This window comes from Lactuca serriola, chromosome 6 (assembly GCF_051521515.1).
Source record: "Lactuca serriola cultivar US96UC23 chromosome 6, Lser_US96UC23_V15, whole genome shotgun sequence".
Lineage (NCBI taxonomy): Eukaryota > Viridiplantae > Streptophyta > Magnoliopsida > Asterales > Asteraceae > Lactuca > Lactuca serriola.
Genome location: NC_136413.1, coordinates 23,491,164 through 23,563,252, shown reverse-complemented (window position 1 = coordinate 23,563,252; position 72,089 = coordinate 23,491,164). Strand labels below are relative to the sequence as shown.

Genomic DNA, 72,089 nt, shown 5'->3' with positions numbered 1-72,089 from the left:
ACCCACATCTTTTTCCCTAGTCTATCTGTAAAGTAAATTTCGGGACGAAATTCTCTCTAACGGGGGGATAATGTAACAAACCGTTATTTCAAACTTATGTAATAGTGTAGGTCAATTTGTTCTTCTTTTTAATTAAATAAAGAGAAATTTTGGCATACTATGTATATTTACATAATTGACCCTCAAAAATAAATTATTAAATAATCTCAATTGGGTTGAACCAAGTGATAAAGATTGTAACAAGGTTTCCAAAAATATAAGGAACACTAAAATCCGAGTTATAACGAAGAAGTTATGACCAATCGAAAATCCGCGACAAAACCGGCAAAACATTGTTCGGTGTAAAAACTGAATTTTTGATAAAAGGCTTTCTAGCCTTAACAATCTAAATGAAAGTTATAGTTTATGTTAAACCGAGAACTTTCATAAAAAGAACGCCAAAATCCAACTTCGTATGAGGAAGTTATGATTTTTCGAAGTTTCAATATAGCAGTGTACAGCTAAAAACTCGAAATAAAGATCGAGTGGTTTTTAGCCGACATGACCTAAACGAGAATTGAAGGTCTCGTCATTAGTAGAACAACGGTAAAAAGACAGACAAAAACAGACGTCGTATGAAGAAGTTATGAATTTATAACGGATTCACGTCCCGATCTGTTTAAAATAATAATATTAAAAATAAATTCAAAATTAGCCGACGAAGTCAAAACGAAAGTCGTAGAGTATAATTTTAGCTACGCGTGCATATAAAGAACGTCAAAAACGGAGTTCGTATGCAAAAGTTATGAATTTTACAAGTTTTGGCAAAAAAATAAAGAAAAATAGAAATACCCGGGAAAATTCGCATGAACAGTAGCGCCACCTCACCCCTCGCATGCGAGCCTCCACGTGTCGGCTGCTGAGTGGACCGAAGTCTCGCGTGTCACCTCCTGATAATGAAATTAACTTCGAAAATAAAATGTCCAAAAAGTTTCTATTTAATTACCTACTATGATAGATGTCATTAAACCGTGAACGTACGTAAAAAGAACGCCCAAATCCGACTTCGTATATTGAAGTTATGATTTTTCCAAGTTCGGCATAGCGACAGACAGCTAAAAACTCGAATCGGAGATCGAGCGACTTTTGGCCGGAATGACCTAAACGAGAATCGAAGGTCTCGACAATGGTAATTCAGCAGTAAAAAGTCTGGCAAAAACAGACGTCAGATAAAGAAGTTATGAATTTCTAAAGAAATTCCTTAAACACGACCTTTTAAAAATAAATAATAAAAATAATTTCAAAATTTGCCGACGGAATCTAAACGAAAGTTGTAGAGCGTAGTCTCACCTACGCGTGAATATAAAGAACATCGAAAATGGAGTTCGTATGAAGAAGATATGAATTTTAGAAGTTTATTAAATAAATAAAATATAAATTTTATTATTAATCCTTGGTATTATCCGAAGGAAGAGTCAGCAAGCCTATCCGAGTTACGCCTAGTGTACTCAAGGGCTAGGCTTCAGATCGTCCACGTCTCGCCCTATGCGAGGCTATGCCCCGTCCCATCTGAGTCCGAGGCAGTCGAGGATCCGGTCATGCGTGACGCACGCATACGCCCAGCGTACTGAGGCGGTTCCCAGCCCCTATAAAAGGGATGCGAGGGTTTCGAAGAAAGGGCTCCATTTCTCTCATTTCTTTTGCGTTCTTGCCTCGTTTTCCGTGACCGTGCTAACCCGAAGCCCTGGTCATTTTGCTCAAGTCCCGAAGATCGTTTGTACTCCCGAGATTCCCGAGAATCCCGAGAAAATCCATTTTCCCGAGACGAAATTCTGCCCGGTTTTCATCTCGCCTTTCTCGATCTTTCAAGTGAGTTCATACCCCTTAATTAACCTTTTAAATGTTCTATAAATGCTTTTATATGCTTTCAAGGGGGGGAATACAAGGAAAACACACAAGTATCATCATGTGTTATATAAAGAATTATTATATACTTTTATTTAACCAAATCATATGTGATTTATAAACTTTATAGGGAACTCTCGTATATAAAATATATTACAATAGCATTCTATCTTTTGAAATATAAATTGTTGTAATGCATGTATAAACTAAACATTTTTGCTTAGATTATATGTATACGTGTCTATCTTAGACACTACAAAAATCTATACCTTCATAACAAGTGATTCCTTTTCTAGGTATTTCTAAACAAACGAGACACACTTTTAGAAAGATATAATAGGTATAGTTTTACGAGAATATTGCTAACTTTTACATACTAGAAACACGATTTTCAAGAAGTCACTTTCATACACAAGAACAAACGAACATTTTAACACGTAAATCTATTTTTATACCACAATTTGTGAGACATTAACTTCACGTACGTTCGAGTACACATTTCAAGTCCTGTATTATATACCAGAATCCCTTGGAGGGGGAGCATGGTGTTTGTGTATAGATCTATACGGGCTTGACAACCCGCGCCTTGATTGTTAGCTACAGTCCACCATTTGGGGTGACAAACGTCATAACATTCAAACGCCTGAAGAACGTTGTGTATAGGCATTCCGAGTCAATAGTATGGTTATAAAACTCACATGGGGTATTAAAAATACATTGATTTACGAGGTTTTCAAACATATTGGTTATTTTACACGTACATACATTTTCTAGAAACAAACATTTGTCTTGTTAGAAGGCTACATTTATGTTAGTAGAAAATATGGGATTTTCTAGAAACAAACAAACAAAAACAAAACATTTCATTTTCATACAAACATTGTCATTGAATACTTATGAAACTCACCAGCTTAAATGCTGATCTACTCTTTCAAAACTACTTGTATGTCCCAGGGATTCAATAATTACAGGTATCAAAACAGCTTTCGAAGAAGGGACGCTGCGTCGTCAGCTTAAATTCATATTTTGGCATCATATTGTAATTGGTTTTGAACATGTACTTTTTAACAATGTAAACTTTCAATTATATATATATGATGGTTCTATTGCTTTCTTTACTATGTATTCATTTTTTATGCTACCACATGAAGTCATCCGCCCCCGAACGTTTCCTCCGTTCCGGTTTGGGGGTGTGACAGCATAGAAACACGCTGACAACCTAGGCTGCCAACCGTGGCGGTAAGTGGTGCTTGGGGGGGGGGGGACAGAAAAGAAGGATAAGAAAATAATAGGAATCAATACCTTAGGCTGGAGAAAATTTTTGTCTCAAAGTCCTCTTCCCTCGACGGTGACTCAAAAATCCGACAGCCCCACACAAAAACCTTGAACAATTCCCTCTCTAGTCGCCAAGACGAACGAACAGAAGATTAGGGTTGTTTTGCGATGCTAATGATTTGGTTAGAGGGGATGTATGAACTAAATATGAGCAATCGTCCCTAACAGAAGATCCCAAGGGGACCCTGATGTCAAAAGAAGGCTTTCATCCCAAGGGTACCTGATGTCAAAATGTGGCCGCCAATTAGGTTTTTTTTTCATGTGGAGGATGTAGTTGGAGGCTTTCATGCAGATAAACTCGAGTTGTGTTGGATGAAGGACTAGGGTTGGAGGCACTGGAGGTGGGTGATGATGAAGTCGATCCTTAGGGCTTCTTTCTTGCTAATTCAAAGATTAGCGTCGATGGCTGAGAAAGGATCGAATAGGCGGGGGTTTGATTTTTATGGATTCCATTTCCCCCCGTTGCTATTAAAAAGCGTGTTTCATTAAAATTATAAAGCGACAGGCACAGATGACGTGCGTTGAAGATAAACCACCCTCCGTGTTTTTAATTTTTTTTCTTCAGACACTAATTTAAGGGCACGCAATAATGCATGACGTAAATCCTTAAATTTGTTGAAGAGATGACACTATTTTAAGAAGACTCTCTTTTACGTAACATAAATCAGTGCGTATCGTAAATTGCGTGGCATTAAGGCATATATTCTAGTAGTGAAATTAGAGTACATTGCAGCGAGCGAAGCGTCAAAGGAGGCAATATGGTTGAAGACCTTCATTGGAGACATTGGAGTTGTGCCAGCTATAAAGGAGCCCATGGAAATTTTCTGTGATAATGAAGGAGCGGTTTCCTTGACCAAGGAACCGAGGGATCATGGAAACTCTCGTCATATCGACAGAAAATATCATTTTGATTCGACATCGGGTGTAAGAAGGACTCCTCATGGTGAACAGGGTGTCATCAAAAGATAACCCAATAGATCCGCTTACAAAGGGACTGAGCAGGGTTAAACGTTTGTAGCATGCTAAGAGCATCGGGCTGAAGGACGATATTAGTTTAGATTAGATACTTTAGAAACATTTAATAGATAAACTGTAATTAACATTTGATGATTAATTAAAAGAGTATTATTTATGAGTAATGTTATTGTATTATGTTAATTGTTTGCCTATTGTTTCATTTTGCATGTTTTGACTTCCTGAATAATAAGAATTATTCGAACCGTCCACAGTCGTTCATATGTTGGAAGTAGGTATGAATGAAGACTGTCATGAATTGGTGTGTAGATTGTCTGAAAGGTATTAGACATAGCAAAAGTTTGCTACAACGTTCATGAGTGCTTATGAGTTTGATTTGAGCATTGGAATAAACCCATGCTTGCTGGAATCACTTCATGGAATTTATCTCGAGTGATCGCAAGACGATAACATCATATGGTCTTAAAACCTAGATATATGGTTTATTGTTTGGTAATTGGTTATACATTGATGATGTGAAAACGCATCAGTAACTTGATGTTATAAAACACATTCCTGTGTATGATTTGGTTAGTGAATAATAAAATGCATATAAGTCGAAGTTTATTTGTTCCTTTTATCCTAAGAGGGTAAAATCAATATCAGAGCCCCTCGATGATTTGGTTTGACTTATGTGTTGGGCCCGATCAGGACTAAATTGATGTGTTCAATTAATTTCTATGTCAAACGAATCAGAGATCGAGAAACAAACTGTTGGACAATAAGTATGACTATGTTCCATGTAATTATCCACACAATATCCAGAACAGAGGACTATATGATCCCTTATCTAAAGGACAGTAACTGATAAGATCAAAGTTTGACAATGTCTTTGAGAGCTGCAATTGCTAATCCGATTGTGCTAACATTTGTAGTTACTAGACTTATCCAAGTGGGAGACTGTTGGATTAGTGTCTAAGCCCGTAACTATAATTGGTAAGTACTTGACCCGGTTGTGCATGGTCTTTTTGGGTTGCCTTCACCATAGCAACTTGACAGGGTAATTTATGGAGAGGGAGAAGATATTATGATTTATTAATATATTATAAGAATAATATATTAAAGGAGAAATCATATTATTTAACTAATATTAGTTAAAAATTAATTAGGAATTAATTTGGTGACTAAAAGAGATTAATTGAATAAAGGGGATGAAACTGTCAAATGTTTGATAGTTGTATTTTTGGGCTGGGAAACCTGATGGACTAAGGGGTGAATGAAATTATGATGGGAGCCCATCATATTTTCGTCCACGACCTTATTCCAGAAGGTTCCATGGGTTGCTTAATGTTTAAGCTATCCATTAGGGTTTTGACTGAAACCCTAGCTGCTTACAGTATAAATAGGACCCCTGGGTTACATAAATCGGCCACTGCTTCTCCTAGAACCCTAGAGCCAATTTTAAGTGCCTCCTCCCTCTCTCATATTCTAACCTCTTGCTAGTTGGTGTTTGTAAGCCATCAGAGGAGTTACACTTGTGACTCTAAGCTCAAGGAAGAAGAAGATCAAGAGATATTCAAATGGTAATCATCTAGATCTCATTAGTTACATTGATTTTGTAATATGTATGCTAGATTCACGGTTCCAAATCTTTGATGAATTGCATGTTCAGTAGTGAAACATAGATCCAAGTGTTTAGGGTTTGCATGTACACATAGGAATGTTCTTATGGCTCAAACCCATCAGTATAACTGCGGGGAGCCATATCCTTACTAGTCAGGGTGTGACGCAGAGGGGCTCTTAAGCCTGGGTTGCCTTGCCAAATAAGTCTGTAGGAACTTGGTGGCCGAATCAGGGGCGAGACTGGGGTCTCAGCAATGGATGGAAATTGTTGTGTTTTGATTTGGAGGAGGGTTGTTGCAAATCGGAAGGATCGAGCTGTAATGCACGTGTTTAATCGCGGATCATGGGTCATGAGTTGAGTATTAGGTTGGGACGAGTGGTTCCAACTCTGTGTCGGACTAGACTCTGGTGAATGAGTTTGGCTCTATCTGTGTGGAGGATGAGCAGGTTGGGATTTTGGGTGGATTTCGTTATGAGAGGGATGTGTTTCCCATTTGATGTTTTAGACTTGGGTGAACCTGTTTATTGGTTTGAGGAGGACCACGATGCGCATGAGGTAACATGTGGTAGACGCTAAGGTTGTGTGTGGAGTGCGATTTCAAATCGGGTGTAGAAATTGCATGGGGTAAAGAAAACTTCGTGATTGTGGAGTTCAGTGTGATTGGATGAGTTAGTTCAGTTGGATAGGACTACTATGAAGTCCTATTGCCGAATGGGCTAGGGTAACCTCGGAGATTCAACTGCTGGGTCGGGACTCGATCTTGCATTTAGATTTGGCATCTAGCAATGAGAGGCAGCCGAAGTTATGTTTCTGGCTATCATTGGATAGTTTGGTCAGTCATGGACGTTGATATTGGGGCCGGAGCTGAATCATCCTAGGGTCGGCAGTGAAATGATTCTGTCTAACGGGAGGTCGGACCAAGTGTAGAGTTTTGATTCCGATGTGGATTGGCAGGTCTTCATATAGTGGTGAGGATCGAGTATTAAGGTTCACTCTTTAGATGGGTTCTGATAGCAGTACCGGAGGTTGGTCATTGGTGCGAGATGACCCCGTTTCTTTGGGCTTCGGTCGGAGTCGACCGGTGTCGGGCATGAGTGTTCAACAGCTAATTATAGTTAACGACTTGTTCCATCAGTCGTGACAAAGTAATTAGATTTGGAAATGTTTTATTGAGTCTGTTATTCGATGAGCGAATGACATGGAGATATACTGCATAGGCGGTCAGTCGGGGAGACATACCACTTCAGATTCCAAGTTTTGGAGAGGTAGAGTTGGTTCTGCAACGACGATGGGTTCGTGCTTTTTCGAGTTGGAGAGTTTGGTTTGGTTTCGGTTGTCTTGGGGAGATCGGTTGTGTTCCGAATAATCGGTTGCACTTCTCAGGCTAATTGATGGGATTTGAGTAAGGATAAGGAGCGATTTCGAGGGTGAAATCTAATTCAAGTGGGGGAGAATTGTAACATCGTATTTCGGATCGTCTGTGATTTAGGGTCCGTGGGCTTCAACCAGGGTATGAGGAAGCCTTGAGGCTGCGAGGAGTTACTCGAAGCGTAGGGCTTCTCACCACATTTCTGTGGATATGAGGTTCATTAGAAATGGACTTATAACGAAGAAGCTATGATAGTTTGAAGTTTTGGCAAGTTAATCCCTTTTTTGAGAAAAGTTGGTTGCTGAGTATGCGGGGCGTACGTGTGTGTACGTTTAGCGTACTCATGTGCGTGATTTGGAAGCGGAGCCACCTAGTATGTTGGGTGTACCAGTGGGTACACTGGGCATACTAGGTATAGGGTGAAAACCCTAAATGAGGGGTGTGTTCCTATTTAAAGAGCACGGTGACCTCATTTCTAGCCACCCTTTGTAGCCTTCAACCCTCTCAAAACCCTAATTTCCGTTCCTCTATCTTGAGTGTCCATTTGTGAGCTTCTAAGTGTTCTTGTGATATCCTTGAAGTGAAGAAGGAGCATTGAAGAGAATGGAGTTGGAGTCCAAGCCTTGGATCTAAACTTTTCTGTGGTTGAGCATCATTTGAAGGTATAAAGCTCAAATCTTTCTCATCCTTTTTGATTTGAGCATATTATGGTCCATTTTAGGGTTTTTGGTCCCAAAGCTTGAAGCTTTATGAGTTGTTGACCTCCAGAGCCTAATATTTGTCCTTTTAAGTGTTTCTAGTGGAGAGGATCCATAAAAATGAGGTCTTGGACATTAACACCACACCATGCATGAGATATGTGCATTTTTTGGGAGTAAAGAGTGAGTGTATTTAGGTTTGGGATTTTATCATTCATGCAAAAGCTTAAAGTCATGAACTTTATGCAGTATGAGCCTTTAGGGAGTCCAGATCTGAGAGTATAGCTATGGTCTTAACGGGTTAAGACCAAGAGAGTGGGAAAAAGCAAGTTTGGACGTACGTCGAGCGTAAATCCAGTACGCCCCGCGTATTGATCAAGTGTCCCCGATCAGGGTTTGTGTGTACGCTGAGCGTACCAAGGGAAGTACGCCCCGCATAATCTTGTTGTGGGCTTTTGGGCTAAATCTCATATTGGGCCTTAAGTGTTGGGCCTAGATTTTGGGCTTGTTGTACTGGAGATTTTGATCAGAGAAATATTGTATATATCTTGGGCCTTTGTGTTGGGCTTTCCATTTGGACTTACGTTTAAGAGTTGGGCCTTAGGAGAGCCCATTTAGTATTGGGCCTTGTGGGCCCAATAGGCTTGAGTTATTTGAGGGTCGGGTAGTGGACTATCTTTAGACCTAATGAGTGAGGTTTGGTCTTAGATCTTACTTAGGTTAATTGTGGGTTCGGTTCAGTATTAGAGGTCGGTGTGTAACAACAGCATCTATAGGAGTTGTTCATCATCCAAGGTGAGTCTTCTCACTATACTTTCCATGAGTGGTAACTTGTGTGACCGGAGGGTCTTGTATGTTTATATCGAGTATTGTGATATCCTACATTATGTCTTTGTGATTTATGTTGTGTATTAATCTGAGCTTATTGAGTTATGACTGGAGGGTCCACCTGAGTTGTGGGATCGGAGGGTTCCACTGAGACACATTGACCAGAGGGTCTTATTCGAGATATAGCCATGAGAGGCTAATGAGATATGTGTGGTATTTTGTGGATCTCACTAAGCTTTGTGCTTACTGTGTTATGTGATATGTGTTTCAGGTACTTCTCCGGATCGTGGGAAGGTGTCAGTTTGATTGTACACACGAGATGGAGTTATGTTTTGAGGATCCTGAATTTTCATTCAATAATTTATGGATATGTGTTTTGGATAGTTTGATACTTTGGGGTTGTGTGAAATGTGTTAATGAGAATTATGAGATTTTAAAATGAAAAAATTGTTTGAAAATTTACGGTGTTACAAAACCGCATGTCAATCCAACTTTAAACGAATGAGATATGCATGTGTTAACATTTTCACAGAATACAAAGTACACCAACCAATACCCGAAAAGTTGAAATTTTTTAGTTTTGATACCCTGACTTCATGGGACTTTAAAGCATTGAATATTAAACCAAAATTGACAAAATTATAGTCTAAACTCATGCACAAACTCTAAACTACAAGTTAGAAAAAACCACATGTCAATCCAACTTCAAACGAATTAGATATGCATGTTTTAATGCTTTCACAAAATATAAAAAAAACTGAAAAACTAAAACTTTCAGCTTTGATATCTCAACTTTGGGGCACTGTAAGTCAATGCATATAAGACTAAAAATGGCAAATTTATAGTCTAATATCATGTACAAACTCTAAAATACACAGTGGAAAAAACCGCATGTCAATCGGAGTTGAAACGAATGAGATATGCATCTTTTAAACGTTTCACAAAAATCAGTTCCGACCCGAAAAATGGTTCCTATTCCTAACACCGGTTCTAGTTTTCAGACCCAGTTTACCCGGACCCGATGGACCCACACCCGGATTACCCAGAACCCAGATAAAGCCAATTTTTATACCCGGAACTGGCACCGGTTCTATATATTCCGGTTCTAACGGTTCTGGTTCTGGTCCGGCTTCCCGGTTCTAAATCTCATCCCTATCTTAGATTCATCTCTTGATACAACTTCTTCAATGTTTGTACAAACGAAAGCCAAATATGGAATTATCACATTATCCACCGGTAACTCCTCTATCCTCATTCACGTGTTTATATATATGTAATTGGTATTATTTCATGTATGAAGTGCAAATTAATAATTATTAAAAGTTCAGTATAATTTTAATGATGCATTTACAATAATATAAATTAGTTAAAATCTTCTCTAGAATATACATAGGATTGCATAAAAAAATTAATCTACATTTGCTTCTTGCTTTAGGTTCTCTGTTTCATTGATATATCCACACTAGGAGCCTGAGATGTTTAATTTGTAATAAAGATACAACGAGGTTTTGGCAATTCACCAAGAAATAGATAATGAAGTGGATAAAGCCTTCTTTAATTAGTCTTTTTTGTATTATTTTGATCATTATTATGACACTACCTTTTCAAAGATCTACCTGGTGTTATATCGTCTTGGGGTAGACTTTTTGTTGGTTTTTATTGTTGCATCTTGATATTCCTTCATGCATGTTTTTTTCTTCATGGGTGTCATTTGTGGTGTTGGTGGGGGGGGGGGGGGTCTGGAGAGTAGCATGTTGTAGTTTATCGATTTTGCCCCTCTTTGTTTCTCGGATTGGTTATGCTTCATTATAACTTTTAGTGGGCGTCATTTTATCCCCCTACTTGTCCTGATCGATATCTCCCAATGGGCTTTCTAGGTGGTGTTTTTCTTGCATTCAGGTGTTTTTGTTTCGTGTTGGACTTTCTGCCCCTGGGGCGTTTTGGTCTGTCTGTTGTGATGTGGTGTGTTGGTGATGTCGTGACTTTCTCTCTCTTTATGGTGGCGGTGTTTTTCTATTCATGTTTCTTTTATTCTTTGGCGTTCCACCGATGTTTGGTTGTTTGTCTTTTCTGGATTGTTAGTTGTTGCGACTATTGCTTCTATTTGGTTTGGCTCCTTTTTGGTGTTTTGTTTCTCTTACCCCTGATATATCAATAACAATACGGGGATTGGATAGAGATTTTGCTCTTTTCGGTATTAGTCACTATTGTAAGAATCCCGACTAGGTCCCGATTAATCTCCGATTAATCTATAGGCGCTACTCGACCGATTAGAGGGTGCCTAGTGATTAATCTTTGCATACATAATGAGTGAAACATTATAAAACAATGGAATTTTCACATTTTGAAGAAGTTTTATTTCAATGGAAACTATTTGAGACATGATTAGTGTTGTATTAATCATATTAACCTATTTTGTTATCATATTAGTAGTATTTACGAACTTTGATATGATATTAGTCATATTTAATTTTTTTAAATTCAACAAATTAGCAATTAATGGTCCCCGATTAATCCCCCAGTAAATCTCTGCCTAGCCGATTAATCCCTTGACCCCAGTCCACCGACTAGCTAACATCAAGCGTTTTTTACAACCTTGGTATTAGTTAGACAAAAACGCCCCTGATGGAATCGCTCCTGGCAGATACACATAGGAGATAATTGATTTTTTTTGTTGTTAATAATTGATTTGGGTTTTTTTTTTGGTTTTACAAATCTGGACATTACCGTCCTCTTCATCAATCTGTTATACAGGTAACTATATATTTAGTTTTTTGTTAATAGTTGATTTGTATGTTAAGTATGAAAACAATTGTCCCATTATTCATTAATATACTTTCAATATAAGTGGAATGGACTCTTAGTATCTTTATCAATGGTAAATTTGAGGGGTTTTGTTTTTGTCACACCCCAAAACCAAGAACGGCGGAAACGTTCTGGGGCGGAGGACGTCATGTAATGTATCACAACAATGCAAAGTAGTAAACAAGCAACAACATCATCCATTGCATTAATAGTATAATTTTAATTACATTTGAGTTCTTTCATAGTATAATTCTACAAAAATGAATATTCAAAAATAAAAGACGAGTCTTGATCGCTCCGTCTTCACAGAACCTGGTAGTCGTACCTGTCTATCCGTGTCTTGGGAATACAAGTTATTTTGAAAGCGAGTATCAGCAATAATGCTGGTGAATTCATAAGTATTTATGTGACTTTGATTTGTAAAGCTGTAAAGAAAGACCTGTAAATGTTTGAAGGAAAGTTCGTACCAACGAACATGATTGTAAGTAATTGTAAACATTTGAAAACCCTTGAAAATCCCATATTTTCTACTAGTATAAAATGTAGCCTTCTACCAAGACCCGACTATTTTGAATGTTTGCTTCAGAAATCCAATATTTGTTTATAAGTGGGTAGTATTTTAAAAGTCCAAAAAATGAACTACGATGATGTTTTTCATGTCTAAAATAGTAGATTTGTGTACATATATAATCGCTAAGGTATCTGATAACCCCGTAAATCAACGTGTTTTTAATACTCCATGTGAGTTTTATAACCATGCTAATGACCCAGACTGCCTGTAACAACGTTCTTCAGGCGTTGGAATGTTATGATATTTGTCACCCCAGACCTGCCGGTCTAACTGTAGCTAACAGTTTAGGTGCGGGATTGTCAATCCCGTATAGATCTATACACAAGTATCACGCTCCCCCTACAAGGGATTATGGTATATAATACAAGACTTAATAATGCATACTCGAAAGTACGTGAAATGTCTCACAAAACCTAGTATAAAACAGATTTACGTATGAAAATGTCCATTTGTTCTTGTATATGAAAATATCTCTTTGATATGGTACTTGTAGTATGTAAAATTTCATGAATATCTAGTACACTATCTTATGTAATCGTATCTCTTGTAATTGTATGTCTTGAAATTTGTCTGCCTTGTAATTGTATGTAATTGTATCTCTTCATATAGTATGTAATGTATTAGTATAGGCTCATAAATAAACTGACTCTTCTGTGATTCCTTGTACTTGGAATGGTAAGTAGTATATCCTAACTATACCTATTATAGTTACTAGTATTGTGTGTGTATAACTGAAATATGCCTTTTCTACCCAAAGGTACTGAACCAACTGATGGAAACTTTTATGTCTATATATGTATACATGATATATATATATATATATATATATATATATATATATAAAACTACACATGTATAGGCGTGCATTTGACAATAAAAATATAAAGGAAGTTTTGTATAACCTTTGAAAAGTTTAATAAATAAGAGATGATGACTTGATGTCGGTTTATAAAACGATTTGAAAGTAGTTTGTTTGATAAGAACAATTTTAAGTATAAGAAGACTTTTTTTTGAAACACGATTCTAACAACATTTGAAAGGAAACATAAAGTATGTAAGACAATTTGATAAAGAGTTTTTAACATGTAAAAATGTTTGTCGTAAACTATTATAGTTTTTCCAAAAGTTTGTTTCGTTATATAATAAACCCTAGTGAAATGCTCACTTGTTATCTAAAGTGTAACTTTTGTAGTGACATTAATGAACACACATACTCAAAGTATAAATAAAGTGTTTGATTCGTATAGGTAAAGCAACATATTTAATTTCAAGAGACAAGATGATATCATGATATGTTTCACGTACGAAATGTTCCATGTAGTGTTTATGAATCACATATGATTTACTTGATAAAAATGAGTATTTAGTGAAACTTTGGGTTACACACGATAATAATCGTGTGTTTACTTGTATTCCCCCCTTAAAAGTGTATATAAAAAGTATTGATAACACATTTTAAAAATGTAGTTTATAGGGGTATGAACTCACTCGTTTGGTTTGAAGAGAGAGAGGCTAGAGTTGAGCAAAACTTCGACCGCGGAAAGCTGCGTCTTCGGGCTCTTCGGGGATCTCGGTAGCGTAGATCTTTCGTCTGGGCTCGGGTACGGAAACTGAGGGTGTCGGGATAGTCTCTGGAGCTCTAGGGTGTGTGAAAGTGAGAGAGGATATGAGAGATATGTGTCAAAACCCGTAGCTCTAACCCTTTATTTATAGTGTTGGAGGATCGCGTACGCGGGGCGTACCACCGGAGTACGCTGGGCGTACGCGTTACGCGGGGCGTAAAAATGCGTCACGGCTTACGAATCCGGTCTAGCTAGCGTAGAGCACTTGAGCCGATGGGAATTGACACTGGGTCTAGTACGCTGGGCGTAATCTTGGATTACGCTGGGCGTAATCTAGTCTCCCATCTTCTAAATTCCGTAACTTTCGCGTACAGGCTCCGTTTTTCGCGTTCTTTATATCCATGCGTAGGTGAGATTATGCTCTACAACTTTCATTTAGACTCCGTCGGCTAGTTTTGACTTTATTTTTAATGATATATTTTTAATAGGCCAGGACTGCTAAAGTTCGTTAAAAATTCATAGTTTCTTTATTCGACGTCGGTTTTCGTTTGTCTTTTTATCATTTTACTCCTATTGTGGAGATCTTCAACTTTCGTTTAGGTGGCGATAGCTAACTAACACTCGATCTTCAATTCGAGTTTTTAGCCCTCTACTACTGTTACAAAAGTTAGGAAAATCGTAACTTCTTCATACGAGGTCCAATTTGGGCGATCTTTTTATGCACACTCACTATTTAACGAAATCTACGACTTTTGTTTAGATACTTAAGGATAAAAATTATTGTATTGAAACTTTGCATTTTTCGCTTAATCGGTGTTGCCGGGTTTCGTCGTGAATCTTAGATTGGTCATAACTGCTTCGTTATAACCCGGATTTTTGTGTTCTTTATATGTACGAAAACCTTGATACAATTCCTACCACTTTATTTAACCCAAATAATATTTTAGGAAAGTTATATTTTGGTCTAAATTTGAGCGGTGTTACATTATATTGTCTCAAAATGTCGGGTTGTCACAGTTTTCATTTTGAATATTTTGGAGTTGAAAAAGTACTAAATGGAGTAGCAAATGGTGAAGAGAAGACATCACATGCAAAAAGATGCTAATCAAACAAAACATGGTGTGATAGGTTTTTGTGTTTCCATAATGTGATTGGGTTTCCTTTATGAATTGGCCAACTTTTTAAAGTACATACTCAATTCGCGGGAAATATTACCCACCAAAAATGAAAGTATCGATGAGATTAATGATTTAATCTACCAAATCATTGGAGAAAAGATAATTTAATATAGTTTTGATGAAACATATATGATTGAAATAAATTCTATCAAATGGAATTCTTAAACTCACTCGATGTTAGTGGTTTACCCCTCAATACCTTCGGTTAAAAGTTGGATGTCCGGTAATATTGTTATGAAATATTGACCATAAAATAGATTGTGTAATGACACCAGACTGATATGCAAAAGCTTTCAGTGTAGTCATTTATACATAAATAGTCGTTGCTCAGCATGTTGGATAGAGAGTATTTTTGTCAAGGATTCATCAATGTTCGTCTTAAAATGATTTCATATTTGCTAGCATGACTCTTGTTGATAATTGTTTAGATGTAGTAAACTATTTGCGGAAAAAACTAATAATTTCTTTAAATTGATTTCTAAAAAGAACTATTTGCACCCGTCGCTTGGCGTGGATAAACGACTAGTATATATATATATATATATATATATATATATATATATATATATATATATATATGTTCAAATGTTTTTAGCAACAATTGTGTGCATAAATGCACCAATAGGAATTTAGGAATAATAAAGTTATTAAAAAATAATATAAGGGTAATTTTGTAACTTTACATCACCTTCATTTATTAAACCAAAAATAATTCTCTTATATAGATAGAAAACTCCTTAATTAATGGAACAGTTACCCTAAAAGGCCCTAAACTAACCCTAGTCGTCTAAGTCCATTGTGTGAGGACATGTTGCGTTGGTTCCCTTTTTGCTATTGGCCGAAAAAGAGAAATCTGGAGGGGAGGGGCAGTGCAATCGGAAGAGAAGAGGATGAAGGGAAGTGAGGCTGAAATCGAGTAGGAATAAGAAAGAGGTGTTTGGTGGTGTCGATTTTGAGGTAAGTAGGCTTCGTATGCTCATTAGCTTTTGCTTCATTTGATTTTAACCCAGTAATTAGCCTATATGGTAGACGAATCTTAGTGAATAAGGGAGTCATGAACCCTATAATTGTGTTCAGCCATGGTCTAAAGCCTTAAAGAAACGTGCTAACGATTTAGCATGTGATGAGGGAAAGGTGTTCGATCAAATGCTTAAGAGAACAACTTCAAATGTCTTGGAACTTTATCTTGATTTTGTTTGTTTGTTATTCTTTTTTAATTTCTTGTAGGAACGCGTTATGATGGAGGAATATACTTTCTTCACATAACATTTCCTACTAATTATCCTTTTAAGCCTCCAAAGGTATGTCCATATCTATGCTGAATATACCTAGAATTTTGTTTTCATGGCAGAATTCTCACATATTGTAAATGCCTAGAATTTGATTTCATGACATTCTCATAGAATATAATTTTTTTTTATCAAAGATAGATTTTAATGGTTGTAGATAGGAAATCATTTTACTAAAATTCACATGGTTCTAAATTTCACATGGATATTGGCAAAGTGGATTTTGATTGCAAAAAAAAAGTTATTTAAATGCATTCTGTAATGCATTATGTCAGAATTTATTTATATAAATGCATTATGTTAGAAGGTTTTTTGAGAATATTTGAATGGTATTTAAGTGCATTCTGTAATGTATTCTTTTAGAATTTATTTATATAAATGCATTATGCTAGAATGTCTTTTGAGAATGTTTGTTAACAACAAGTATATTTGTTTAACGGGCAATACTAAGTAATACTAACTACTAATATATCTTATTCTTTCAGAATTGCGTAGAGAAGAATTCAATATTGATCATACAAGAGAAATATTTGTAATCGAGTTCAACAAGTATATATGCGAAGATCAAGTGGATATTTTGTTAAAATATGTATAACTATATTTAAAATGTATAAGGATTTTAGGTTGTAAGAATATGTATGAATTTGTATTTAAGTTCGGATATATAAGAATATATTAGAATGTTTGTTATTTTTCAACATCTGATTCAAGAATTTTGTTTTTCTTCAATAATATTCTATTAGAATAAAATTCTGAAAGAGCATCAATATAACAAAAAATATTCTGACAGAATAAAATCGATAAAAATTGAAATTTAATTAATTAAAAAATTCAGATTTTTTTAAGTTAGGAGAATTAGTCATCCCTAAAAATTCGAAAATTTCCTTTTATAAATGTAGTTAATTGTCTAAAATACCCTTTACTAAAAATTATGTGATTATATATATATATATATATATATATATATATATATATATATATATATATATATATATATATATATATATATATATATATATGTTCTCAATGTGTATAGTGTTTATAATTTTAAGAGCGATATGAACGATCAGCATTTATTAACATGTTAAATTAAAGAAATAAAAAATTATTTATTAGATTTCTTTAGTAAACTAAAATATTTCTTTTTATTAGAAGACAAAATTGTATAAAGCTGTTGCCTGCATTATTACAATTGAAAATTGAAAAGAATTTAGTTTATGTCATTAACAACTTTTATAAATTTATAAATTTTTTGGGAGTCAAACAAATTGATACAAACTACATTTTGTAAGATATTAATAGTAATTATTTTTTGTATCAACTATAATTGACACCCTGTATGGTTTAAGTAAAAATAAATTGATATTATACAATAATCATTACCAATTTTTATCAATTGAATTTTTTAATAGCCAAACAAATTGACACCAATTACACTTTGTAAGATACTAATAGTAATTATTTTTTATATTAACTATAATCGACCCGTGTATGGTTTAAATAAAAATAAATTGGTATTATACCATATTCATTTATATAATTAAATACATTATTTTTTAATATAATTGATTTTAGGTAGGGGGATAGTAGTTCCAACTGCTAATTTATGAAAGGGGTCCGTTTCGAATATATAACGTCTAGTGGAAACTAGTCAATTATGTATGATATCGTTTTTGATATCACAATTATTCTGTATACGATTTTTTTTTTATCACTGCAAGGGACACTTGCCATACACGTAACGTGCATATGATTCATATATATACACCATATGTATGACTATCAAATCATAAAATCAATAAGTTTATTAAATAAATGAATTTATTATACGTAATTTTTGTTTGAAGTGAAGATTGAAGGATAAATAAAAGGATGTTCATCCTAATGACCTCATTTTGGTATATTAGAAACTAGGTGTAAAACTTATGTATTACACGGGTTGAATAAAGAAATTAAATATTAAAATTAAACATTAAGTATTTTTTTTAAAAAAAAAATTGAAATAAAAAAAGAAAAAAAGAATTAATTACAATTATTATTATATTTATTACATTTAATACTTTGCATATATAAAAATTATATGATTTTTTAATTCTAAAAATTAGAAAAACTTAGAAATTGACATGTGGATATTATTTAATTTCAAAAATATAATAAAATGACAAGTGTCAAAACTTATAAGGTAGGCATCCGTATATGTTCATTACCTCGGATGCTAACAGGTGGGTGCCGGAATGGTTAGTCCCGTCTAGTTATCCATTAGCACTAGGATAGGCAGAACAAATTTACACGTATGGTATGTACTAGTAACTCATCATGTAGAATCTAGGTACAAGTATCCATGGAAGTGTATACAAGTAAATGTATTTATGTAAATGTACTCATGTAAGCGTATCTATGTAGACGTATTCATGTAACATGTAATGTACAGTATAGATTCATGAATGAACTGACTCTGGTGTAATTCCTTGTAATAGGAATAATGTTTTGTATCTCCTAACTATCCCTATAATAGTTAACTGGAAGGTAATTGATTGACCAAGAAGGTTTATACACCCTTGCTACACAAGAGTGTGGGAACTGAATGAAGGATGAAAGCTATCATATCAATACATATATAAGAACATAAGTGTATAGATATAGTTTTGATCAAGAAGATGAAAATGGTTTTGTAAGACATTTAAGAGTTTTGAACAATAATTAACAATGACTTGATGTCATTTTAATAAACATTTCAAAAGTAATACATTTGATAACAAAGTATTTTTAAGATAGAAAACCATTTCATGCATCACATTTTGAAGTATGTGAAATCTGCTGGATGAAAACACAATTATAAATCACATATGATTGATTCATTAACATGCTGTTTTCTACTTGTATTCCCCCCCCCCCCCCCCCCGTTAAAGCATTTAAAATCATTTAAAATATTGATTAAGGGGTATGAACTCACCTGTAGAGGGTGGTTTGGACGAACTGAATGATGTAGGATTGCTAAGTGTCAAGTGAAGATTTGTACACACCCAAAGATCCTAGTTAACATATAATCACACATATATGTACCCAATTAGTCTTAAACTACTAATTGAAAATGTTAAGACATCCTAGAACATGCTAAACACCTTATATAAGTGTTAAAAGCCCTAAGGATTGCATCTAAGTTGTTGTAGGACAAAGCTAGTGGGTTTGGAGTTCCAAGGGACCCCATTCTTGAGTTTACTCCCCAAGAACCATAACACAAGGAGTTTACGGTCATAAACCCTTAAGTTTACGGCCGTCATCTCTTAATCCCTTATTCATTTGATGTTTTGAAGCCTTACATGTTCCTTAGAAGTATTTCTACTTGATGGTTTAGTCCTTGGAAGAGATTAGGGCACCCTTTAACTCCTTTGAGGAGTTCACGTCCCTAAGGCCAAATCCCTTAGGGTTTGCGGCCATAATCTCTCATGAACATGGTGTTTTTGTGCTTTCAAGTCCTACACACATTAGGGTACGAGTCTAGGCTAGTTTCACAAGGTATAGAAGGGACTAGGGCACTCTTTTGGCCCTTAAAGAAGGGTTTACGGTCCAAGGTGTTCTTGGGCCGTAAACTCTTTGATCTTGTTGTTTTCTTATGATTTCTTGGTTATTAGACACATAAAAAACCCTATTATACTCTTAGATAGCAGCACTCACGATTTGGGATGAAAGGTCGAAGATCCATGAGAGAGAATTTGGCTTTTCTCTAGTTGGAAATGGAACAAATGAGAATACAAACAGAAATATCAAACAGGTTACTCACAATAATACAAACAGAAATATCAAACACGAGAATGAATCAAAATATGCTGAATGATTCAATAGATTCACGGCTCAGCAGAGCTCGATAAAGAACTTCCGCTGTAGAGGTTGTTTAGGGTTACAATCGATAAAAGTATTCGCTGTGAATGATCGACTCCAAAATCTTACGTATAAAGATGCATGCAAGCATCTATAAATACTAAACCCTAATAAATAAATCATGGATGGACAGGCCCAATCCAGATACAAAATTGGACTACGAACCGAGCCCAAGACGCAACACCTAATGGACCCTACAAATATATTATTCTCATAATATATTAATAAATCATAATTACTCCTTTCTCTCCAAAATTCATCTTATCAAGTTGCTTTGGTGAAGGCAACCCAAAAGAACCATGCACAATCGGGTCAAGTACATACCAAAATAGTTATGGATTTAGACACTAATCCAACATATGGCCGTGTGGTTTATGGAACCTACTCCTCGAGTTGGAGAACCCCCAACTCGACGAATAGGGGTTGTGCAAGAAAAAACCCTACATTTTAGGGTTTGCACCCTATTTAAAGGACCATAAGTCCTTTCCCCCAGCCACCCCTACCAGTTTTTGTGTCCAGAGAGCAAACACTAAGAGAACTAAACCCTATTTGAGTGTGTGTGAGGCTAAAAGAGTATGTTTGGTGCATTTCTTGAAGGAGGCTTGAGAGGATTGGAACGGGAAGAAGCTTGTAGATCCAGCATCTACATCGTGTTGTCACTCATTTGGATGTAAAAAGTCATTAACTTGGCTTTCCATCCCTTATATCTCTTCTTATACAAGTATGTGGGCCTTTTAGTGCAAAATGGGGGTCATTCTCGGATTGGAACTTATCACAAGGATATGGATTAAGATCCAGACTCCTCTAGGTCCGCTTTGATAGAAAGCCTCAAGCTTTATGAGGCTTTGGTCCTTCTCCATGCCCTAAAACTCTTCCTCAACTTATTATGGACGGTTTTAGCCTCATGAGTCCTTTCATGCACGTAAAGTTAGCAACTTTATGTGGTAGCTTCACGCTAGGAAGCCAAATCTGTAGTTTGAAGCCATGAACTCGACTGGAATGAGCTGAATGTGAAATGGATGAAGGAACTCGAAGAGTTGCATAGTCAATTCGACAAGTTGGATAAGGGTTTCCCGCTTTCTGGATTCTGCATGAACTCAACAAGTTGGTAACGGTTTCCCTAATATTCTGGATGCTGCATGGACTCGACGAGTTACCTGGTACCTCGGTGAGTTGACTTGGATTTTCGCGACTTTCTGAGTTTTGAAGGAACTCAACGAGTCTGTAAGCTACACTCAATGAGTTGGGTCAACATGGACTGTTGACCTTGAATGTTGACTTTGACTTTGACCAAGGGTTGACCAGTTTGACTTCTAGGGGTATTTTGGTAAATTGGGTATTTATGGAAGTGGATCATTGGTGGTTGTAGGTGTTCGTGTTTGGAGCCGTGTTGCGGGAGTCTGATATTTTAGTTCGGATCGACATTATGAGGTGAGTTGTCCTCACTATACTAACATGGTCGAAGGCACCAATGGCGATTCTTTTCGGATTTGTATTCGGGTTTATTGCATGTTGATATGCTTAGTGACCTATTAGGTCGGTATCCTGGAATATAAGATGATGCTATGTTAGTGACCTGTTAGGTCGGTATCCTGGTATATATGATGATGTTATGATTAGTGATCTGTTAGATCGGTCTGACTGTTTGTATATGCTAGAATTTGATATTTATGTGTTTATTGTGTGATTGGGGATGGGTTGAGGTGGTTTCTGCTTTATGCTCTAGGCCAACATACCCAGGGCGGCCCGGATAGACTACAGACCCGGTAAGGGCATACTAGTTAGACCGATGGCCCGGCGAGCGGTCCGGATAGGCTGATGGCTCCTGAGGCGATCCAGATGTGTCGATGGCTCGAAGAGTGGTCTAGATAGGTTGATGGCCCTGCAAGGCGGTCCAGTCAGGCTAATGACTCAATATGCATGTTGTTTGTTTGTTATGATATGATTATGGTTTGCATGGCGTTGGTATTTTAGGGGAACTCACTAGGCTCAGGGCTTACAATTTTGGATTTTGTTTCAAGTACTTCGGATGATCACGGGAAGGCGAAGGCGTGATCATGCACCTCCTCATATTTTATGATTTTGATTTCTGGGATACTCTAACATGAAACTATTTTGAAAACACTTTGTAATAATTAATGATTTTTTTAATGGTTGAAAAGTTTTAAATTGGCTTGAATATTATGGATGTTACATCGTTATTTTGCTTGTCTTCGGGTTCACTAACTTCTAATTCGAATTCAGGTTCGGTCTCGTAATCAGATTCTTATGGATTAGGATTTTTTTAAAGCTTTCAATCTTGTTCTTTTTCTTCTTTTGATTGTTCGACTCACCCATGTTCTTTCCTTTCTTCTCCCTAAAAACTGATTTGAGGTCTTTGAAAGGTGACTTCTTTGGCGAGTGGTTTTCTCCTACGTTCTTATCCGTCTTTTTGTGAAGGGCTGACTCCGAATCTTCAAGAGATGGTATCAAAGGTGTGTTGGATCGTCGAGTCGTGAACTACTGCAAGATAAACAAAAATAAAAATGTAAAAACGAACAAAAACTACTTAAAAATGCCTACTGATTGCTCACCACGATGTGGTAAAGGGTGCCACGTCGTGTTGTCGCAACTAAGCAAAACAGAAACGAAAAATGAAAGGAAAAAAAGAAAATGACTGATCTGACGTCGTGAGTTAAGTACTGCTATAAAAAAACTAATGTAAAAATTAACTTTTTGTAGGTTTTACCCCAACAAAAGGATCGATTAACCTAAAGCAAATAAATTTAACAATCAAATAAGTCGTTCCCCGACAACGGCGCCAAAAACTTGATTCGTGCAAATAGCTACACCTAATTTTACCTGCTATCCTACTAGCTATTCGACCTAGGGCAGTGTACCCTTTCACAAATAGTATAGCACAAAAGTCGGGTATCAATCTTAGGGAACGAAATTAATTATTTAACCTACATACTATTAAATCAACCTAAAATTCTAAGCTTAAGTAAAATGCTTTTTATCTAATTTTGCAAGTTTAGACAAACTTAATTACTCAATAACTATACAATCAAATATTCAAAACACTTCTGTTATCTCGAATCCACTTTTCCTCGATGGTTAGCTATTAATTATGGATAGTTCCCGTTGGTTACCAGTTAATATATTAGTAGCAATTCAAGTCCAAATTCACTAATGTTGAATTAATTCATGTAGAGCTATGCATGGTCATACATAATTTAACACATAATCAATTATTAGATAGGATTGGAGCTTTGTAAGACTGAGTTAAGAAACACAATTATGGTCACAATATGTGTTCTCCAGCACAGCCAAATTCAATACTTTAATTACATATCTAAGATTGGTTCGATCTTAGCTATAATAATCTAATTGTCACTAAATTACTAGGTAATCAAATTCATGCAAATTAATGGTCACTAAACTACACAGAATAAAGCAATCTTGTATCAAATTAAGCATGTTAGGTATAAACAATCAAACAAAAGCCATTAACCAACTAGAAAAATCCATACTAACATAACTAAACCATGAGTTTCGGCTTCATCTAGCTAACATAAGCAACTATATTTAGCTACTCAAAGAGATAGTCATACAAGTAAACTTCATAATTAGAAACATAGTAATGTACCAAACTAAGATTAAAGTAAATCTTATTCTTCCTCCTTAGTTTATGCCTTCTTTTCCACTAAAAAACGACTTCTGGAATCTCAATTCTCTCTATCTAACCTCTAAAATCCGTAAGCATCAAGAGTAATTGTAATTTTCGAAATCACCCTCCTCACGTCGTGAGAAAAGGCTTCTCACGTTGTGAGTTTAGTACTAATCCGTATCGACCACGGATTCTTGCTTCCAGATGCTTATCTTCTAGAACCTCATGTTCACACCGTGAGACGTTAGCCCTCATGTTGTGAGAATGATTTTTTTTTGCTGAATTCCTTATCTTTTAAGCTTTTAACCTCCAAAGTTCCGATCATTGTCGCTTTTAGACCTTATTCTTCAAGATGACTTCTTTTGGTATCAAAATGTAGTTTAATCTTATAAGTACCATTTATCTATGCAAATAACCAAAATATGTATAAAAGTTTATTCAAATATTGCTTAAAAACATGTATAAATATGGCATTATCATCGACCCAACTCAATGAGTGCACCTACCAACTCGTCGAGTTCCTATAGTATTCAGAGAATCTGGAAATCCCTAGACAACTCGCTGAGTTGGCTGGAAAACTCATTGAGTTTTTCTAGCTTAACACATTCAGCCCTTTTCCATCAAGTCTAACGCTTTAAAATGTAGATCAGGTACCCAAGAGCTGGAAAACCACGTAAAGTTGCTAACTTTACGTCCATCCATGACACAAAGAGGCTCCAAAACTCAAGGACGACTTAATAAGGGACCTAAAGCATGAAGGAGGCCTACAACTTGATAAAGCTTGAAGCTTTAAGTCCAATGAGGCCCCAAAATGTCCAGATCTAAAGTGATAACTTCATGAAATGCTCAACCCCATGAACGACCCAAAAATGAACCAAGTATGACAATAAACTTCCAAGGAAGAGATCTAAGCAATAGAAAAGCAAGTTGACGATTGTTTACCTCAAAAGAACTGCAATACTCAAAGAGTTTCTAGATCTGAAACCTTCCCTTCAATCTAGACACTTCCAACCTCAAGTTCCTTCAAAAGAACACCAAAAGGACCAACTCTTCAAGCTCATACATTTAACTTGGGGGAGGATGCACGGAAATTAGGGTTTCTAGATAGAGGAGGCAAATAGGGAGGCCATTGATGGGACTTAAGGCCTTTAAATAGGGTGCAACCCCCTAAAATTTAGGGTTTCATAATCAGCCACCAACTCATCGAGTTTGCCTCTCCAACTCGTCGAGTTGGTCCAAAAAGATACGCGGCCCAAGGCCTTTCAATGCATCGATTTGAGGCCATTAACTCGACGAGTTCCAAGGGAATCTTTCCTTTTAAATAAAATTCTCATACCTAGAAATCAGGATGTTACATGTGGTGATCGTTGACTTTTGTTGACCATTGACCGTTGACTTTTGACATGTTTGACTTCGGTTTAAATATGGAGGTTTTAGACTATGAATTAAGAATTTATCTTTGTTTAGTGTAAGTCTGTTTGTGGGATTGATCAGTGTAAGGAGTGGGAGTGTGTTTTTGCTTCTCCGGTTCTACGATTCTGGTGAGTCTTGTCACTATGCCACGTATGACATTGTATATCCTTTGTATATTAAAATAGAGGTATTGTTAGAGTGCATGCATGCTAGTTGTCTGGGATATCTCGTTGTATTCTTGTGCAGTGTAGGGCATGTAGTGTCATGATATGCTATACTTGTAAGGTCTTGCTTGAGGCTTGTATGATATTGGTTGGGTAAAGTTAGTAATGGTTGCAAGTGGTGAAGTTAGATAGCATGGGAACTCTTGTTCTAAAGCCTTATTGCATGGTTCTTTTTGGATTTATTGCTTTCGGGTTAGACCATATGTTCGATTGTCTATCTAATCCATGACTACATATGATTTATGGATTGTATGAAAGACCATGATTTTGCTCCTGGCAGTTACGTGAAAGACCATGGGAGTATCATGGGACTTGAATGAAAGACCATGGGAGGACTATGGCAGAAAGACCATGAGACGACCATGGAAACCGTACGTAAGACTATGGTGGAACCATAACAATTAAGACTGCAGGAGGCCTGCAACAATGAGTGATAGTAAGATTGTGGGAGGACCATAGCATTCATACCTTTTGTACTGATATGTATGTTGTATGTATGTTGATAGGTTGGTGCTAGAGTTGACGACCTTATGTGGATTCATTGTATGTATGGTGGAATATGTGATATACTGAGAAACTCCCTAAGCTTTATGTGTATAGTTGTGGATAAAATGTTTTGCAAGTTGTTTGTGAGAAGAGCTCGGCAGGACTACACACACGCATCGAAGATTTGGTTTCCTTTGATTTTTTTTTGTAATTCAACGTTGTCAACATAATGGTTTTCAGCAATTGAATGTCACTATTTTTTTTAACTAAAAGGTTTTAATTAGTTAATCTATTGTTAAAATAAAAATATCTTTTAAATTTTTGGTATGTTACATGCAGGTTGATCAAATACTTAAATCTTTATTAACTACTCACGAGTGTTAGTCCAATATCTATTTTATAGTCAGTCACTATGGACAATCCACTAATACTCATGACAGTCTTAAATCACTTACTTACTTCCATGCGTATGACCGATTATGGAGGTTTGAGTAAATTAATACTCGGGAAGTGGGTGCCAAACATGCAAAAGGAGAAAACAATGATAAGTTAATTGAAATGATTGATCTTCATCATATATTAAGATCTCCACTTAATAATTGCCAAATCAAATTAAGAATAATATTGTTTAACTAAACTAAAGATGTTTAAGCCAAATCATTTGCAAATCTAATACCTCTTGACTTTGTCTGACTGTCAAACTTAGTCAATGACAGTGGCTAAGATAATGGATCGACATTACTATCTTCTGATATGACTTATTGACTATGTTGTATTTATATTCGAACAACTATCAAATTTGATTGTACTTACTGAGTATATGGCTGGTGAGCTTGTGTGACTTGGGATACATACTCGAGGTAAGTTCACCCTTATAGTCATAAGGAACTTCAAAAGAACCATCAATGATTGAATTTTGACAATGATGTCACTAATAAATGTCTTTTAGTCACATTGTTTTCTTTGAAATTTAATCAACCGCAATATACTCTAAGTTTTTTGTTAGAACCCCTATGGTGTATTACATGGTACTCTTCCAAGCTAATACTTTACCATTTAGTGAAAGAATGAATTCTGAATGAAGGTTTGTATCGATTGGATACACTTCAAGTATAATTAACAAAGACCAAAATAACTAAAATAAATAAAGAACATAAAAAGGAAACGACACGAATGAGTCACAAAGATGTATTTCACCAAGAAAGGGGTTGTTCTCACCAAGAGAACGATTGTTACAAAGACGGTAACCAAGACGTTTACATTAGGGTTTCACCCTAATGTTGAATATATGCAAAACTATACTAGTATATCCCTTCAATCAAGGAATTATATCTAATTTATAACAAGAACTAATCCTTATCACCAAGACATTGGATTTACTATCTATTCTATACATATCAATATAACTACCTAATATACAAAGATTGCATAAGATTACTATCTAGATGCTGACGTTGATAAGATCTTGAGGCGTTAGCACTAATGCTGATGTTGGTGCTGGTGTTGGCAGTTGGCATGTAAAGTGTTTGACTAATCAGATCATAAGGTGTGACCTTACAATCTTCCCTATCTGATGATTTCAAAACTAATCATCTTCATAAGAGTCAAGAAAAGAACCATTGTAGAACTTATCAGCTACGTTCAAGATTTTAGGGTTTATCCACCTAAATTCATCAATTTGAAGATCTTCCAATCTTTTGCTAAGCTCAATAGAAATTAGCACACAGTATCCTCTTTCAAGTTCTATATGACGAATTCCCTCCATGAAAAGATGAAATAAATGCTCAGTGGGTGCAGCAGGAAAATCATTAGTGCATTGAAAACACGTGTGGTTTTGACTATCAATATAAAAATACCATGTTCTGGTTCTTGAATGAACATGTGCTAAACTCGTTCAACACCCACTGGCGGTTTGTTGTTGATGTAGCGAGCGCCATATAGAGGAAGAAACTTAGTATACTTAGACATTCTGGGGGTGCCTATTATTCATGAATTAGATTGTCTATATGGACCAGTTGATGGCACAATATTTAGCTTTTTTACTTTGTTGAGAAGTTGTTGAATTGCTAATTTTAGCTCTTGAGCATAAATACCTTTATGTTTATCAATAATTTCCTGAATTTGTATCCACTCGATGTAGCAAAATTTGACTAATTCATCTAGAAAGCACAACTTCAATGTATTTAGTTTATGGCTTCTTCCTGACCAAATAAAGCTTCAATGACTCGTTCTTTTGTTTAGTGCATCTTACCCTGATGATGGGATCAGGTTTTAATCTACAAGCCAGAACATCTCCAAACTTCTTTCTCTCAATATGGTCATTCTTCTTAGAAAACCTGTGTTGTTTGTCCACATTATTTTTGAACAAATAAATGCTCTTGTTTTGAACATTAAAGCTTTAAACATAAACACTTTCATTAGCCGAAGCAAGAGTCTGAGCAAGTTTAATGCACCAACATTCTTCTTTTCTAGTTCAAATAGCGTCATTATGCTCCATCATGATTTCTCTAACCTCCTCAACAGTTATATCCCATTCATTAGCTAAATCATTCAGATCAATAGTGATCTTGTTTTTCTTTAAAGGAGGAGGGGCTGAAGGATCACAAGTGGCATAAGACCTTCCAACTTCAGTGTCATTGGCTCCCCTTGAGAAGGAAGCCTTCCTCCTTTTAGTATTAAGTTGTTCATCCTCAGATTCTATATCGTTGTGGGTTCTTTGAGGAATCTCCCCCTCAAATATAAATCAGGATAAACAATATTCAAAGGAACAACGGATTGTACCATACACCCTAAGTTGAGAAACCCTTCATAGTCATCAGTCTCAGATTGATCACCAACATCTGAGATATACTAATCATCATTTATTGCATCAGCGTCTGGATGTTGCTCTCTTGTTCAGCAAAAATCATTGCCTTTTGAAGGATTGTTTCAATTGGATACACTTCAAGTAAATAAACAAGAACAAACTAATTAGGAAAATAAAGAACACAAAAAGTGAAGAACACAAAATATTCACCAAAGTGTCTTTAACCAAGAAAGTGTTTGTTTTCACCAAGAGAACGGGTTTTCAAATAGACGATCACCAAGACTTACATTAAGGTTTCACCTTAATGTTGAATATATACTAAACTATACTAGTATATCCCTTCAATCAGAGGATTATATCCAATCTATACTAAGAACTGATCCTTATCATAAAGATATTGGACCTGCTATGTATTCTATACATATCTGTATAATTACCTAATATACAAAGATTACATTAGATTAAATAACTAAACGTTGACGCTGAACTTCATGAGGTGTTAACGCTGATGTTAGCGCTAGCGCTAGTGGTCAGCGTATAGATTGTTTGACTAATTAGATCATAAGGTGTGACCTTACAATCTCCCCTATTTGATGATGTCAAAACTAATCTTCAAAAATTCTTAAGCTCATGCTCCCCTTGAGAAAGTATATGACTCTTCCCATTTTTTATTATCAGCAGTAGAAGCAACATTTATAAGTTGTAGCAGACGAATAGACGGTGAACTGATAGGATATTGAAATTAGCAATCAGTTTGAAAGTTTGGCTCCCCCTTAGATTTTGCTTCACTTAGTCTCACATTTGCCAGTTGATAGAATATTTATATTAGCTATCAATTTGACAGTTTGACTCCCCCTTATACTTTTCTTCACTTAGTCTCACATCTAGCAAGTCTCTCCCTTTTTTGACATCAGCAACAAATATGGGACTGGAGGAGGCGATCAGTGTATCAAAGTTGCAGCTTGTAATCAAGTATGTTTGTGATGTCTCCTGATAGTATAGGTTTCAACTACCATTCACTGACATATTATTGCGATATTTCATCAGTGTGTGGTATCATATGATAACTTATTAATCACTTTTATTAGAAGAAGATGGAAATAGTGGCATGATGCGTATGATAATGTGTGGTGTTTTAGCTTAACCATTAGAATAGATTTTTCAAGCTCTCATCACCGTATGGTACATTACATTGAATCATAAATCTTTAAAGAAGAAATTAAGGAGAGAATTGATTGTTTTAGTCATGCTGAGGTGGAATCAGCGTGAATCATCAACAATGATAGCCCATCAGCTAGAAGTGGTTTAATCCTTGCATCATAGAGTTAGTTGCAATCTCAAATAATAGATCCACCATGAATTCTTAGTGGTACCATGTCCTACCTCAGACTAGGAGGTGAAGGAAATGAATAACCCTTTTTCATTTAAGGACCAACTCACCAATTTATCTCCAAGCATTTGAGCCCTTCCTGAAGTAATTTTATGATCAATGCAACATCCACCAAGATCATAATAAGTGTATCCCACCATCTTGAACTTAGAATCGCAAGGATACCATAACCCAGGATTGGGTGTATGCTTTAAGTAACGACAAATTCATTTTTACAGCGGGAATATGAGATTCCATAGGACTGGCTTGATAACGGGCACACAATATGGTATCAAACATAATGTTAGGATGACTGCCTATAAGATAGAGCAATGAGCATTTCATTCCTCAATACAGAGTTGCATTCACATTAGCTCCAGTTGTAACAATGCCAATAGACGTTGATGAGGACATTGGGGTCTTTTCCGTCTTGTAATCATAAAAAACAAACTTCTTCAATATGTATCCAATGTATTAAGCTTGAAAAACAAAAATTCCATAAGCTAGTTGTTTAAAATCAAACCTACAAAGAAATTTAGTTCACTCGTCATGCTCATCTCAAATTTCTTAGCCATAATCTCGGCGAATTCGGAACTTAGTTTCTCATCAGTGGATCTGAAAATGATATCATCAACATACACTTGAGCAAGAATTATGTGAGATCCTAAATACTTATTGAACAAAGTTTTGTCAATCTTTCTTCATTTGTATCCACTTACAATAAGATAGCTCGACAATGTGTCATACCATGCTCAAGGTGTCTGCTTTAAACCATAGACAACTTTATCAAAAAGATATACATGATTTGGAAACTCTATAGTTTCAAACCACGAAGGTTACTTTAGAAAGACTTCTTCTTGAAGATCTCCATGTAAGAAGGTAGTCCTAATATCCATCTGATAGTCTTTGAAGTTATACAATGAAGCAAAATCAAGAAACAGACGAATTTCTTCAAGTCTAGCAACAGGAGGAAATGTTTCCCCATAGTCGAACCCTTCCTTTTAACAAAAACATTGAGCCATAAATCTTGCTTTGTTTCTTATGACAATCCACATCTTCGTCCATCTTGTTTTTTAATACCTAGCGAGTGCTAATGATAGTTTTTCCTTGAGGCCTGGGAACAAGAGTTCATACAAGGTGACGTTCAAATTCATTATGCTCATCCTGCATAGCCTTGATCCAGTTACTTTCTTTCAAGGCATCAACGACATTCTTTGGTTTAATCCTCGAGAAAAAATTCACAAACATGTAGAAGTTGATGTTAACTCTGCTATGAGTAAAAATCCTAGAATTTACATCTCCAATGATTTGACATTCAGGATGATCTCAAAAATTCTAGGGTTAGAACATTCATTAATATTATTTGGAGCAGAAAATTCCTAATTGGATGGCTCAACTTCCTCACAGATGATAGGATGATCTTCAAAGATAGGTTGGGAGCTGATAATTTGATCAACATTGCAAACAATAGGCTAAGTGTCATTTGGAAAGAACTCAGGAACAAGGTCTGAAGGACTGTAAGTATGTTCATTCAAAATTGATGAAGGATGATCAATCCAATCATGAATGAATGAGTCTTCATCGAAATTGACATTAGCAAGTTCCTCAATAGTTTTCCTTGAAAGATTGAATACCCTGAAAGCCTTGGTTACACTAGAGTAACCTAGAAACACTCCTTTATCAGGTTTAGCTTCAAAATTAGAGCGCTAATCTCTTTGATTCAAAATGTAACAAACACACGCAAACACATGAAATTAAGAGATGTCTGGTTTCCTACCCTTATGGAGCTCATAGGCAGTTTTTCCATGTCGCTTAAAAATGATGGACCGATATTGAGTATAACATGTAGTGTTGATAACATTAGCCCAAAATGATAAAAGAAGACCAGCTTCAAAAACCATAGTTCTTTCAACATCAATGATAGTTTTGTTTCTTCTTTCAAAAATGCCATTTTTTTAGGAGTTCTAACAGCAGATAAGTTCTGAGAAACTCCTGAGATTGAGCAAAAGTCTTCCACGGAGGAGTTTCTAAATTATGTTCCATGATCAATACGTAATTCCATGACTTTATGATCATAGAGAACTTCCCATTTCTTAATGAGAGAAATGATTTCATCAGCAGCATGACTCTTCTTTCTTAAAAAGACTACCCAGGTAGATCTTGAAAATTCATCCACAATAATGATTACTTCTTCCCAACTTTTGACTTAATCGAGACCTATCCAAAAATATCCATGTGAAGGAGATGAAATGGCTTGATAATGGAAGAACAAGACTTTGTCTTGAAGGAAGACTTGATTTTCTTTCCCTTTTGACACGTTGAGCATGTATTATCTTTGACAAATTGCATCTAAGGAATTCCTCTTACAAGTTGATTCCCTAAAATCTTTGATTTGTTCTTGAAAATCAAATGAGATAACCTCTTGTGCCACAACCAATTTAGATGAGACTAGGCACAAGAGAAGAAGCAACGACGAAGAGATTTGTCATCAGAAAACATATCCAAAATATAAATGTCATTTTGTCGATTTTGGAGTCAGAACAATTACATTCCTTTGATCAACAACCTTTTCTCCTCTCTTGTTGAAGATAACTTCATAAGTATTGTCTCATAATTGGCTAATTGAAATGAGGTTATGCTGAAGACCTTTCACATAAGAGACATTCTTGAATACAACATAATTGCACTTGATGGATCCATACTCCTTTATAGATCCTTTGCCATTATCTCTATATGTAACAGTAGGACATCCGTCTTTATGAAATCTTTCAGAAGAGACTTGAATCAGTTCATATATATTGAGCAACCACTATCTAGATACCAAATATGGTATTTACCCTTAAACTAAAATATACAGTCAATATACACTGACCCATCTTGCAATGGGTCATTTAAGAAAAGATATTATAAAAATCATTAGGGAGACAATTTAAATAGTTTCCTTTTTTGACCTACTTATCATTTCGATTAATGATGTCGTCAGCACGAATGGAGTTCTTTTCAAAATTGTACTCATTGACTTTGTGAGAAGCATCACCACATCGATAACAAACTTTGATTCCAAGATTCTTTCATTTAACCTTAGATATTGATTTCTTTTCAACTGCCAAATTCGAAGAACTTTGACCATTTGATTTAAGAGTACTTGTTTTAGTTATGGAATAAGGAATGTCATCGATGTTGTGCTCAGATGATACCTTGTCATGAGGCTCATGAGACATTGAAGAGTCATCTGATACCTTGTCATGAGGCTCATGAGACATTGAAGAGTCATCTGAAATAGAAGACTTTGATTTATCTTCAGGTTTAGAGTTGCTAATAGAGCACTGAGGAAAAATGCAAAGAATTTCGATTACCGAATGAACTTCACCATTAGATAAAGGAAATTTAAGCAAACTCTTAGTAAAAGGTATACTCATGATGAGATGGTTGGCGGGATGGATCAAGACTAGATAATTGAGAAACACATTTGGTGTTACCATTTGAGTCAATGGAGAAATGAGTATCAATTAAAATTTCATTTATAAAATGAGTACTTAAAAATCTACTCTTAAAGTGTTTTTCTAAAGAATCATCATTATAGAATGTTTGTTTAGTCTCAACACTTTTTGTTAAGGAAACAACACCTTCTATATCGCCTCAAAGAATTTTCTCACACTCATCCGGAATCTGAGCATTAATAATTCGTGTGACATTATAATCAGAAGAAGCCTATTTTTTTTAAAAAAAAATTGAATGCGTCTAGCATGATCAACATCTTTTTCCATTTCAGAGTGAAGAAAATTGATGGTCAGCGAGATACAAGTTTTTTTAAGTGAGAGATTTTTCTAGAGAGGAGAGTTTTTCCTTGAGTTTTTTAGCTCATATTTGAGAGATGATATTTCTTTCTTTGAAACAGGTAATTCGAAACGTAAGATATCAATCGTGTCATCTTTTTTGATGTTTTGACAGAAGAGTAGTTAATAATATTTTTTACCTGATACGTTGAGGTTGCATCCCATTTTTACTTAAGTTCTATAGCAGCTTGAGAAAGATCAATGCCAGGGGTGTTGACACTTTCATTTGATGCGTCAGCATGAGATTCAACGATCTAGGCAATGAGACACTTACCTTTTGAAGCTTCGTCGTCTAAGAGGTTTTCTTTTTCAAAAGCAGATGACAATGTAATCATCATCTCTTCAGCAATTGACCAGTTTTGAACCAAATGATAGACATAATAAGGGAGTGAGTTTTCAATAGAAACTCTCGCCTTTACATCGATATTCAACACCCTTTTCTCTTCCTTGTTCTATCCAGGCACAAATTTCTTCTTTAGCTTTGTAACATCCCAAGACTAGGTATACCTTATAAACCCTTATTCTTTTGGTAAATTGTCAAGTTTAGCCCTTATTGAGAAAAAGGTCGCAAATGAGTACGCAAGTCGTACGCGTGTGTACGCTCAGCATACTCATATACGTGTTTTTGACGCGGAAGCCACCTAGTACGTTGGGCATACCAGAGGGTACGTTGGGCGTACTAAGGCCAGATTGAAAGCCATAATTTGGGGTGTGTCCCTATACAATGGATATGATGACCTCATTCTTGGCCACCATCCTCTGACAAACAACCCTCTCAAACCCTAAATACTCATCCATTAAGCTTGTATGTCCATTTGTGAGCTATTGAGTGATCTTGTGTTTCTTTGGAGTGAAGAAGGAACCTTGAAGAAGAAGGAGTGGGATTCCAGGATTTAGATCTAAGCTTACCTGAGTTCGGAGCTTCATTTTGAGGTATAAAACTCAAAGTTTTCTCACTCTTTTGTTTTGTGCATCATGTTAGATCAATTGAGGGTTTTTGGTCCCAAAGTTGCATGCTTTATGGGGTATTGAGCTCCAGAGACTATGATCAGCTCCTTTGAGTGTCTTTAGTGATATAGTGTCATAAAAATTGAGACTTTGACGTGTAAATCAACCGATGCATGAGATATGAGCATTTTGAGATAAGAGAATGGGAGTTTTGGGTGTTAGTGACTTTATAAGCCATGAAAAGGCTTCAAATCACAGACTTTATGGAGTAAGAGCCTTTAGGGAGTCCAGATCTGTGATATGAGCTAAGGTCTTATGGGATTAAGACCAAACGAGTAGGAAGAGCAAAACCCAGACGTACGCTGAGCATAATCCCAGTACGCGTAGCATAGGGTTGGGAATCCCCGATGCATGCATGGCGTTGGAGTACGCCCAACATAGAGGTCTGGTACGCGCAGCGTACGCGTTGACATTGACTTTTAGTTGACTTTTAGGGTTTGGTCAATTTGAGGACTATTAAGGCCATGGAGGGGTAAAATGGTATTTTACCCTTCTGAGAGCTTGTAGAAGGGTTAGTCTAGCTTCTTTGAGAGTCGTGATTAATTAGGGATAATTATCGTATGTGTTAGGCAGAGGCTAGACTGGTGATTTGAGTTCGAGGTTATCCAATTTCTTATGAGGTGAGTCTTCTCACTATACTTACCATGAGTGGTATCTATGTGTGACCGGAGGGTATTTGTGCTTATTTTAGTTACATCATATTATGCATTTTGTCTGTGTGATATATATGCTATATTCTGTGTTGTACTGAGATAGGACCGGAGGGTCCAAACCGAATTGTGGGACTGGAGGGTTCCACTGAGACAGGATCAGAGGGTCCAAACCTAGCTGTGAGACCAGAGGGTCCTCACTGAGACACATGACTAGAGGGTCCACACTGAGACCCATGAGACCGGAGGTTCCATGCCGAGTTATAGCCATAAGAGGCTTATTATTTGTGTATGTGGTATTTTAGGGAACTCACTAAGCTTTGTGCTTACCGTGTTGTGTGATGTGTGTTTCAGGTACTTCTCAGGACCGCGGGAAGGCACTGACATGATTGTACACACCTGTTCAAGACTTTGTTGAGGATTTTGGGATTGACTTTTATTTGTGGGTTTATGTTGACATTTGAGAAACTTGTGGTTTTATGAAATATAATATATGAGTTTTTATGTGTTTTAAAAATGAAAAATTCGGTTTTAAAATTTACATCGTTACAACCTTACTATCAGATGCATCATCATTCGATGATTGATGGATAACGACAATGGGACCTTTGATGAGGATGCCAAACATGTCAAAGTCCATGATCTCAAGAGCATCCACGACATTTGATTTCCAAACGGTGAAGTTGAGTTCATCAAAAGGAGGGATCTTTTTGCAAGAAGTTGATTTAGGATTATAGGAAGTCGAAATGATTACATGAGATTATCAAAAACCCGCTCTGATACCAACTGAAGGATTGTTTCGATCGGATACATTTCAAGTATAATACACAAGAACAAACTAACTAAGCACATAAAGAACAGAAAAAGTGAAGAACACAAAATATTAGCCAAATTTCCTTTTAGCAAGAAAGGGTTTGTTTTCACCAAAAAACGGGTTGTCACAAAGACGGTCACAAAGACTTGCATTATGGTTTCACCCTAATGTTGAATATATAGTGAACTATACTAGTTTATCCCTTCAATCAAGGGTGTGTATCTAATCTATACTAAGAACCGATCCTTATCATAAAGATATCGGATTGCTATCTATTCTATACATATTTGTATAATTACCTAATATACAAAGATTACATTAGATTATATAACTACACGTTGACGTTGATCTTCACGAGGCGTTGACGCTGATGTTGGCACTGGCACTAATGACCAGTGTATCGAGTCTTTGACTCATCAAATAATAAGGTGTGACCTTACACTTTTTGATTATCATCCCTTCCTAATTCAGACATTTCAGGTAGCGGTGGAGTTGTTGCAGTCGTCATTTGCTAATCATTACTCCGTTGACTATTCTCCCCCTTTTTGGCATCATCTGTTTGGGAGGGGAGCCAACAGGTGGTGAAGGAGTGCGTAGAGGAGGATCACATGGTGTAGGATGTGGATGTTGATTTGATGATGAAGTTTGATATGGCGGTGGAGGGTTATCACCTGGAGAATTTGGTGGATAGTCATGAATAACCATATTATCATTATCATCATCATCAAAGGTCATAATGCATTTCAAATCAGCCACATCCTTTTCTACTCTAGTTAATCTCTCTCCCATAGATTGAGTTAATTGAGTGATAGAGAAAGTTAAAAGAACACAGTAGTTTGAAAGTTGGATCTGGATTCCCCCTAATAAAAAGAAGTTTGAATAAGCGTTGGCATAGGAGGGACAATATCAGCTTGAGGAGAAGGAGATGTTGATCTTGGAGAAATCACATCTTGGATTAGTGGATTAATAGTTTCCACATGAGGTGGGGTTGAACCATGTTGTACAATATCATATGCAGAGGGAGTGGGTGAAGAAGTAGATGAGAATCGAATGTGTTTGTTCAATCTTGGAGGAGAATTCTTTCCTTGAACAGAGGCTTCTACCTTATCACTGGCAAGTTCATCTTCAGCGTCTTCTTCATCATCAACTTCTTATTCATAATTGGAATCTTCTTCATCGTCGGCACCTTCCTTGTTATCTTGATCATCATCCTCTTCTTCAGAGTCAGAGGAGTCAACAGTGTAGGGATTTGCAATCTAGTTTGCTATTCTATGGTTATATATATATATATATATATATATATATATATATATATATATATATATATATCACCATTAGAAGGAGAAACGTTGATGATCTTTGAGGTGAGTGCTGGGATTGGAATGATGTATCCATGATTAATGTTATAAACAATTTCATCATGAGCCAAAATCAGTCCAAGCCAACGGGGATAAGGAACATACGTTGGCTTCTTCTTCCTAATGATACAATCAATCAACTGATTAAGAAAGAGTTGAGCAAAATCCAATCTTTTGTTGCACACCATGGAATACAAAATTATTTGCTCAAAAGGATTCAATAGGTCTAAGCTCCCAGTCTTGTGTCCAATGCATTTACCAATTACCCCTTATAGGTACTTCCACCCTACACCAGAACACTGATGAAGAGTGTATTTGGATGGATCACAAGAGGTGCCATGAAGAGAAAAGTTATACCCTAATGTTTAACGAATGGACTTGTATTTTTCTTTTGAATGTATATCCGAGTAGTTTTCTGATCAAGGAAGACGAAGAGTAGTTCGAAAAGATTCCACATCAATAGTAACTCTAGATTCACCATCTTCAATGGTTCTGGTAATCGTTTGAGCACTAGAATTAACAGAGCATGAATAATATAACTCACATACTTGCTTTGGGTAGAATGGGTATGGGAAGTCGTAGAAGGCATATCGAAGAGGGCAACTTTTAACATAGTTGACAAAGTCTTCAGTTCCTGAGTTCATGAACTGTTTCGGGACAACATCAGAGAATGCCACATTGTTTGCTTGAATGACAATGGGAGGATCAGGGGCAGAAGCGACTTTGCCGACATTGGAGTTAGGAGCAAACTTGAACATAGCCTTTGAAATGACGAGAGCACAAGGAAAATGATGGTTTAAAGAACCTTCATCAAGAGAGAAAATCAATTGTTTGAATGAATTGTGAAAGTGACCTAGGATAGGATTTTCCTAATTTATCCGTAAAATTTCTTCCTTTTTACGTAATCAATGATTGAAGAGATCAGCGCCATAAAAATATTGTATCCCAAGATATTGATAAATCTTTTAACCGTCATCCAAAATTTACCGTTGGGATAGGAAGTTATATCAGTGATACATAGCATCAGCAGCCATAGCCATCAACGGAAGCAATCAGCGTATCAAAGTTTCAGCTGGTAATCAAGTAAGTTTGTGATGTCACCTGATAGTGTGCCTTTGAACAATTATTCACTGACATAGAATTGCAAAATTTCATCAGCATGTGGTTTTATACACCAACTTATTAATCACTTTTGTTAGAAGAAAAAGGCAAGAGTGGAATGATGCATGTGATAAGCTGTGGTGTTTTAGCTTGACCAGTGGCACAAATTTTTCAAGCTCTCATCAGTGTATGGTACATTATGCTAAATCAAAAGGCTTTAAAGAAGAAATTAAGGAGAGAATAGAGTATTTTAGTCACACTAAGGCGGAATCAGCATGAATCATAAACATTGTCGGCTCATCAACAAGAAGTGGTTCAACTTCCGTAACATAGAGTTGAGTTGCAGTCTAGAACTTTGAAGTTCACCGTCAACTCGTTCAATGGTACCATGTTATACCTCAGACTAGGAGGTTAAGGACATGAATAAACCTTTGTCATTTAAGGACGAGATAAGTATCTCTAACGTTGATGACTATGCAATCAAGGTAAGCCAATTGGTTATTGTGACAACCCTATATTTCCCAAAAGCATTGTAAACACTCGAAAGCCAAAAACAACGAAATTAACCTCGAAAATAAAGTGTTCAAGTATCTAAGTTGGGATGCATCAAATATTAGATATCATGCCAAGGTTTCCAAAAACATAAAGAACGCTCAAAACTGGGTTATATTAAAAAAATTATAACCACTCGTATATTTACGACACGACGTTAAAACATTATTTGACGTAAAAAGTAAAATCTCAATAAAATACATTTTAGCCTTAAGTATCTAAACAAAAGTCGTAGATCTCGTTGAAAGGTGAGCGTGCATAAAAAGATCGCCCAAATTGGACTTCGTATGAAGAAGTTACGAATTTCCTAAGTTTCGTAACAGTAGTAGAGGGCTAAAAACTCAAATTGAAGATCGAGTGTTATTTAGCTATCGCCACCTAAACGGAAGTTGAAGATCTCCTCAGTGGTAATAAAACAATAAAAAGACAAACAAAAACCGACGTCGAATAAAGAACCTATGAATTTCTAACGAACTTTAGAAGGCCCAGCCTATTAAAAATATATCATTAAAAATAAAGTCAAAACTAGCCGACGGAGTCTAAATGAAAGTTGTAGAGCATAATCTCACCTACGCGTTGTAACAACGCAAATTTTTCAAACAGATTTTTCATTTTAAAAATAAAGTATTTTCATTCATAACAAGGCATAAATAATTTAAGTGTCATATAAAATACAAATTGTGTAAATCCCAAGATCATAGAACATTCTTCAGTGTGTATCGATCACGCCGGCGCCTTCCCACGGTCCTCGCTAGTACCTGAAACACATTCATAACAACTGTAAGCATAAATGCTTAGTGAGTTCCCCAATATACAACTTACGCAGATACGCCTTTCCAGGCCCTGACCTTCCGGTCATCAACACCACGCCTTCCGGCCCATAACATATTGCCTTCCGGCCCACATAACATACATAGCACATATAGCAGATAACTTACCACATATATCATACATATCACATATCGTATCTGACCTTCCGGTCACACAGTCAAACCCTTCCGGGTACAGTATAGTGAGAAGACTCACCTCGTGAATGCTGAAAGCTAGCAAATCCTGAAATCACTCGTGCACAATCCGACGAGCTACAACCTCCCTATAACATCACATATCTCATTAACACTTATATCTTCTAAGTGTGACCATCCCTAAGAAGTCAGACTTAGGTCAACTCTGGTCAACAGTCAACGGTCAACGGTCAACGGTCAACTCGACCGGACTCGGCGAGTGCCATGGCGACTCGGCGAGTCTAGACGTCCTCCCCAACTTCCCCTGATGTTCCCTTTCTACTCGTCGAGTATCCCTCTTGGCTCGACGAGATCCTCGTGGAAGAATCGCGGGGCCACCCCGACTCCACTCGCCGAGTCTGAAGAACAGCTCGACAAGTTCCAGTCAATCTCCAAGCTACTCGCCGAGTCTGTTCATCGGACTCGGCGAGTCCATGCCATGCAGTCAATCAAACTGCTTCCTGAGATAAGTTTTGTCCCGAAATACACAAGCATGGGACCTTCTGGACCTCTAAAGGTCCTAATACAGGGTTATAGTCGTTTGGGTAACAAGGCAATAATCTATCTAATCACCAAATGGGTTCCATAAACCCTAGATCCCTACACACATTAATATAACAGAAATGATCCGAAATATTACCTGATTAACGCACTCTCTGTGTCCCCAAACCTCAGAACTCGAATCCCTTGCAGTCCCTTTAGCCAAAACTCTTCTCCTCCTTGCACCACAATTTCTTCAAGTCACCAATGGCCTTCAATCTTGCTCTAGATGCCCACAACCGCTTAGGGTTCTTCTCAATCGACTAAAAGACGAACAATGACGGCATATAGTGCCTTATATACGATCCAAAACCAAACGGCTAGGGTTTCCGCTGAACAGCGTCGACTCGCCGAGTCCATATCTGGACTCGTCGAGTCCAGTCGCGATCCCGCGACCAAGTCTGCGATCCTACTCGGCGAGTCTAAGCTCCAACTCGCCGAGTCCCCTCTTAAATCACCCCAAAAACATAATTTAATAATACCTGAGATTTCAGGCTGTTACAACTCTCCCCCACTAGGTTTAGACTTCGCCCTCGAAGTCTCATTCTGAAAATAGTTCCGGGTGCTGCTCCCGCATCTCACGTTCCGGCTCCCAAGTCATTTCCGATCCCTTACGGTGTTGCCACTGAACCAACACCAGAGGTACCTCCTTGTTCCTCAGAACCTTGATCTTCCGATCCCTGATGGCCACTGGTCTCTCAGTATAATTCAGGCTCGCATCCACCTGAATATCCTCTAATGGAACCACTGCTGACTCATCGGCTATGCACTTCCTCAATTGCGACACATGAAAGGTGTCGTGGATCTGTCCCAATTCCGCTGGCAACTCCAACCGATAGGCTACCCGGCCTATCCTTGCAATCACCCGAAATGGCCCAATATACCGGGGCCCCAACTTGCCTCTCTTCCTGAATCGAATCACTCCTTTCCAAGGAGAGACCTTCAGGAGAACGAAGTCGCCGACTTGAAACTCAAGCTCGGATCGGCGCCTGTCTGCATAACTCTTCTGTCGGCTCTGGGCGGTCAACAACCTCTGTCTAACTTGCTGAATCTGCTCTGTCGTCTGAAGCATGATCTCTGTGCTGCCCATCACCCTCTGACCCACCTCTCCCCAGCAAATGGGGGTCCGACACCTCCTACCATACAACAGCTCAAAAGGTGGCATACCAATGCTCGAATGATGGCTGTTGTTGTAGGAAAACTCTGCTAAGGGTAAATATGCATCCCAGCTACCCCCGAAGTCTAACACACACGCTCGAAGCATGTCCTCCAGCGTCTGAATCGTCCGCTCGCTCTGACCGTCTGTCTGGGGATGGTATGCGGTACTAAAAATGCAATTTAGTACCCAGCTCCTCATGAAATTTCTTCCAGAACCTAGAAGTGAAACGCACATCACGGTCTGAAACAATCGAGATCGGTACCCCATGCCGAGATACCACCTCTCTCACATATATCTCCGCCAACTTCTCCGCTGAAGAACTCTCACTGATGGCAAGGAAGTGTGCACTCTTCGTCAACCTATCCACAATCACCCAAATTGCATCAACTCCCCTGGCAGTCCTCGGCAATTTGGTGATGAAATCCATAGTGATCTGTTCCCACTTCCACTCGGGAATCTCCAATGGCTGTAACTTGCCATGCGGTCTCTGGTGTTCGGCCTTAACCCTACGGCAGGTCAAGCACCTCTCAACGAACCATGCGACGTCCCTCTTCATACAGGGCCACCAATACTCCTTCCTCAAATCCAAATACATCTTCGTAGCACCGGGATGGATCGAGAATTTCGATCTATGAGCCTCTTCCATCAAAGTAATACGTGTACCGCCCACGAACGGTACCCAAATCCGACCCTGAAACGTCATAAGCACTCGACTATCCTTACCGAACTCTGAAATTAACCCCACAACCCGCTCTTTCTTCTGCATTTCTGGTCGCACAGCCTCGGCCTGTGCCCCACGAATAGCATCCAATACTGGAGTCATCACAGTCAGTCTCAAGCATACATCTCGCAATGGAGTGCTCTCCGCCCTGCGGCTCAATGCGTCGGCTACCACATTAGCCTTGCCTGGGTGGTACAGGATCTCACAATCATAATCCTTGACCACATCCAACCACCTCCTCTGACGCATATTTAGGTTGGGCTGATCCATCAAATATTTCAAGCTCTTATGGTCCGTGTATATCGTACATCGAACCCCATACAGGTAGTGACGCCAAATCTTGAGAGCGAACACTACTGCCCCCAACTCTAAATCATGCGTGGGATATCTCGCCTCATGAGGCTTCAGCTGCCTCGATGCATACGCTATCACATGACCCCTCTGCATCAACACTGCACCCAGTCCCGAAATCGATGCGTCACAATATACTACAAAATCTTCCATCCCTTCCGGGAGAGCTAATACCGGGGCTTCGCACAACCTTTGGCGAAGTGTCTCAAAGGAGGTCTGCTGCTCGGGCCCCCATGAGAATGCAACACCCTTCCGGGTCAATCTGGTGAGCGGCACTGCGATCTTGGAGAAATCCTTAATGAATCTCCGATAATACCCTGCCAACCCAAGGAAACTCCTGATCTCAGAGGGTGACTTCGGCACCTCCCAACTCATCACTGCCTCAACCTTGGCCGGATCGACCAATATCCCTTTCTGATTAACCACATGTCCTAGAAATTGGACCTCCCGCAACCAGAAGTCACATTTGGAGAACTTTGCATAAAGCTTCTCCGACCTCAATACCTCAAGGACCTCCCTCAAATGCTCCTCATGCTGCTCTCTAGATCTCGAATACACCAGAATGTCGTCGATAAATACAATCACTGACCGATCCAACATCGGCCTGCATACCCTGTTCATGAGATCCATGAACACCGCCGGGGCATTGGTGAGCCCGAAAGGCATCACCACAAACTCATAATGCCCATAACGCGTCCTAAACGCTGTCTTTTGGACATCCTCATCCCGCACTCTCACCTGATGGTACCCTGACCTCAGATCGATCTTGGAAAACCAAGACGCTCCCTGCAACTGATCGAATAAATCATCGATCCTCGGTAACGGGTAACGGTTCTTGACCGTCAACTTGTTCAACTCCCAGTAATCAATGCACATCCGGTGTGAACCATCCTTCTTCTTGACGAACAGAATAGGTGCTCCCCACGGCGAACTGCTCGGCCGAATGAATCCCTTCCCCAGCAACTCCTGGAGTTGCGAGGACAACTCCTGCATCTCTGGAGGTGCAAGACGATAAGGCACCTTAGCAATAGGCGCGGCCCCCGGAACCAGGTCAATACCAAACTCTACTTGTCTCACAGGAGGTACTCCTGGCAGCTCCTCGGGGAAAACATCTGGAAACTCACGCACCACTGGAACCTCCTCCACTGACCTCGGTCTTTCGGAAACCTCCCGCGTATCCATCACATACGCCACAAAACCCTTACAGCCCTGCTGTAGACACTGCCTCGCCCTAGCGGCCGAACAAAAAGCAGATCCCGAACGGGTACCCTCGCCGTACACCGAAAGAACTCCCCCACCATGGTCTCGTATAGTCACCAGCTGACGCTCACAGTCGATGACAGCGCCGAATCGGCTCAACCAGTCCATGCCCACGATGACACAGACGTCACCCATCGCAATAGGAATCAGGTCTATCGGGAACTCAACCCCGAAAATCTCTAGCACGCATCCCCGAAGAACCTCCGTGGCATAAATCAATTTCTCGTCAGCTATAGAAACTCTCAAAGGTCGACTCAACGACTCACGACTAACGCTGATATGCTGACTAAAGGCTAAGGATACAAAGGACCTACTCGCACCCGAGTCAAATAACACTAAGGCAGGCACAGAGTTCACAAGGAAAGTACCTACGCATATAATAACATAAGCATAACATCTCGACATTAAAATAAATACATGAATTACAACATACCTGCCACGACATCAGGCGCAGCGCGGACCTCCTCCGCAGTCAGCTGAAAGGCTCTCCCACGAGCCCTCGGGGCCTCGACCTTCACCGGTCGAGTCTCAGTAGTCCTGGCAGTAGGTGCAGATCCCTGACGAAGCTGAGGGCACTCGGCCTTCCGATGGCCGGTCTGGTTGCAATGAAAGCAAACCATAAACCCCTTGGGGAACTCCCTAGCAATGTGCCCCTCCTTGCCGCACTTGTAGCAAGCACCGGCTCGACACGCCCCATCGTGACCCTTGCCGCACTTTCCGCAAGTGCGGCTCTTCGAACCTCCCGTCCTCGAATCGGCGGACTTGATCCGCTTGGCTGCCGGCTGGGACTGAGCCGGCCGTCGGTCTGCCTGTTGAGACTCAGCCTCCTCCCTGGCCTGGGTCTCCAGCTCGATCTCACGCTTCCTGGCATTCGCCTGAAGCTCAGTAAAAGTATGGTAAGTAGTGTTTGACACAAACTCCCGGATCTCCCTCCTCAGAACACCCAAGTACCGGCTCATCCGAGCCTGCTCTGTGGACACCAGCTCGGGGCAGAACATCGCCCTCTCATGAAACTTCCGCGTGATCACCGCAACAGAATCAGTACCCTGCTTGAGGGTTAAGAACTCCTGAACCAATCGTTCCCTCTCCACCGGGGGAACGTACTCGTCCTTGAACATAGCAGTGAACTCCTCCCATGTCACCGCTGTAATCTCTGCCAAAGTGAAGTTCGCCGTCACGAACTTCCACCAGTCCTTCGCTCCCAGACGGAGCTGGTTCAAAGCGAACCGTACCCTCAGGTGCTCCGGGCATGAACAAGTGTAGAAGCACCCCTCTATATCCACGATCCACCTCATCGCAGCAATCGGATCCTGCGTCCCATCGAACTCAGGTGGCTTCGTGTTGCTGAACTCCCGGAACAACAACGAGTCACCCCCCTGTGGCTTGGTAGCGGCCACATCTGCGGTAGCTGCAGCGGTTGCAGCCTCAGTCAATGCGGCGTACCGCTCATCAAACGTCTCCATCAGGGTGGTCTTAATAGACCCAAACATCTCTGGGATCTCAGCCCGGATCGCCGCCGCTACCTCCTCGTGAATCATCTGACGAATCTCCTCGTCACTTACACCGCTCGTACTCGCTCCGTGGCGTGGTCTAACCATGATGTCTCTGAAATACAACATAAAACTATCAGAGACTCCAGCGAGTGTAATCGCACTCGATAACGCAACCCTACTCAGTCTCCGATATCCAGGGATTCTTACTTGGGCCTCCCACTGACCCGGTGTCTTCGGTAGTACGGGCCCAATACTACCGACCACACCGCATCAGTATTCATCCCAAATCTTCCTCCCCAAACCCCGGTTAATGAGTACTCTACTTCGGTTATGCACTATCTACTCGCACACTAACAAAGCATCTCATATCGGCAAACTTCCCTAGACTAAGGCATCACAAATCAGGCCATTCTAGTCCTATCATGAATACCTAGTCTTCTAGCATGCATAACAATTCATATAATATTGTAAGGTATTTTGGGGATCTTTACCGTTCGGGCGCTGACTGATCGTACACACTGCTTCTTTCTTGCTTACCACAAAACCATTTACAAAAGTTTATGCCTTTATTTAAAAAGTTTCCTCAAATCCTCGGTTTGAGTTCAGTTACCCCCGAAGGTGCACCCGAATCCCTCAAACCAAGGCTCCGATACCAATTGTAACAACGCAAATTTTTCAAACAGATTTTTCATTTTAAAAATAAAGTATTTTCATTCATAACAAGGCATAAATAATTTAAGTGTCATATAAAATACAAATTGTGTAAATCCCAAGATCATAGAACATTCTTCAGTGTGTATCGATCACGCCGGCGCCTTCCCACGGTCCTCGCTAGTACCTGAAACACATTCATAACAACTGTAAGCATAAATGCTTAGTGAGTTCCCCAATATACAACTTACGCAGATACGCCTTTCCAGGCCCTGACCTTCCGGTCATCAACACCACGCCTTCCGGCCCATAACATATTGCCTTCCGGCCCACATAACATACATAGCACATATAGCAGATAACTTACCACATATATCATACATATCACATATCGTATCTGACCTTCCGGTCACACAGTCAAACCCTTCCGGGTACAGTATAGTGAGAAGACTCACCTCGTGAATGCTGAAAGCTAGCAAATCCTGAAATCACTCGTGCACAATCCGACGAGCTACAACCTCCCTATAACATCACATATCTCATTAACACTTATATCTTCTAAGTGTGACTATCCCTAAGAAGTCAGACTTAGGTCAACTCTGGTCAACGGTCAACGGTCAACGGTCAACGGTCAAATCGACCGGACTCGGCGAGTGCCATGGCGACTCGGCGAGTCTAGACGTCCTCCCCAACTTCCCCTGATGTTCCCTTTCTACTCGTCGAGTATCCCTCTTGGCTCGACGAGATCCTCGTGGAAGAATCGCGGGGCCACCCCGACTCCACTCGCTGAGTCTGAAGAACAGCTCGACGAGTTCCAGTCAATCTCCAAGCTACTCGCCGAGTCTGTTCATCGGACTCGGCGAGTCCATGCCATGCAGTCGATCAAACTGCTTCCTGAGATAAGTTTTGTCCCGAAATACACAAGCATGGGACCTTCTGTACCTCTAAAGGTCCTAATACAGGGTTATAGTCGTTTGGGTAACAAGGCAATAATCTATCTAATCACCAAATGGGTTCCATAAACCCTAGATCCCTACACACATTAATATAACAAAAATGATCCGAAATATTACCTGATTAACGCACTCTCTGTGTCCCCAAACCTCAGAACTCGAATCCCTTGCAGTCCCTTTAGCCAAAACTCTTCTCCTCCTTGCACCATAATTTCTTCAAGTCACCAATGGCCTTCAATCTTGCTCTAGATGCCCACAGCCGCTTAGGGTTCTTCTCAATCGACTAAAAGATGAACAATGACGGCATATAGTGCCTTATATACGATCCAAAACCAAACGGCTAGGGTTTCCGCTGAACAGCGTCGACTCGCCGAGTCCATATCTGGACTCGTCGAGTCCAGTCGCGATCCCGCGACCAAGTCTGCGATCCTACTCGGCGAGTCTAAGCTCCAACTCGCCGAGTCCCCTCTTAAATCACCCCAAAAACATAATTTAATAATACCTGAGATTCCGGGCTGTTACACGCGTGGATATAAAGAACACGAAAAACAGAGCTCGTACGCGAAAGTTACGGAATTTAGAATAGGACAGGCCAGATTACGCCCCGCGTTCTCTGGGAGTACGCCCCGCGTACTAGACCCAGAGTCGAGTCCCATCGGCCCGCCCCCTCTACGCTTAGCTAGCTAGGAGTCGTAAGCCATGACGCCATATTACGCCCAGCGTAACGACGTACGCGCCGCGTACGTGAGTACGCCCAACGTACTCCAAAATTACGCCCCGCGTACTCACTCTCCCAGCACTATAAATAGATGGCATCAGCTGCGAGTTTAAGCACACATTCACAAATCTCCAGATACTCTCACACCCTTCCAAGCACCAGAGACCATTCCCTCACCTCGGTTTCCGCACTCGAGCCCCCGACGAAAGATTTACGCTGTAGAGATCCCCGAAGAGCCCGACGACGCAACCATCCGCGGTCGAAGTTCTGCTCAACCCTCGCCTCTCTCTTCAAACTTAACGAGTGAGTTCATACCCCTAATTTTCAATTCTTTTCACGTTTTAGGGGGGAATACAAGTACATTACAAATCAAAGTATCATTTTTATAATATCGTTCTTATAGGGTTTTGATACAAAAATAACTTTATGTTAAAGGGCTATTATATCACCAAGTTGTTATTACCAAATGGGAACATACTTTTGAGAAACTATAATGAGTGTAGTATTCAAGTGATTCATACATTTTACATATACATCTCGATAAATGAAATGCTTTCAAAAGAAGTAAAGTCTTTATTATCGTAAATCTGTTTATACCAAGTAATGTGAGACAGCTTCACGTACGTTCGAGTATGCATTATTAAGTCCTGTATTATATACCATAATCCCTTGTAGGGGGAGCGTGATACTTGTGTATAGATCTATACGGGATTGACAATCCCACACCTAAGCTGTTAGCTACAGCTAGGCCGGCAGGCCTAGGGTGACAAACGTCATAACAGTTCCAACGCCTAAAGAACGTTGTTACAGGCCATCAGTGTCAATAGCATGGTTATAAAACTCACATAAAAGTATAAAAACAAGTTTGATTTACGAGATTCATATATGCATTTCAGTTTTCCATTTTATTTTTAATACAAATTTCGTTATTATTATTCAAGTATGAAAAACACTAACGCACCCCAACACAGGAAACTTTTCAAATCATTTATAGAAAATATTGGATTTTCTGAAAACCTCGTTCATCGATTTACTATCAAAAAGGACATACTTTTCAATGAAAAACACTTATGAACTCACCAACTTAATTGTTGACACTTTTTCGAAACCACTTGTATTTCTCAGGGAATCAGTAATACAGGTAACCACCAGCTTTTGGAGAAAGGAACACTAAGGATGTTTTATTATTGAACATTTATCATCTCATTGTAATATTCTTTTTCTAATATGTATAACGCAACAACATACGTTTTCATTATATATGTGATGGTTGTGTTACTTTCTTTACAATATTCAATGGTTGTGATACTACGTGAAGTCATCCACCCCCGAATGTTTCCGCCATTCTGGTTTGGGGGTGTGACAGATTGGTATCAGAGCATTGTTTATAGTGAACTAAGTATATCGAACCACATACGATATACAAACTATAAATGCAAAGGGGACCAAAAACCCTCTGACAAAACATTTTCATGAACAAAATACTTTTTTTTTAAAGATATACATTTTTACAAGCATGCATTAATCTCGTATCATAACAAGTTTTACTAAAAAGTATTAAGGCAAGTTACGACACTACGATTGAGCCTCGGGGTATGTAATCAGGTCGAGAATAAATATAGCCTGATCAACTATATTTATCCTGGATTTGACCAACGTACGTCGAGGAATGGTCATAGTGGACAACAAGCCAAGAACTTACCAAATACAAATTATTTTAGTTTCGCCAAGTTGAAATATTATAGGAGTATTAGTAAAAATAGTTGTACAATAAAAGTTATAGTTAAAAAAATAGTAAGTCGTTAAATAGAAATTTATTTTCTTATAAAGTTCTCATACATCTATCCTAGTACAGACAAATGGCCGGATTCCATTTACCAGGAGATCCCTACTACCCAAACCAAGGCAACGGCGGTTAGATAGAAGAAGACCCGGAGGAAGACCCAGAGGAAATCGAAGAAGAGGTCGAGGAAGAACCCGAAGGGGTTATCGAGGAAGAATTCGAAGTCGAAGTCGGAGAGGAATTCGAAGTCGATGAAGAGATCGAGGAGATTTCTAGCGGAACAGACTCCGAGCCAGAAGTGTACGACCCTCCCATCCCTCATCCTCCCGTAATCAGACCATATCAACCAGGACCCATCCCCATCTGGGGAAGCCACCTCTACTACTGGAGCCGCCAGCAAGGTGTACGCCCTCCATTCGGCATGTGTCGGGACTTTTACAACGTCAGTGGGGGAGGCTCAGCTGATCGAGCACTTCCTGTCGTCGTGAACGCTATAGCTAACCAGAACTACCAGGCGGACCAACAAGCAGCCAGAGTTCGCGAAAATCAATGCTGCTACCCAAGGTAACGCCGCTGACATCCGCCGTTTGGAAGGACTACATGAGAATACCCAAATCTACACGGGAACACTTCAAAACCAAATGATAACGGCTCTGGCAGAAATAAGAGAAATAAAGGATCCAATCTTTGTAATCTTCGAGTTATGAGAGTCACCAAGACAAAACTCGAACGTTTCATACATTAGGATTTGTTATAGAAGCGATGAGGAGCACTGTCATGTTGAATAGGTCTTTGGATTTCAGATGAGAATTCGTGTAGCAGTGAAAGTGTCTATGGAAATTAGACGTGTTACGTCACCTAGATTCACTTCATGCCATTGCAACCGAGATAAGTTGTCCAATAAGGAATAGATTTATGCCCAGAAGAACACATTTTAGCATATTTCTCTCCTATCTGGCCTAATCAACAGGATGCTTCATGTCAATAAGTGTGAGCATCAGCTTTAGGGAGTGAGTAGTTGGCGCTGAAGAAAATATGTGGAGCTAGCTTCAACTAGCACTACTCTGAAGATGTTGCAACGAAGGAATGATACGCTAACCTTTTCCAGAGAAACAAATCAGTTAAGATCAATGTTGAGATGAAAACAGGAGATCCTGAGATATAGAAGGTGAGAGAGAAGAACGCACATTGGTAATATTAGTAGAAAAATATATAATGTATACTCCTTTGGTAAAATAAAAGTTCAAAAGGATTTTTGAAGCAAAAAATTCATAGTAAACTAAAATTTTAGCATCTTATGTTCAGAAGTTTTCAGGTACAAAAGCATAATGTAAAATCATAAAGTAGCAACATAAGAAAAATCAAAGCATATAAATGTTGTTGTCCCTGAGTGTAGAGAGCATAATTTTGTTCTTAGAGTCAAAAATCTTTCCTTCATTGCAATTTATATGACTATATTTATACATATATTTAGTCATTATTTTAATACATTTTATGTTATATTTTTGTTATTTGCAAATATATTTGGTACTTATTGAGTTGAACTACATTTTACAGCCACTTAGAGAATTCTTGAAGAAAAGGACTAAAAACGACAAAAGTTGAAACCTAGAGGGACTGGGGCTAAAAATGGGAGCTTAATGGAGGAAAAAATAGAGAAAATTGAGTCAAATAGAAGATCACAATGTGAGCCTTTATGGCTCACAACATGAGAATGAAGATTCCAGAAGATAACTACGCGAAATGCATTTTCCTTGCCAGACACAATTTGCACTAAGCTCACGACGTGATACGCAATATTTGGAAACTATAAATACTCCTTCACCTATCGAATTTTAGGGGGTTGGATTTGAATTTATAAAGAGATAGTCAATTTTAGAAGCCGTAGATCTATGAAAAATAACCATTTAGAAGAGAGAACACTTGGAGATTGAAGATTTGAAGATTACACATCACATTCGGTTTTCATTAAATTAACAATGTCAAATTATTATGATTTTGAGTGTTTATTTTCTGCTGTGCATAGCAAATTATTAGGCTTTCATTTAGTGTAGATAAGCCCTAATACTATATGTTAGTTTCTAGCTTATATTTGGATTTTATGAAGTTGGTTAATGCATGTCTTTGATTATCATCACCTAGCATGTTAAAGTTTGCATCTTTGTTTCTTTGAATTAAGTTAAGTGTAGTGTAATGACCATTTGAATTGCATGAACTTATTACCTAGTAGTTTATGATCATTAAATTTCTAGAGCTATGATTAATCACATATTAGATTAAGTAATTAAGGTATCAACTTCAATTGTGTTAGAGAACATAATTTGATCATAATTGTGTTTAATTAATTGTCTTGATCATAAATAATTATCTAGATATATCTTACATAGCTCAATTATCATTAATAATCAATTTTGTGTTTGCTTGTGTATGATCATTACATAGTAGTTCATGAATTGGTGAAAATAATAGCAGATCGGATGAAGAGTGCTAATTATATTTAAATTGGTAACCAACTAAATAAATCTATATGTAGAAACTACACATAGGAAAAGGGGGGTTCGAAGCTAAACTGAAGTGTCTTCTAAATCTTGTTTACAATTGTTACTAGTTGAGTTTTAAGTTAATCTGAACATGCAAAATCAGATAAAAAAACCCCCTATTTATTTATTGTTTTTAGATTAATATTTATTAATTATTTTATTAGCTAAATGCATTCCCTGTGTTCGACACCTGACTTACCAGAACTATTCTATAAATTTGACTAGGTACACTGCCTAAGTGCAATTAGTTAGTTAAGTAAGTTAGGATTATAATTAAAACAAGGTAGTATAGAAATTGCACATCAAGTTTTTGCCGCCGTCGCCGATGAACAACTATTTTAGTTGTTAATCAATCCTTTTTGTCGGGTAAAAACCGCAAAAAGTTAATTTTCTACATTAATTGATTTTTTTCTATTTTCTATAGGCCTCACGATGTGAACGTTACCTGTCACGACGTGAGAATTGAAGTTTTTTATTTTATTTTATTTTTTGTTTATTTTAGTTTTTGTTCCTTTTACGCATGTTTTTCTAGTTTTGTTTTAGCAGGAAGGATATGGGACATCACGACCATGTCAATGGAAGACTACAAAGCGACATATGAGGAACAACAACAGATGGGTCTTGATCCACCAAAAATTCCAACCACAAGAAAGTTCGAACTACCTGGACACATTCTTGGCATGCTAAAGGAGCTACCTTTTATGGGGAGGAGCATGAGGATGCTTATGAGCATATAGAAGAGGTGGTGGAAATTTCTAACTATTTTCATGCACCAAACGTGAGTAAAGATGCGGTGATGCTTTGACTTTTTCCAGTCACACTCAAGGGTGAAACAAAAGAATGGTTTAAATGTCCCTTCGGAGAAATCACAACATGGGCTGATTTTAATACTAAGTTCATAAACCAGTTTACCCCTCTTTCAAAAGTGGCGAAGCTTAAAATAAACATACAAAATTTTCAGCAATTAGACGGGGAGTCTCTATACGAAGCTTGGGTGCGTTACAATACAAGAGATTTTTACGAATGTGCAACAAGAAATCTTGATATTTTATGATGGAGTCAATGCGTGCACTCGCCAACTTCTAGACTCTCAAGGGCCCATGACAAAGAAAGATCTGACAACAAATAAAGCTTTGATTAAAGAATTCGCTAAGCATTCAAGAGAGTATGAAAACCCAAGGGAGGATTTCACTAGAGGAAAATCAAGTAAATATGGAGGTCAAGATGCTATCAATTCAGTAATAGGCAAGCTCGACGCAATGGAGGAAAGGATCACAAAAATAGGTGGATCAATTCAAGATAATTGTAGAGTCTGTAGGAGGCCCATTCTACAAGGCATTATGAATTGGAGTACAAGAGAGACCGAGATAAAAAAAAAATAAACTCAACAAATAAAGCATGATATCTACCAAATAGAACCAGTCCAATCCAAGAAAATATTTGTGCTCAAGTCAATGCTATTTAGCTTTACAGAAGCTACCGAAAAATGATATGATGCTACAGATGTAACACTTAGGGAACAACAAGAATCTGTTTTGAGCATCCGCACACAAGTTGCGGAATTAACAAAGCTTGTGCAATAAAAGCTACAGGATACACCTTCAAGAGAAATTGAGTCAATCCCAATCTTTCACGTCATGGCCGTTTATACAGAAGAAGAAGAAGACGAATTGGTGCATATGGGGGGTCCTTTAAGAACAATCGGATCAGTAACTTGAAGTAAAAGCGAAAGAAACAGAAAAAAAAGTATCGTGAAGCTGCTAGTCGACACGACATGGAGGCAATAGTGCCACATCGTGGGAGATAAAAGAAGATTATGATTTTTCAGTAGTTGAGCCGAATTGACAACCTCTCCCTTACCCATCTTGTGCCAATGTAAATTTGGTGTGATGAGAATATACAAAGTTCTTTAAACATGATGAGCTTGAAGATGTTAAAGAGGAAGCATGGGAAGAATGGGAGAAGCCTTTACCAAAGAGAAATCGGAAAAAGAAGAAAATCATTCGAAACCTACATTTTCAACACCTATGATTTTTGAGGTGTTTGTTTTTACAAGACCACCAGATCAAGTCACAGAGTTGATTAAGGAAAAAGAAGTCGAGATTAGCGAGACAAAAATTGATCAGCAAGAACAAAATGATCAATTAATTACCAAGAAGAAGTTAGAAAAAGAGGAACAGAAAGAATATGAGAAGATAAAAGGGCAATGCAGGGGAACTAAATGCAAGCATGAAGAAAGCGTCAGCCAAAGAAAGAAAGAGAACTCAAGAAAGGCGTACATAAGTCAAGTTCAAGCATACAAAAGAAGGTGGAAGGAGCAAAAGGAGAAGAGGGAGATTCTGCTCCTAACTGACGCAACATAGAGCGGGATGGATTCCAACTCATGACTCCTCCAAAAAGAAGCGCTTCCCGGGGGCAACCCATTTTGGTTTGCATTTTCATTTCCCTTTCTGTTGTTTTGCATTTCTTTCATTCAGTTTTTAGGATGGTCATCTTAGCAAGTTTCCATTTTAAAAATTAGGTGTTGGATTAAATTTGTGAGTGGTATAAAATTTTTACAAGAATTTTTTTTGTCAAAACTTTATAACTCATGATGTGGGATTAAGCCACACATAGCGAGGAATCAAGGAAGCCTGTGCTTTTCATCAGTTGAATACTCACGACGTAAGCACTATGCCTCACTAAATGAGCTTAAAAGGGGGACCAATTCTTGTTTCTTCAAAACATTTGACTTTCACTTTTCTTAAAACCACTCACGACATAAGAAATCGCCATAGCTACACTTCAATTTTTCTGCAAACTTTTCCTGATTTCGTGTTCCTTTTTTATAAGGTACGATTCCCATGCTCTGTTACTTTAATTTTACTGATTTCATGTTTTTAGGAGTTAGGGTTTGTTCTTGATATGCAAATGTTGAAATTGTTTCTATTTCTAGCAAAATTGTTCCAATATGTTGACTTTATGGACTTAGATTTACAGCCTAAGCAAACCCCAATGGTTGTTTTGGTTCGATTTTTCCTTGACGATGACCGATTCTGTTTTTCATGATGTGAGAACTGTGTGAATCAGTTTTTTTGTTAATGCTTAACATGTGGTTTTTGTTTGGGTTTGGTTTTCTTTCTATTATGCAGGTATTATGGGTCTAAGAAAATATCATCAACAGCAACAAGGCGATGTCTTGAGCCTATATCCATTTTATGAATGTCCTGATAATCTTCCCCGTGAAATATTTAATAACTATACAAACAAGCTAAGGAGGCTTTAAAGTCGTGAATTTGCCATTTCACCAACTATCATTGGAACAAGCTGGATGGAATTGGGGTTTTGGAAAGATTAAACCTGTGTCTCACAAATACATTCGTTGAAAATGGGGCATCTTTCACTTGAAATGAGTGGAGGAATTTATTTTCGATTAAGTAACCGGTTTTCAAAATTTGTGTGTGGAATTTTTCTCAACGGTTTCTTCTTAAGAAAACACAATTGATCCTCACTTTGCTACGGCTGTCATTTTTCATCTCGAGGGCCAATATAGAGAAGTAGTTTGGCCGAGTTCGCATGTAGAATGGGCTTATATGAACAACATGAAGCAATGTCCTTTATTTTTTATAGGTTTTTAAGATCAGCGGCTCAGAATAACTCTCAAGGAGTGAATGGGTATGGATTCTGGACGGCAATAGCTAACGGCAAGTTTCATTCCGGGGTCTCAGAAGTAAGCCGAATCCAGTCTCCCATTCATCATCTCATCCACCGACTCGTGACGTTTTTAGTTAATTATAAAAACATGTGGATAAAGTGATGACTTTGAATTTGTTTTTTATGTGGATGCAGCATCATCACATCGACAGTTTGTTGCAATATTCATTATTTTCTTGCGCAATATTTGGCAAGTAAGGCGGTCACATCAAGGGCTGGGAGCCTAGTAGTGGGTGGGCACTTTGTAACCAGATTAGCAAATTCATATGATATATATATATGCCGAGAGTGATAAATACTCTAACATGCATCAAGGGTACCGATCTTACAATGGGTTTGTTGGAATCGATGAATGTTGTCATCAATATGGGAACACATCGGATTGTACCGGCAAATAATGAGGTACCAGTAGAGCGACATAAAGAGTAAAAGAGACAATGGGGGTGTATGAATGTATGAGAAAGAGGACAGCGGGGCCAACCACAACAATTTCAGGAGGTTCCCATTGGAGGTGTACTGTAACAACCAAAAAATCATGACCAAAAATTTTGTTTTAAAATCATTAATCAACCATAATCAAGTTATACATAAATCCTTATATGAAACCAAGTATCATTTCAAACATATTTATTTTATCAGAGTAAACATCCCAAGCTAAAAACTCCTTGGTGTGTGTACCATGCGATCACCCCAAGCTCTTCCCTCCACTACCGGAAGTACTTGAAACCAAAACTGAAAACTGTAAGCACGAAGCTTAGTGAGTTCCCCAACCTACCACATACCAAATACATAACCACATATTGGGCCCCTGCCCGCTGTATCGAGACTTGCTCGGCATCATACTGCTCCGGCAACGGGCCCCGCCCGACATTAGTCCCCGTCTGGCATCGAGCCCCGCTCGGTATACAAATTTGTTTCTCTTAGCCCTTGACGGTCTCTGGGCCTCTCCCGCTAAACACATACAAACATATAACATAACACATAACAAATAGCCAAACATACTCTACTTTACTCCTGATCTAAGGCCTCGCCCTTGTCCTGCTACTGATGAGTCATGGAACCCCGTCCACAGGCCTACTAATAGTGAGGTACCAACCCCCGCCCACACTCACCTCCCTCCTAACTTGGGCCTCGCCCCTGCTCTGCTAATAATTAGGTACATAACCCCATCTATACTCAGCTAGTAATGAGATGTGGGACCTCGCCCACACTCACCTCCCTACCAGGCACATACAAGTATCACACAGACAACAAGTATAACTAGCATACTAACATACCTCGGGCCTCGCCCGACTTTGGATCGTAATCCAGGACATATATCATGATAATGCCTAGGACTAACCCCCAGGTCTTCCTACTATACACAACATAATGGGCCGACATTGTGGTCGTAGACCCATGCACACAGTGATTAGACTCAACTCGCACTGTTAAACCTTGTTGATACTCCTCTCGCTGCTGACTAGAAAATTTCCGAACTGCTGACCCTTCGGCTTCCCGAACTACCAATACCAAACATCACTTAGTCCAATGCAATAATCCTTTTTAGGGTAAAATGACCATTCTACCCCTAGTTCAACTTAGTCCATATCTAAGGCCTAATACTAGGTAAGCTTCCTAATCCCACTAATGGCCTAATTTGCTAAATTTGGCCCAATCCCTCTAATGGGCCTTACCCTAAGCCCAAACATTTCCTTGGCCCATATTATCTGACTTCTGATGGCACACTAAGGCCCAAGAACCCAAAGCATGGCCCAAACTGAGTGCAAAGCCAAAACTGACAGAGTACGCGGGGCGTACATTCCCGTACGCTAAGCATCCTAGCTAATGGTATGTACGTTGGGCGTACCCGCATGTACGCTCAGCGTACTTCCCCTTATGAAGCCCTTTTCTCATTAAGTGCTTAATACTCCACTTCAGAAGCTACAATTACAAATCCTGATCCTTTTCTACATCTTAAACTATAAAGTCACTGACTTGGTGACTTTACTTGACCCAAACAAGCCCAAGCTCCCAAAATGATATTCCACTTCCATAAATAAGGCTAGATCTCATGCATGAACCCATTAAGACATTCAAGATGGAGAATTTACTGCTTATGGGACCCATTTAGCTCTGAGGGTGGCAACCTTAAGCTCAGATTTCATCATAAAGGTCCATTCTTTGGACTAAAAGAGTCCATAAACTCCTCCTAAAAGAGATCTAAGAGAACAATCATCAAGGTCAGAACTTTATACCTTGAAAGGGTCTGGAAAGAGGCAAAAGTCCCAAATCTACAACTTCTCCTTTGATCTACCACCTTGCTTTGCTCCTTCCTTACTTGGAAAATGGTTTTATAACACCAAAATGCTCACTAATGGCCACCAAAGCTTCAAGACCACTCAAGGGAAGATTAGGGTTTCATGGTTGCTGTCCAAGGGTAAAATGGAGGCTGGCCCTTGAGGCTTATCTTTCTTTTTATAGTGGCATGTCCTAAAATTTAGGGTTTCTGGACTCTGGACGTATGCTGGGCGTACCTCCTATATGTTGGGCGTATGACTATCGCACCTGCGACCTTATGGCTTCATACGTTGTGCGTACTCGCACGCTTACCACCTTGCATCCATGGTCCTTCTTTGTCATCTATTTCCATTAAGGGCCAATAACGTCAATAACTTCAAAGTGTCATAACTCCTTCATTCCAAGTCCATTTCCGACGAACTTTATATCCATGAAAAGGTGGCGAGAAGCCCTGCACTTCTAGCGACACAGCCCCGACCCAAAACCTATTGAATAAAACTCAAAACCCATAAAGGACCAAACCGCCCCAAGCTTTGGCCTCCGAAATCGATAAACGGATACTTTCAGAACAGGGTGTTACAACTCTCCCCCACTTAAAATAGAATTTGTCCTCGAAGTCTCTCTTTACTAACACCCATCTCCCCATCAACTGATCTGCGAAACGCAACCGATGATTCTACGCGCGAAACAACATTCCCAAGACACTGAAAGCCAAATCGGTCTTCCATTCTGAAGAAAACAAACTTCAAACTTCCACAAACCCCAAGATACTTTGCACACAGGAATCATCATGATAGATATTTCTGCCTAAACACCATGCTTCCTTTTGCCTTCTTTCCAAAAGAATGGGGACCTCCCAGGTCCAAACCTTTCTGCCCACCATCCAGAATATCGGATTCCCTTCGGTCACCGAACCCAAGCTTAAACTCTCAGTCGCTCCCAGCGACCTCTGAAGAAACTTCGGCTAACTAAAACTGCTCTATCTACCTTGCTACTCTGGCTCCCTAAGTCCTGGGATCCTCGATCCCCTAACTTGGTCGTACGGTCTCAACCAGGTCCCACCTGCGCTGCTATAATCATACGGGCCTCGCCCACGGGTCTCACCCAACTACATCTCGGAGTGGCCTCTCCCATAAGTCTCACCTATCTTGGGCTATGCATGCCGCACTCCATCCTAAAACTCAACGAACTACTCTCTCTATCGATCTTCATCATGCTAACTAGGAGATACGGGCTTCGCCCATACTCTACTAACTAAGAGATATGGGCCCTCGCCCACACTCCTCTAACTAGCTGCTAACGAAATGCTATGGCCATCCCACAGCCTTACTAATCTTCTCGCTCCGTCTAGCTGCTGGAGATTGCTACAGCGACCCCGTAGTCTTACATCCTGACTAAACTCGCATCCTGCCGAGAAAATCTCCCACCTGGTTCCCACCCAGGTATCATATACCGCGAATACACAAACTAAATGTTGTGATGTTTCCCAAACTCCCAACTCACGCGCTCCTCTATCCCAACAAAGTTGCGAACTCATCCTAATTTGCACTTAATCCTGCTTCTGACCTCTGGGATAGTTCTCCCCCACTTCGATTCAACTAGATCCCTACAGTTCCCAGCTTGGGAAGGATTTCCAATCCTTCTTTCCACCTAAAGGGTCGATCTACTGACAACCAACACTTACCACTGCTAACGCTCTAACCAACAAAAAAACAAAACTGGACAATTCTTGAAGATTAACAAAACACTCCTCCAACCCCACTCGCACCTGCTATAGAGACTGCATCCTGAGAACCGGTTTAAGGGGGGTACTGCTATGAACTACCGCCCGAAAATCCATGGTATGCAGATGACAGATGATCCAAACACGTACAAAACTAGAATTCTAACATACATTCGCTAACATAGATGCAGTACCATACCAATATGATCATGAATAAAAAAATTGATAGGAAAGCAAAAGATACATACCTGCAACGTTCGGTGCTGCTCGCTCCTCTACTGTAGACAACTGAAAAGCCTTGCTCCCCACTCCAAGCGCCTCTGCTCGACCCTGACGGCCGTCGCTGATGCTCATGGTCGTAGGGGATGGTGCCATCACCTATCCTGTTGGAAACAAACTCGGACACTGGGCCTTCTTGTGGCCCCTCTGACTACAATGGAAACATATCAGGTCTAATCCCTGAGTGGTGGTAGTAGTACAATCCCTGCTGAAATGACTAGTCTAGCCACAATTGAAGCAGCTAGAATCACCACCACTACCACTCCTACACGCACCCTCATACGTCCTGCCACACTTGCCACAACGGCTGCAGCCCTGATAATCCCTCGATCTCACGTCCGACCCCTTGGGTCTCTTGTCTGAACCTGCGGCTACCTAAACCTCCTCCGGCTTCCTCTTCCTGAGGTGCTCCAGATCGATCTCCTTCTCCTTGGCCCAAGAAATCATATCCTCCAGCGTCTTGCAGTTGGACCTGCTCACAAACTCCCTGATGTCACTCCTTAGCATCTCGTGATATAGGGCCTTCTTCATCTCCTCGCCTGCGACATACTATGGAACATGAAGAGCCATCTCCCTGAACTTGGCGGAGATCTCTGCCATTGTCTCCGTAGTTTGCCGCAAATCCTAAAACTCTCGTGCAAACTGTTGCACCTTAATCACTGGTGCAAACTCGGCCCTGAACCTGGTCGAGAAATCACTCCATGTCATCGCGTCCAATGCGACATCATCCCCAATGGCATGACCAACCTCCTCCTACCAATCCCGTGCTCTGTCCTTCGGAAGACAGGAGGAAATTCGGACCATTAGTTTAAAAAAATTCATAATAATATCTCGTGTCAAACCAAAGTGTCAGTAATCAAAACATATTATCATAAAACCATATCAGAGTGTAATCCCAAAGATCTCATGTGTGGAAAACATAATGTGATGCGCTGCGATCAAACCGACTCCTTTCCTTTAAACACGAAGTACCTGAAACCAAAATTAAAAACTGTAAGCACGAAGCTTAGTGAGTTCCCCCATCATACCACATACTGTATAAACACATAATGCCTAGCATATCTGGGTGCTGGCCTCCCCTTCGGTATCTTTCAACCGGTAACTGCCTAGCATATCTGGGTGATGGCCTCCCCTTCGGTCTCTTTCAACCGGATAACTGCCTATCATATCTGGGTGCTGACCTCCCCTTCGGTCTCTTTCAACCGGATAACTGCCTAGCATATCTGGGTGTTGGCCTCCCCTTCGGTATCTTTCAACCGGTAACCGGGGACTATTTCACCCCGTACCACTACATCATACTAACATAGCATAACATACATGAATATAGTGTCAGGCATATCTGGGTGCGCGACCTACCCCTTCGGTATCTTTCAACCGGTATCCGGGGACTATTTCACCCCCTACTACCACCGCATAATATCATATCACATGTATCATAATCTGTCTAGCACATAAACATAACAGGTAGTAGCAAACATAGACAATTATCACAAAGACAATCATCTAACAACAACTCCTACTGGTGGGCCGGCATTGTGGCTGTAGACCCACCCTTACTGGAAGGTAACTCACCTCATACTGCTGAAGTCCGGTAGACACAATCCCACACTGCTGAAGTCCCGCAAACTCAACCCCAGCTGCTGGATGACAGATTCCCGATCTGTCAATATCAAAACATCACCCAATTAATAATTGGGTCCCACTACATAACCATAAACACTTACTTTGGATAATTACATTACCCCAAGCTTGGCTTATTCAAGCCCAAGGCCCAATCCGTAGGCCCAAAGTCAACTAGGAATCAAAGCCCAACACATGGCCTAATTTTCCAAATTTGGCCTAGGCCTATACATGGTCTTATTCTGAGGCCCAACATCATGTAATTATTAAGGCCCAAACTATGGCCCATCTATGGCCCAATTTTCCAAATTGGGCCTAAACCCCTTACATGGGCCTTACCCTAAGCCCATTAAATTATTCTAGTTCAATTGCTTGCTCTTGGATGGTCCATTATTATCTTAATCATTTAGGCCTAAAAATAAACCCAAGTGAAATTAGGGTTTCACATAAAATGATGATTAGGGTTAAGTTTCCTACTTAACCCATTAAGGACTTAATCCATTAAGTCCAATATTTCTTAGATTAATTTCCGCCAATGATTATTATTTAATATTCCAAGTTATTAAATAATTTCTCGTGTGTCCCGATTATCCCAAATTAGGGTTTCATTGCATTAGGGTTTTCCAAACACTAATTAGTGTTTCCAACCCATATACTAGCCCATTTATTTATTTGTTGGGCTTTTAGATCAATTAGGGCTTTATTGGGCCTATTAAGCCCACTAAAATATTACTAAGCCCCTTAGGGTTTTATTAGGTCCATTAGAGTCCATTAAGCTTCATTGGGCCCATTTGAGCTTCTTTGGGCCCATTGGGGTTTCAAACATCCCCAAACGAGTCAACTCACAAGACAAGCACACCGCCACCTGACACGGCGGCGGGTGGCGGCAGGAGGCGGCAGCCACTACCCTAAAGTGGTGGTTTTCAAGTTCCTTTCATTATTCCATTTTTTTGTTACAATTACAATGAAAATACCAAAGTAACACACCCACTAACTAAGCTAAACATACACACACATAACCACCTTGGTTGCCGGCGGTGGTGAGTGGTGGTGGTGGCCTTCTTGGTTTTCCAAACACACAAACCAAACATACAACACTGAAATGACCCGCACTCACATCTTATGCTTGGATTAGTACTATAGCCACCACCTGGTGGCGCTTGGCGGTAACAACGATGTTCTTGAGGTGGCGGTGGCGGCAGGGCACACATGATGGGGCAACAACGACGGAAGGAGGCGGAGAAGGGCGTTGTAGATCGGCTGGTACATGGGAGCAGTGGGCTAGCTAGTTGCCGGTGGCTTCACGTACAAGGGAAAGAGAAAGAACTTCTGTAACACCCAGCTCCGATCTCAGCCTCTTCTCGTCGGAGTGACAACAGCGACAGCGGCAAGGCGGAAAAGGTCTGATGGCTTGGTTGCTAACGGCGATCAACGACGTAACAGCGCCTGGAGGCTGCCCTCCACCCTCGTCGGTCTTTAATGTTTCCGGTGACAAGGAGGCTCAATGATGGCGATAGCGAGATGGAGTCTCAATCGGTCGACAAAGTAGGAGGCCGGGTAATTGCTTGGTGGCCGCTATCTTGTCGGAGAACGGACCAGGTGGGGGAAAGGGACGGCTGTCGGAGGTTGAAGATGAAGAGGATGAATGGAGGTGGCTGAAAGATGAAGGGTTTAGGGTTTGTATGGTGAGGGTGGCGGGTTTTAAACCCCGACCATTCTAAATATTTGACATATTTACAAGTTTGACCCCTCCTTACAAGATCCTTTCAAATTAAGCCTCAAACTTACCTTTTAGCCTCTGACCCCATGCAATCTTTTCAAATTAATTCCCACTAATTACCAAGTAGTCCCTTCCTTTAATATTACTTACAAATTGAGTCCGGAACTTACTCTTTTAACCCTCGACTTCTAAAATGGCGACAATTAGCTCTTCATGACCATCCTTTTATAGATAATTATTTATTTAGGGCTACGAGTCCTTCATTTATTTATTTATTTATTTAATAAATAAACGGGTGTTACAAATAATGAGATACGGAATCCTGTCCATAGTTAGCTAGTGATGAGATGAGGGACCTCGCCTATACTCACCTCCCTACCAGGCACATACAAGTATCACACAGACAACAAGTATAACTAGCATACTAACATACCTCGGGCCTCGCCCGGCTTCGGATCGTAATTTGGGACATATAACATGATAATGCCTAGGGCTAACCCCCGGGTCTTCCTACTATATACAGCATAATGGGTCGGAATTATCGCCGTAGAACCATGCACACAGTGTGGAGACTCACCTTGCACTGTTAAACCCTGTTGATACTCCTCTCGTTGCTGACTGGCAAATTCCCGAACTGGTGACCTTTCGGCTTCCCGAACTACCAATACCAAACATCACTTAGTCCAATACAACAATCCTTCTTAGGGTAAAATGAGCATTATACCCCTACTCCAACTTGGTCCATATCTAAGGCCCAAAACTAAGGCCCAATATTAGGTAAGCTTCTCAAGCCACTAGTGGCCCACTAATGGCCCAATTTGCTAAATCGGGCCCAATCCCTCTAATGGGCCTTACCTTAAGCCCAATCATTTCCTTGGCCCATATTATATGACTTCTGATGGCCCACTAAGGCCCAAGAACCCAAAGCATGGCCCAAGCCGAGGCCCAAAACTGCAAAGCGCAAACTAACAAAGTACACGGGCGTACATTCACGTACGCTAAGCGTCCTAGCCAGTGGTGTGTACGTTGGGCGTACCAGCATGTATGCTCAGCGTACTTCCCCCTGTTAAGCCTTTTTCTCATTAAGTGCTTAATACTCTATTTCGGAAGCTACAATTATACATCTTGGTCCTTTTCTACGTCTTTAACTATAAAGTTACTGACTTGGTGACTTTACTTGGCCCAAACAAGCCCATGCTCCAAAAATGATCTTCCACTTCCATAAAGAGGGCTAGATCTCATGCATGAACCCATTAAGACATTCAAGATGGAGACTTTACTGCTTATGGGACCCTTTTAGCTCTGAGGGTGGCAACCCTAAGCTCACAAACAAGATTTCATCATAAAGGTCCATTCTTTGGACTAAAAGAGTCCATAAACTCCTCCTAAAAGAGATCTAAGAGAACAATCATCAAGCTCAGAACTTTATACCTTGAAAGTGTCTGGAAAGAGGCAAAAGTCCCGGATCTACAACTTCTCCTTTGATCTACCACCTTGCTTTGCTCCTTCCTTGCTTGGAAAATGGTTTTATAACACCAAAGTGCTAACTAATGGCCACCAAAGCTTCAAGAAAACTCAAGGGAGGATTAAGGTTTTGTGGTCGCTGTCCAACGGTGAAATGGAGGTTGACCCTTGAGACTTATCATTCTTTTTATAGTGGCATGCCCTAAAATTTAGGGTTTCTGGACTTTGGATGTACATTGGGTTTACGCCTAATGCACCCGCGACCTTATGGCTTTATACGTTGGGCGTAACCCAACCTTACGTTGGGCGTACTCGCGCGCTTACCACCTTGCATGCATGGTTCTTCTTTGTCATCTATTTCCATTAAGGGCCAATAACGTCAATAACTTCAAAGTGTCATAACTCCATCATTCCACGTCCGTTTCCGACGAACTTTATATCCACGAAAAGGTGGAGAGAATCCCTACGCTTCTAGTGACACACCCCCGGCCCAAAAACTCTCGAATAAAACTCAAAACCCATAAAGGACCAAAACACCCTAAGCTTTGGCCTTCGAAATCCATAAACAGATACTTTCGGAACAGGGTGTTACATGTACCCACCGACCCATTTCAAAGTCGGGTCGGTACTTATCTATACAATCTTGTAGGGGGTGTAAGTTATCACAAACAATCCATGGAGGTATTATTTTCACATTTCCATAACCCTATTCCACCACCACCACCATCACTGTGAACTGTCTGAGATTTACTTTCTCACAATCAAGATAGAAAATAAGTTGTTCAAATTAAAATATTGAAGAGTAAGACTAATGATACGAATGTGCAAATCTATTTTCTTCTTTCAGCAATTTTAATACCTATCGTGTGTGTAGAGATGAGAGAGAGAGAGAGAGAGAGAGAGAATCAGATGAGGTCTCAAAAAATATTATTTGGGGATTCAGTAAGATATCAATCCTTCAAATATGGTAGATTGGGTTTTTTCTAACTGACGCTTACACTCACAATATTTAATCCTTTCCTCTCCCTTGATCTAAAAATAAAACCTTAGTACTCAGATTTTTAAGAGCACTCTTTCTTTTGTTGCAAATAGGGTAGATTTATGACTCATTTTTTTTCTTTTATTTTTCTTTTCTTCTTATGAAAAGGTTGATATATTGGTCCAAGGGTATGGCAGATACAACACTAGATGGGCTTTGTTCATGTTGAATCACATTTTCCCTCTGTTAATTCATATAGATTCATCCCATCGAATAGTTTTGCTATTCTTCATCGTGTGGCTTAAGATTGTATCTACAAGCAATCCAGGAATAGATTTTGAAATGAGATTGTAAGCTTGATTGCTATTAGTTGGTAGTTGCTTTATGTTAACTTTGAATCTAAGAGGTGAATGTGGCTTAGATTTTATGATGATTCTACTGTTTTAAATTATTACTTGTTCGACTTCAATCATCTTTTTATTCATATCTTTAACGAATTACCTATTTCATGGGACAATAGAGACTTCTAGGTGTAGTTTTATGCAATACTTTTCTATGATTATTGTTTTTTTGTGAAATGACATTCTCAATTTGGCATGATTTAAGGGTATTTTATACAATTCATCATTGATTTTTTAAAGGTTCTATAACCCCTTCTATTGATACTAAAACCCATTTTTGTGCTAATGATGTTTCACTTTCAGGGAGGACAAACAAACGCTAACATGTCCCCCTAGTAGAATAAAAAATTTGTTTTAATAATCAACTCAAATATAAATAAATGAAATTACAATGTTATAATATACAAATAAATGAAAGTACATTGCTATTTTTGTCCCCTATCTAACACATGATCTTTTAGTTTTAGGGAAAACCTATTCTGCTAGATCTTTTTCTCCTCATATCATCTATTATCCTCTATTTTTATCCTTTGTCTAACATATGATCATGAGGATATGTTCATTTTCACTTCGATAGTTGTTCTTGCAAAGCCAAGAGTATGTGAAAATAGTTGAAAGATAAAGTGAATGATGACATGATTACTAATTTCTATTTTAGTCTTTCATGATATTATCTTATTTAGGAAAAAGGATAGCACATTCCACTTGAAGTAGCATAGAAAGTTAAAGAAACTTTTTGTTACACGTGTTATGATATTGTCAAGGTAGTCATGATTTATGTAATATATGTAAATGAATGATTATATCTTATATTTGGCTACATGTTTCCATGATATCTGAACATATATTATTTTCGTTAAATGTCCAGGAGTTCAATAAGCATAAAAAAACACTCGAATATATTAAATGTGGGGAGTCATGTAACACAAGTAAAGGCGTATATGATTCAAGTGTGTGGGTTGAAATGGCCAATGACTGGGAACTTATTGGCTAATGGTCGTGATGATATTATTGTGTACATATCGGAAGCATCACGAATGAACTCGGCTCATTTTCTGAACCACTTCACTAACCAAGTGGCTACAATCAAGGCTCTTACTCGGTGACCTTATAACTTTAAATTTTTGGCCTCTAGTGGTGGCACAGATGATGGATGTTTTAAGTTATGCAACACTTAACAAGGGACTTGTATCATTAGTTTCATAACAAAAGGACATGCATTTACTACTCATTATTTATTTAACTAGCTTTGATTCTCTTTTTAATCTGTATATATGGTTTGTATCTTATGCATGGAATGTTGGAATTGTAAGTTGTGCATACTTGTGGGCTAGAATGGAATTGCCATTATAACAAGATAGTAAGTGGGAATGGGTTAAGCACAAATGATGAACATAAGAACAAGTTGTCACTATGAAGGTACTATTCAATTGTTAAGCCAAAATATGTCTTAAAAACATTAAGACACGAAGGGGTGACTTCATGCCCTCTAGGAACTTCAAGAAGCAGTAAAAATTTAACTTTAAGGTGGAGATATGGCTCTTACCTCCTCAACCATTAGAGCAGCCATTGAAGCTCGTTTGAAGACAGGGAAAGATGTTATTCAAATAGCAAAATATGAAGCTTATGAGTGGGCAACATTTGGGTAAAGGAACAGGCAAAAAGCGCAACCATAGAATCACGGGAGGAAGATAATTGTTGAGGCTGGAAAAATAGTTGTTGTATAAGCTCAGGAAATGGCAAAAACTTCTAGAATGAACCAAAAACATAATGATGATGCATTTGAATCATTTTGCAATGTACCTGAGAGCGTACGGTATGTAAAGTGTTTTGTTAATAACTTTTTTTAACATTTTAACACTCATGACGTGCTTGTGATTTGTGTTGTGTGTGTAGGTTAAAGCAATGGTTGAAAAGAATGGGCATGATCTTCAATTTCAAAAAGAGAACACGAAGAAAGACAAATAAGTATTTTATTATGTAATACTCGTAATATTTATCTTCTTTGTTTGATTTTTTATTTGTGTGTTTATTAATATTAATATTATCTCTCATAGAATTGGTGGGACTATAGATATGAAAATCAAGTGGTGGGTTGTAAGAAAAGAGTATTTCAAGAAGGAAATACCAATGTACTTTTCTATTTCTTGCATTTAAACTTCATTTACCATAATTAAGTGCTAGTAAGTTGATATTTCATGCAATTAGGTTTTTTTTAGTTAAAATGCAAGAAATGGCAGCATATTTTAACTGATTTAACTTGAAAAAAAAAACATATTATACTCTTTTACTACACAAGTCCTTTAATGTTGCCAAGTGCAAGAAATAGCAATCTACTTTTCTATTTCTTGCATTTAAGTTTCCTTTACCTTAAATAAGTAGTACTAAGTTGCTATTTCATGCATTTAAGCCTTTTTTGGTTAAAATGCAAGAAACAACAACATAGTTTAATTTATTTGTTTTGAAACAAAAATTACTCTTTTTACTATACAAGTCCTTTTATATCCCAAAATGCAAGAAATAGCAATGTACTTTGCTATTTCTTGCAGTTAAGCTTTATTTACCACTAATAAATAGCAATAAGTTGTTATTTCATGCTAGTTCTTGCATTTAAGCTTCATACTTTTTATTTATTTATTTTTATTAATTTCATTTTTATCAAAACTACGCATACATAGCTTGCTACGATTAAGGAAAGGTAGGGGTCTCATTCTCTTTTTAACTGAAGCATTTTTAAGATGAGACATGATCATTTACTAGAGGATGCTTTTAATCAGTTGATCACATTACCAAAAGAGGATCTTCGCGAATCGAATAGGTTCTATGTTGCAATTGTTGCGTTTATGCTTTTAATCAGTTGATCACATTACCAAAACATAAGTTTGAATTGAAGATAGTGTTTTATTAAGGTAATTGATATAATATGATCAAAAAGTTAATGTATTCAATTTATTTAGCATTGGAATGGTTATTTGTATTTGACGTACACTATATTGTGAAATAGATTGCCTTTTTCTATTTTGTTTTTGTATGATATATTATTTTTTATTATGAGATATTAATTTTCATTTAATTTGAAAATTACTAAGTCTATAAATAAGTTTTTTTTTTCAAAAAAACATTTAAAAATATGACACGCAAAAATGTGTGACGTCTTTCTTTATAACATGGCTTTAAGGTCATGCAATGTATGTCGTAAATATGTGTCGTAAGTGTATGACATGCAAATATGTCTCATCTTGTTTTATGACATGGGATTTAATGACACGCATTTGCGTGTCATCTATACCCTTTTAAGACATGCAATATGTGTCATTAAATTATTGTTTTCTACTAGTGAGACGATGCGCAAACATGTGGGTGAGGGGCATGGTGGGCCAATATCATTTATAACTTTATATATATATATATATATATATATATATATATATATATATATATATATATATATATATATATATAAAGAAAAAAAAATTGAAATTTAATGGACAGTCCAAGTGGAAAAAAAATAGTTAGATTTTGAACTCGCAGGTTATCCATAAGCCCATGATAGACCATTAGTGTAATTTACTTAAAAATAAAATAAAAAAAGAATAATAATTTCTTTTAACTTTTTTGTTGTGCAAGTTTCAAATCTTATTTATGATTTATGTTATTTAACATAGTTATAGTGTAAATAATATAATTAATTACAAGGATCCAACTATATCACTGAAAATTTGTTTTTTTTACAAGTATGTTGTTAAAGAAGAAAATATATCTATATATATAATCTTTCTAGGCTTACACTATATATGACCAAGAGTTAAAGGGTGAGTTATATCTCATTTCACTTGAGCGTGCACAGGTCGATGCATATTAAGGATTAAGAAACACGAAAAGATTGTTGAAATGATGGCGATAAGGAAAAGTATTCCAGAAGCAACATATACACCTTTCTTCACAAGGTAACACTTCCCGTCCACCCACCCTTCCCCGTATATCTGTTTCCGGCTCATGCTTGATGCGATTCCCATCAAAATAAACACCATGAAAAAACTCGTCCTATAGTTAAAATAATATAATTTTAGAAAAAAAAAAAAAAAAAAATATATATATATATATATATATATATATATATATATATATATATATATATATATATATATATATATATATATATATATATATATAACATAATTATGGGTGTTCTGTATCACTAATATTTATTCAAGTGTAATGAGATTAATTTTTTGATCAAATTTTCCTTGGTAAATATAAAACAAGTTAGGATGGTGTAGATTTCATATTTGTTTAACTTTGTTTTGATTGAAAGTACATTGTTATTTACGGGAAGCCCCTGAACTCATGGAGGTCATGGGACATCGTCCTTAGCAGCAGGGTCCAAGGGATGGCAACCTCTGGCAGGGTCCAAGGAGCATAGTCGTTTTGTGCCCTAATCCTATACCCAGTTTTGAGGGGATTTTAGTGACAGTTTTATAATGGTTAGAAAATTGTTATATGACAGTTTTGGTACGTTTTGGACAAAATGTTTAATTTTGTCTTCTTTTATAATATATGAATTCTGGTACACAATATAATATAATTTTCTTCATTCTCTGTTCTTGAATACTTAGTTTTATTTGATTAAAGACTTTCATGTGTACCAGGCGCATAGTTCAGTGATCTACAAGAGTGGTAGAGGTCCCGATCAGGTTGTACCACCGAAATGTTTTAATCTGAAATTATGTTTCACGACTTTAAATAATCCAAACTTTCTAAATACTTGGATTTTTAAACAATAATTACCAAATGTTCATTTTAAATAGTTTATATACATATATATATATATATATATATATATATATATATATATATATATATATATATATATATATAATTCATGATAATATCAAACTGAGTACATTACAGAAATGGTCCTTGATTGAATTTTCAATTATGGTCCCTAAGTTTAAATTTTGATAGGTTACATTTATGTGGTTTGTGAATATTGCACTAGATTTCCTTACTCCATATAAAAATACCAAATTACATTTTTTTTTCTTTTAACAACTATATATATATATATATATATATATATATATATATATATATATATATATATATATATATTATTGTTTATTTATCTTTATTCTAACAGAATTAATGTAGATTATTTTTCTTATTATTATTATTATTATTATTATTGTTTATTGTTTTATCTATTTATCTTTGTTTTTTTGGTTTAAAAACTTTTTAATATTTTTGACGTTTTATTTGTATATATTGTTTAATGTTGGTTTTTAATGTTTTCTTTGTTTAAATCATATAAATTTTTTGAGTTTTTTTTCTATAAAAAAAATTAAAACAATAACCTGAATAACTATTAGTCTTCCATTAAAATTATTTGATGTTGGTTTATATATATATATATATATATATATATATATATATATATATATATATATATATATATATATATTAGATTGAATAGTTTTACTTTGGTTTTTTTTCATAAATAGTTATAAAAAAAATA

General features: G+C 38.2%; 2 protein-coding genes across 2 annotated transcripts in view; both read right to left on the bottom strand.

The window, feature by feature from the left end:
- Positions 1-39,888: 39,888 nt before the first annotated feature.
- LOC145058580 (uncharacterized) lies at positions 39,889-46,175 on the bottom strand. Its single transcript, XM_079006467.1, has 2 exons — positions 44,711-46,175; positions 39,889-40,000 (listed from the first exon to the last, which is right to left on the bottom strand). The coding sequence occupies exons 1-2, from the start codon at positions 45,894-45,896 to the stop codon at positions 39,966-39,968; spliced, it is 1,221 nt and encodes a 406-aa protein (XP_078862593.1). The 5' UTR covers positions 45,897-46,175; the 3' UTR covers positions 39,889-39,965.
- A 24,088-nt stretch (positions 46,176-70,263) lies between these two features.
- LOC145059095 (chitin synthase, putative (DUF1218)) overlaps positions 70,264-72,089 on the bottom strand; it is a 4,312-nt gene continuing 2,486 nt past the window's right edge. Inside the window, exon 3 of the mRNA XM_079006960.1 lies at positions 70,264-70,618. Coding sequence (XP_078863086.1) covers positions 70,399-70,618 — 220 coding nt within the window. The 3' untranslated portion in view covers positions 70,264-70,398. The remainder of the gene's footprint in view (positions 70,619-72,089) is intronic.

Excerpts from the sequence above, each read along its gene's own strand:
- LOC145058580 (XM_079006467.1), bottom strand. The coding sequence starts at position 45,896 with ATGTTGTATTTCAGAGACATCATGGTTAGACCACGCCACGGAGCGAGT. Across the intron at positions 40,001-44,710 it reads TGCGCCTGATGTCGTGGCAG|GTACTAGCGAGGACCGTGGG; the intron begins GTATGTTGTAAT and ends AATGTGTTTCAG.